At 35.5% G+C, this 72,089-nt stretch overlaps 1 protein-coding gene across 2 annotated transcripts; it reads left to right on the top strand.

Moving 5' to 3' along the window:
- The first annotated feature begins 31,948 nt into the window (after window positions 1–31,948).
- LOC145125806 (uncharacterized) lies at window positions 31,949–34,414 on the top strand. Of its 2 annotated transcripts, none has more exons than XM_079061219.1 (5): window positions 31,949–32,210; window positions 32,815–33,090; window positions 33,236–33,472; window positions 33,551–33,768; window positions 33,960–34,414. In XM_079061219.1, the coding sequence occupies exons 2-5, from the start codon at window positions 32,827–32,829 to the stop codon at window positions 34,225–34,227; spliced, it is 987 nt and encodes a 328-aa protein (XP_078917345.1). In that variant the 5' UTR covers window positions 31,949–32,210; window positions 32,815–32,826; the 3' UTR covers window positions 34,228–34,414. The 2 variants fall into 2 exon arrangements, with proteins under 2 accessions (XP_078917345.1, XP_078917346.1); XM_079061220.1 differs by lacking the exon at window positions 31,949–32,210 and adding an exon at window positions 32,407–32,629.
- The last annotated feature ends 37,675 nt before the right edge of the window (window positions 34,415–72,089 follow it).

Here is a 72,089-nt window from a genome sequence, read left to right as displayed (position 1 = left end):
TACGAGGTTATTTACGATTTATTAATATATTATAAGTTCTAATATATTAATATGAAATCATATTATTTAATTAGTATTGATCAAGAATTAATTTGGAATTAATTTAGTGATCAAAAGAGACTAATTAAATTAACGGGGATTGATTATGTAAATCAATGATATATATATATATATATATATATATATATATATATATATATGATTTGGGCTATTGATCCATGATGGGCTAAGTTTATGTAAGTTTCCATGAAGAGTTAGCCCACATGAAATATGGATCATAACCTAAAGTGTATGGATTAGGGTTTACCCATGACTCTTGGATTCCTACATATATATACATAACCCCATGGCTAAAATGGGTTACACACAAGTGTCGATTTGTGTGCCTAGTAATCTCTCTCAAGACATCCAATTGTTCAAAGGTGTGTTGTGAACCGTTTGAGGTGCAACATTTGAGGCACTAAGTTATTAAAGGCCAAAACTACAAGCTACAACAAGAGGTAATTCTATAACTCATATTTATGTTGCTTATATCAATTGTATGCTACTTGTAGGCTTCATGCTTTGGAAACAATATTGCATGTATAATTAGAGAGAACATAGATCCAAAGAATTTAGGGTTGTATGTGCACCATAGGATGTTGTAGTATACTAAGACCCAACAGTGGTATCAGAACCTATGATTGTTTTATGTTATATTTGATGCATGGCTTATTTTTTCAAAGCTGAAAAAGTTGTTCTGACAACACCTGCTCGATGAGTACATGCTTGGACTCGACGAGTAGGATGAATTTTTCCTTGAACTTGGCGAGTCCATAGTTGGGCTCGACGAGTTGGATGATCAGACAGCAGTTTTTCGGGATTTTTGGCCTGTTTTGGATTAGGATCATTTCCACAAAATGTTTTAGTTCGTAAAATTTGATTTTGTTGGTATGGTAATGATTATACTCATTCAATCAAAAGATAATTGTCAAAATTTCAAGATTTGAATTAGTTTATATGATAGGCTAATATCTTGTAAATTGTTGATATGAATTGTCTTGAATTATGAGTTTAACTAGATCACAGATAAAAAAAAATTATTAGTTAAAATATTGATCTAAATGTTCTTTAAAGTCCTCCATAACTTTTCCTCAAGTTATGGAACATGAAAAGTTTTTCCATAAAAACCACATTAAACTCATAAGTTATGGAAATCAGAGGTTTTTCAAGAGTTACAAAACTTGCCCTCAAGTTTTGGTATTTGAAAAGTCTCAAATTAAGAAACTCTTGTAATTAAAAGGTGTAACTCTTGGGTTCATAAATTAAAAAATATTAATTAATTAGTTTTTAATTTTGAATTTTTTATATTTAGAACCTTGAAGTATTTGAATATTTCAAATTGCACATTATGGACTATATTAAATTAATTAAAGTGTTTAATTAAAAGAGAATTAATAATTCCATAATGACATGGTTTAAGTTTAATTAAATTAAGAGTATAATTTATTAATGGATTAAACCATCTAGTATTTTAATAGTTTAAAATACACCCTTATACTATATAAAATTAAAAGTTTAATAATTATATATGTATAAGTTAAAGAGTCAGTCTTACCGTTATTAGGCCTCATTCACAAAGCCGGTTTATAAGGCAGGTATAAGGTTACTGCCTATAAAATGGTGGTTTAATGGGTGTCCACTCTCACCCACTGCTTCCTTGACTGGTGGAGGGTCGTTAGTCGAACGGGTAGGATAGGACATTAATTCTCATTAAAAGTATAATGAAATACCAAGTAACTAAACACTTATAATTTCCCAATCTTAGTTACTTAGGAAAAATGTGAATTTGGTGCTAACCCATGAAATTGCACTTTTCACCTTGCCAAGTCGTTAGTGGAGCGTGTGTGGTTAACTGGCACAATAACTTGGTTTAACAAGGGTGGCAAAGGGTAGCTTGATGTTTGTCATAGATCAATGGAGTGTGTGTGGTTAACCGGCACATTGATTAGGTGATAAATGACATCGAGAGTACCAAGCTAATTTGCATGGTTATTCACACCTTGTTTGTGATCCTCGGTATCCCAATCACAAACTTGAAGGGCATAATCGAGATTAAACATGCCATTGAAAAGTTCAATGAATCTCAAAAGAATCTAGGAATTTCAATTCATTTAAAACATAATAATCAATTTCGTTTTTCATGGTGGAAATTGGTAAATCGTCATTTACCTACCTTCAGATATTTTGCAATTGGATTACGGCATCCCTCTTCTGGATTGTAAAATATTATGTTGGGTCCTAGCCTTAATATTTCATTTGGGTGTTATATTAAGGACTTAAATCAACTAAACTTGAATTTCTCCCTTGTAGATGTCTAGTTCAGACTATTATGGTCTTCCCGAATCCTTTCTTTATAAAGATGATATTCCACAAGACGATCGAGGTGAAAGATTGATCCCTTCTTTGTGTTGTAGTGGAACTCCTCTTCCTCCACCTCCTCCAATAATTCTCCCTGACCCACAAGTTCAAAGACTTGAAAAGTTCAAGGTCACTAAAGCCCTATTGGTTAGCAAGCACCAAGATGGAAGGTCTGTGTGTGCACATGTCTTGGAGATGAAGTCACACATTGAGATATTGGGAATGTTAGGTGTCGTTGTTTCAAGGAAGTTGGTTGTTGACTTGGTTCTTCAATCACCTCCTAACTCATATAGCGGGTTCTTTAAGGACTACCATATGGGAGATCACGGCATGACCCTTATTGATCTAACATATTTGTTTGTTGCTACTAAATCAGCAATGATTTGGCGCACTGGTAATGCAAATTTGATTGGAAGATCTATTGCCCAAACTTCCATGGACATTGACAATGGTAACATTGGAAGTCCAGAAAAGCTTTCTCTTCCCAATGGAAAGGGATCGACAATGGTCAAGTCATTTGACCAAATGGTAAAGAGAAATGCTAAGTCTGAGATAGTCACATGTACCATTCCCAAAGAGTCCATATGTTTCTGTTGCCAAAAGAAGGGGCATTGGTTGAGAAGTTGCCATATTTACCTGAAAGATCGCAAGGATGGTAAAGTCAAAAAGTTTGACTCTACTTTAGGTAAGCCCACTATCTAACTCTATTAAGTTCTTATTTGGAGATTATTAATACATGATGTAATGTAATTACATTTTGATGTTTTGTAGGATCGAAGAAAAGAAAGGAAGCTTAAATGAAGAGTAAGCTGATTCTGATCGCGAAGAGATGGATTTTGATCGCATGGTTCGATGATCAGAATTTTGAGTTGCTGCTTAAGAGTTATGATGGATTGCTTAGGAATAGATAACAACATAGTTTTCATTTGTAATTGCATTGTAAGGAAAAAAAATTCCGCATTTTATAAATAAAGAAAATTTTTTGAAATTTATCTTATTTTAAGTTTCCTTGCAATGGCATTTGTGAAAATTGTTGTTTATGTGTTTCCATTGATAGAAACATTGGAAAATGGATTTGATTCTTTCGTTTGTGGTAGTGTCAAGATTTACCAGATAAGGAAAGATTCTCATCACCCAAGTTTCAGTTGGATAGAAACTTGGAATCATGCAACTTGGATTGTGTTATGAATGAGAACTTCATCTTTAGGAAATTAAGACTAATTCCTTGTGCACATGTATATGTGATTCAAGTGGAGGACTAGGGGATCGGGTACACTTGGTTGTGTGCTGGTCAGGTCCACCATAAAGAACGATAAGACTATTCATTATGATTTACTAAAGTTTAGTAAATATGGTTATGTTTACAAGATTAAGTGTAATTCTGAATCATTGGAAAGGTTTCAATGTATAGCAGAACGAATAAGAAGAATCAAATTAGGCAGAAAGATAAAAGTTTCTCCAATCTGAGAAGAAGGGTACCTTAGTGCATTTGTATGGCTAAGAAGAGGAATCGTGAATTGTTGAAATGGTTAAATCAAAAGGTGAATCATACTTCGTTCCAAAATCAAGTCTTAGAGTCATACTCCAAGATTGTAAATTAAGTGACATAATCTTAAGAAAGGTTTTAACACTTATCAAATGTAGAGTAAAATTTTTCTTATTCTTGTACATTTGAAATTGGTAGTTGTGATGTTTTGGATAAAACAAAGACCAACTAAGACCAATTGTGTGAAGTGTTATTCTTGATAAGAATCCATACTCACTCTTGAATATTTGTTTGTCAAGGAATGTTTCCTGACAAGAGAATATTATATGTCAAGAGGACATTGGGAGTCTTAAAGATCTTAAAAAGTTTCAAGAACTAACCAAGAGTAAACCTATTGTTAATCACTAGCACACGACTTAAGGTTTATAACCTATCGTGTTGACACATTCTTGTTTCTGTGCCATTCCAGTTAAGTTGACTACGCATGTGAGTTCTATGAGTTCTCAAATCGTTTGCATAACAACTTGGAAGCAATGGTAGGCCCTTGTGCTGCCAGGTGGCAAGAAATTAAGATTGAACAAGTTTAGTCCATATGAGTTTGGATTTGTCACTAACATTGTCTTGTGATTATGGCTATGACAAATTCACATGGATAGGAACACATACACCATAAAATCTATGTGTCATAAGGTTTCTCTCCACTACATGAAAATGAGTGTGAGGAAACGCTTTCACTAAGTAGATTTTAAAGACTTAGCAGTTGTGTTAATTGCGTTCTCAAATTCGATTATGATTACGACATCCCTCTTCATAGTTCGAATTGTGAGAAATGACAAAAGGTCTAAACATTTGAGACTTATTATTGTAAGTTCTGAAATTGGTTAGACACACATGTGAGCTATCTAAGGAAAGGTGTATGAGTTTGAGAAGCCTAGATAAAGTCTTATCGAAGCGTCTTGTATCAGAAATCTTAACTTTGTTAAGAAATTCAACAAGTATTGATTTCTAGAAATTCAGTTGATTTCTGGGTACATGTCAAAGCTAGTGGGAGTATCATATGCTAATAAGAATGTAATTATTATGCTAGTGGGAGCACGATCATTGCGTTAAGTGTTGTGAGTTAGCAATGTTAATTATAGAAAACAAAAGTTTCAATTTGCAAAATTGCAGAGTTTGAAAAGTTGTTTTGCTATAATTAAGGGAGAGGAATTCATACTTCATTTCAATTCTAAAAGCTTAGATTGTGAGATTTTAATCAATTTTAGTCAAGGATATATATGAATGTTCTGTTGGAATAGTTCAACATAAGGAAATTCTATATATGAAAATATTATAGCAAAAGACTGGTCAAGTATCATGTCTTTATGTGAGACATTATGAATCGTATTCCATATGCTTTGGATATAGGACCGATTACATATGTTGTAATATTAATTTGTTCTAATTTTCCAAATGCTTAAGGCATTAAGACGGAAAAAGGTACTAGAACGAAAGATGACTAAAATGGTTAAACAATTGTCGAGGACAATTTGAGGTTTACCAAAGATTGGTTGCTTATTGACAGTTGGAAGTATATTGTAAATTTTGGAAGGACCATATTCACATATTCTGAAAAGAGGCAACTCTTGTTCAGAAGTGATAGTTAAAATGGGAATATGGAAATGTTTCCATAAGTGGAAGTTACTCTTTAAATCTGTGTAAGATTAGAAAACTTAATGCAAGAAGGATGTTCAAAGGAATGTACTTTGAATGTGAGACTTCGTTTCCATGGAATTGCTTTCCATTGGAATACTTTGTAATATCTGTTGCCAAGTCTATGTGACTTTTGTACATAGTCATTATAAGAGGATCATTGCATATAAGTTTAGAATCTAAACAGATTATAGCAAATGGCAAGAATTTGGTATTCTTACATTTATGATAAGGATTTGGAATTGTGAAATGAGCATCACTGAAATGTTTTCAATTGATCTATTTCATAAAGAAAGGACCATAGGTAAACATAGTGTTCACACTTGGGGCATGGTATAACTATTGTTTTAATTCAAGTATTAAGTTGATTAATCGAAACATTATACAATGAATAATGTGTAATCAATATGGTGATTAAATAAAAGGTGTTTTATTTATATTCATAAGTTGTGAGACTATATTGAATTCAATTATTCTTGTGTTTCACTTTGCATGTTTTGATTTCCCGAATAATTAGGTTATTTAAACTATCCACAGTCGATCATACTTTGGAAGTAGGTATTGAGGCAAGATTGTCATGAATCTGACTGTAGATTTTCTATGTGTTTTAGACATAGCACAACTTTGTTGCAGTGTTCATGAGTACTCCTGGAATAAGATTCGAGTATTGGTTTAAACCCACGCTCATCTGAATCACTTCATGGATTTTATCACGAGTGATTGTGAGACGATAATAACTTATATTCCTAAAACAGAGACGTGTGAGTTGTAGCTTACAAATCGGTTGCACATTGATGATGCGTAAACGCACCAGTAACTTGGTGTTATAAAACACATTGTTGTGTGTGATTTGATGAGTAAATAGATCAAGCATATGAGTCGAAGTTTATCCATTCCTTTTACCCTTAGAGGGATAAAAGTGATATATGTGGGCCCCTCCATGATTTAGTGATGACAAACCTAAGTGCTTGGCCAAGCCTGGACTGATTTGATTTGTTCAATTAGTCGGTCGTCATAAATCGGAATTCGGGAAACAACAGATGAACAGAGAGAATGATTATAATCCACGTCTCAGTCCATATGATATCTTTTAGAATGTTTGAATATATGATCATTTATCCAATGGACGCTTCATTGACTAGGTCAGAGTTCGACAGCGGCTTTTAAGAGCTACGATTGCTAGTCGGAATTTTGGAATCGTACTTGCAATAATAGTTATTAGACTTATCCAAGTGGGAGACTGTTGGATTAGGTTTCTAAGCCCATAACTATAATTGGTATGTACTTGACCAGAGAGTAGCATGGTCCATTCGGGTTGCATATCACCAGGACAATTTGTGGATGGATATTTGAGTACGAGGTTATTTATGATTTATTAATATATTATAAGTTCTAATATTTTAATATGAAATCATATTATTTAATTAGTATTGATCAAGAATTAATTTGGAATTAATTTAGTGATCAAAAGAGACTAATTAAATTAACGGGGACTGATTATTTAAATCAATGATATATATATATATATATATATATATATATATATATATATATATATATATATATATATATATATATATATGTATATATATATATATATATATATATATATATATATATATATATATATGATTTGGGCAATTGATCTATGATGGGCTAAGTTTATGTAAGTTTCCATGAAGAGTTAGCCCACATGACATATGGATCATAACCCAAAGTGTATTGATTAGGGTTTACCGATGACTCTTGGATCATACACCCGATCCCAGGGACGCTACCCCGGACCCCCGTTCGTTCTGGGGATTCACCCCTAAATGACAGTGTACTTTGAAAACTTGATTAAATATAAACAAGTGTGTACTCCACACCTCCCTTACTTGTTTAATATTTATCAAGCTCATTTTTGGTTAACAAATTAATCCTATTACACTTAAATAACATTGATGATAACAGATCACCAACAAGCCTCCCTCATTTAAGTGTAATCTTGATTAACTTAAAACAAAACATAACAACAACAAACTGATGCATAAGTGAAATGTCGTGAAAATTGCATTTCACATTAGTATATTATTCATTCCTAATATTCGAACCCTTTTTATTCATAGTAAATACATGAAGATAATACACACAACACTTTACATTCTCACAAGTTCTAACTTGACACTATATTTTACTAGCTTGTGTCCCATCCTTCAATAAGAATATCAAAGCCAAGTCCTAACTTCTTGAAGCATCTAAACTTCATTCTTATATAGGTAGTCCTTTTATTCTTGCACCTGTAAATGCAATTTTCAAAAGAACAATTAAGAATATAAACTCGACCTCCTTTACTTGCAGTACGGAACACATACCTAAGGATGATGATGATAGTGTGTTCTAATCTTCAAATATCAAGCTTTACGCATTGAATTCAGCATCTTATATTACACTAGATGGGAATTGGGTATATAAATATGAAATATTTTAGGTGGACTTTAAACCCATCCCTATGACCGCCTTGTGCACAAAATTTCTTGCTAACCCTTTGGTTAGATGATCGTCCAAATTCAACTGATCACACCAGTCATGATGAGCTCAAGAATCATGATATGTCTAACACCTAAGTGTCTAGACTCCCCATTATACACTTGACTATAATCCTTAGCCAAGGTTGCAGCACTATCATATCTTATAGAAATTGTAGATACCGGTTTAGGCCATAATGGAATTTCATAAATCAAATTCCCTAGCCACTTAGCTTCCTTACAAACAACAGACAATGCTCCAAACTCAGACCCAATAGTTAAGTTAGTAATACAAGTTTGTTTCTTGGATGCCGAAGAACTGGCTCGTCCTCCAAGAAGAAATACTCAACCACTTGTAGAAGAGTGATCTTCTAAGTTGGTAATCCAGCTGGCATCTGAATAACCTTCCAAAACAGAAGGATTTCCATTATAAGTCAAACCATAATCCATGGTTCCTTTCAAATACTTGAATACTCTATTCAGTGCTTGCTAATAATGTGCACTAGGATTACTAGTATATCTAGTAAGCTTTCCCGTAGAAAAATCTATATCAGGCCTAGTACTAATCATGGCATACATAAGACAGCCAATTGCTCTAGAGTATTCAAGTTGAGACACTAGAGATTCTTTATTAGGTATAAGCTTAAGATTAGGATCTATAGAAGTGCTTATAGGAGTACAATTCTCAAAGTTAAACTTTTTCAATATCTTCTCAATGTAATGAGATTGAGAAATTGAAATCCCATTGTTTCCTTTTCTAATTCTTATACCAAGAATTACCTCAGCCTCCCCCATGTTTTTCATGTCAAAATTAGATTATAAGAATTTGTTGGTTTTATCAACTTCACCTTGATCAATACCAAAAATTAGCATATCATCAACATATAGACAAATTATAACTACTTTACCAGAAGAATCAAATTTGCTATATACACATTTGTCAGCCTAGTTTAATGCAAAACCATTAGCCAATATCACATCGTCAAACTTTTGATGCCATTGTTTTTGTGTTTGTTTCAAACCATATAACTATTTCTTCAACTTGCACACCTTATGTTCATTACCAAACATCACAAACCCTTCAGGTTGTTTCATGTAAATTTCCTCATCCAGGTCATCTTTCCATAATGTAGTTTTCAAATCCAGTTGGTGAATCACAAGATTATGTATAGTTGCAACAGCTAACAATAATCTAATAGTGGAAATTCTAGCAACAGGAGCATAAGTATCAAAGAATTAAATGCCTTCCTTTTGCCTGAAGCCTTGGATAACCAATCTGGCTTTATACTTATCAATTGTGCCATCCACCTTCGTTTTCCTTTTGAGGATCCACTTACTTCCAAATGCCTTACAACCAGGAGGTAAATCCGACAACACCCAAGTATTGTTATGCATGATGGAATCAATATCATCCTAAATTTCTTCTTTCCGGAAATAAACATCCCTAGAAGCCATAGCTTCACTAAAAGTCTTTGGATCCTCCTCAATATTAAAACAATATTGATGTTGACATATAGTCTCATTCCTTGTTCTTTCAACTAGATAATGTTGAAAATCAAATCCAAAAGATTTAGCTTTTCTAGCTCTTGTGCTTTTCCTAGGTTTAGGTACAGAACTTGCACCACCAGAAACATCTTCAGCTTGAGTAGTACTCTTGCTGGAAGATTGATGAATCATGTCCCTTGATCTAGGTATAGATGTAAATCTTTCTTCATCAATGATAGCATCTCCTGACTCTATCATAGTGTCTACAGACACAGAGTCATTAGATTCTAAAACATAGAATCTATATGCTTTGGAATGCTTAGCATATCCAATGAAGATACAATCTACACCTCTCTCACCCATTGTTTTCCTATTGGGTTTAGTGAGCCTTACAACTGCTCTACAACCATAAACTTTGAGATAACTCAAATTTGGTACCTTTTTACACCAAAGTTCATAAGGAGTATTCTTACTCCTTTTATTTGGAGTTCTGTTCAAGATGTAACATGCAATTAACATTGCCTCACCCCAAAACCCTTCACTTAATCTAGAAAAGGACAACATGGAATTAACCATTTCTTTCAAAGTCATATACTTCCTTTCACCTACACCATTTTGTTGTGGTGTATAAGGAGATGTGGTTTGATGTATTATTCTAGCTGATTCAGAACAAATTGGATCATAATACTAATCACATCTATCTGTACTCAAGACTATTATTAATTCATTTTTATGTAGCTCTACTTGTTGCTTATAAATTTTAAATTTATCAAGAGCTTCATCTTTTGAATATAGCAAATAGACATAACAATATTTAGATGCATCATCATAAAAAGTAACAACATACTTTTTGTTTCCAAGGGAAGATGTTGCATGGAAATCACATAGATCACTATGCATAAGATCCAACACATTGCTTTCCCTAACAACATCTTTAAAAGGTTGTCTAGTGATTTTAGTTAGCATGCATGTTTTACATTTTTCATTATTTTGCGGGTTATTGCTATAAAAGCCCTCAATATTACACAAAATATTCGATTATGTCCTAAGTCAGTTTTTTGGTGCGTTAAAGCTCCAACATACCGAAAAATTGGTTCAATTTTACCACTTAGTTGGATTTCAACTTGGATAGTCAGTCACCCATCTGCTGATTAGGCGAATCTGCTGAGTCGGACATGATGTGGCTTGCCACGCCAGCATGAGTGCATTCAATGAAAAAACGCACCAGGATGAAAATCAAAGTCGGGGGATTCGAACCCTAGTCCCCTCGAAACAAAGCCAACAACTTTACCATTGAACTAGGAAGCTTTGTTTGAAAAGTCTCCTCAAACATTATACTTATTATATATATCACGCATGTTTTTATTTTTATTATTATTATTATTATTATTATTATTATTATTATTATTATTATTATAATAATAATAATAATAATAATAATAATACTAATAATAATAATAATAATAATAATAATAATAGTAATACTAATAATAATAATAATAATAATAATAATAATAATACTAATAATAATAATAATAATTATTATTATTATTATTATTATTATTATTATTATTATTATTATTATAATAAGAATAATTATTATTATTATTATTATTATTATAATAATAATAATAATAATAATAATAATAATAATAATAATAATAATAATAGCTTTTAGATATTAAATATAAATTGTTAGGCAAGTTCTCAAACAACCCGTCATAGTGTAGTGGTAATGTTCCTTGCTTTGTATGGAGGAGACCCGAGTTCGAGTCTCTCTAGCCCCCAGATCCCTCATATTGTTCGAATTTTTTCCCTAAGAAAAGCATCGCTGACATGACACTCCACGTCTGCAAAAAAATATCCCCGTCAGCGCCTCTTATGCTGTGTAACCAGCTATAGCCGGGTAACGGGCAAAACTGAACCTATTTTCCGGTATGTTGGGGTTTTAACGCACCAAAAAACTAACTTAGGACATAACTGAACATTTTGTGTAAAATTGGGGGCTTTTATGTCAAAAAACCTTATTTTTCATATCAAAAGCAGGAATTAAACTCATTTTAGACATGTCTTTTAATCTCTTTTAATGAATGTGTCCTAGTCTAGCATGCCATAATTCAGATTTATTAAAATTATTGCTACTACTAGTAGAAGCCATGGAAACAGAATTATCAATAGAATGATAATTAATATTAAGCTTAATCTTTCCATTACATACATATCCAAATCTCATAAAAGAACCATGTCTTCACAAGATATACTTGTCACTTTCTAACACTTGTTTGTAACCATAATTATTTAATAAAATTTCAGACATGAGATTCTTACGAATACTTGGAACATATAAAACATTATTCAAACACAAATATTTCCTAGAAGTAAAGGTAAGTAAAAAAGATCATATGCCCTTGATTGGTTTAGTTGCAATATTTACCATCTTCACAACAAATCCATCTTCAATTGGTTGAAAGTCCTTGAACCAATGTAGATTGTTGCAAACATGACTTGTTGCTCCCGAATCAACCTACCATGCAACATTATCATCCTACACATAAAATTCTTCCGAAATCACAAAAATATAATTTTGGATATAATAAGAATTTTGCATGAAAACAAAAATCTGACCTTGGTTCTTTTCTGGATCCTTGGATCCACTTGGTCTAGCACCATCCTTGTTCACTTTATGAATACGGTCATCCTTCTTGAAGTGAACTGGTTTGTTACAATTCCAACAACCACTTTAGCCCTCTTATTGGAAAACGTGTCATCCTTTCCTTTAAACTTCCTTTTTCCATTAGACTTATTTTGATCCTTTGATCCTTCTCCATCCACTACGTTCAAAGAAGAGGAACCAACTTGGTTCTTGGCTTTGGGATTGTTATCAAGTTCTTGAGTCCTTAAGGACTCTTCAATCCGTAAATGGCTTCCAAGTTGAGTCAAAGATAATTCTTGTTTGTTATGTTTCAGATCGTGTTTAAAATCCTTCCTAGAAAGGGGCAGTTTGTCAATAATCATAGCCACAGAAATGGATCCATCCATTTTTAGATTGTGTTGAGCAAACTGTCTCAGGATCCTTAACATTTCATGTAATTGTTCCATAATAAGCTTAGAGCCAACCATCTTGTAACCCATAAATTAACCAACCAGAAACTTCTAACTAGAAGCATCTTGAGTTATGTACTTGGATTCAATATAATCCCACAATACTTTTGCAGATTCGAAATTTTGATAGATATCAAAAAGAGAGTCAGACATACCATTGAGAATATGACCACGAAAAATGTAGTCATCATTATCCCACTTTGATCTCCTCATTCTTGCCTCAAAAGTTTCATCTTTAGCAAATTTTGGCATGGGTGTACTCATAACATACACCACTTTCAGAGTGGTCAAGAGGAACTTCATCTTCTTCTACCATCTATGAAAGTTTTGGTCCTACAAACTTCTCCAACTTATCCAACTTGCTTGTCATTTCCTTTACATAATCGCCGCTTGCCATTATCACAGAAATACTTTAATATTTTTTAGAAATTTAGGTTATAGAAAGGCCTGGAAATTCTGAGAATCGTGTTGAACACTTTCGGATTAAAGTATTTGAGTGGTACTCCAACCAGATAAGACTCAATTATCTTTAATCAGATAAGACTCAAAGAGACAAGAACAGAGAGTGTTTTGATGATATGATTTCGTATGTAATTGAAAATGAGACCAAAAACCGATTTTGATCGCTGTCTGAAAACTGTCATATTTCAAACTGTCACAGACCACCAAAAAACAATCATAAAAACGGGTATTTGGTTAAGAGTCAAAACTGGTTCAATTCTAAAAAAATGAATTTCGACCCCAACCACTGGTTATGCCCCTTGGACACCGCCAGGAGTTGCCGCCCCTTAGACCCTGCTCCTAGGGGCACTACCCTCGGACCTCCGTTCGTTCAGGGGCGTCGCCCCTAAATAACAGTGTACTTTGAAAACTTAATTAAAATTAAACAAGTATGCACTCCACACCTCCCTTGCTTGTTTAATATTTATCAAGTTCATCTTTGGTCAACGAATTAATCCTATTACACTTAAATAACATTGATGATAGCAAATCACCAACAAATGTTACAATAGTAGGTATCTTCGTCGAACGACTGACGGCCATCGGGTTCTGACCTCTGATTGAACCAAATATGAGTTCTGGACCACCAATGGACAAGGGTGTAGCTTTTCTAGTGAAATATGTAGCTTCCAATAACTCTTTGGATTTTCTGACTACCAAAAGTAACGACACACGAATGCAGAGAATTCCAATGAGATGCAATAATGGAATTTCTCTACACGGGTTTGTTATATACCCCTCGGTGGTCGTGGTCGTAGTAGTAAACGCTTTGAAAATAGTTGGCTGGAGGTGGGTCAAAATGGCGACACCATGCGGTAAAGAGAGAAGGTTGTCGAAGGTAGCTCTAACGATAGATTAACTTATATCTTCTAAGGGGTATGTCATGAGGTTTAGGGGAGTCAAACAGTGGCGGTCCCGTCCAAGTTGGCTAGTTGGAAGCGGTGAAAGTGATTTCTAACAAACCTTGGTGGTGCTCTGACGAGGCTTCCGACAGCCTTGTTAGTGCTCTGATGAGGCTTGGTGGCGCTATGATAAAAATAACGGTGGTAGGTGGATGTGAGGTCAACCACATCGAACATTGATGGTGCTCCGATGAGGCTTCTGTCCGCACTGTAATAGGTTACCTACTGAAATGGTAAAAAGGGGTCAAATTTTAAATGTTAGCCGGGTTTCGAGACTTTTACATAAAAAAAATTGGGACAAAAACGAAAATTGGATAAAAAATTTGGGACTTCACCAGAGAGTTCCATCACCTTAATGATAATTATAATTTTTTTTAATCTAAATTCTATCACTTCACTTTTATTTTAATATCATTCATAATATTAAAATTTCATTTTAATGTTGATTATAACACCGAACTCTTATTTTAATGTTGACTATAGAGTTTTAGTTTTATTGAATCTAATTATAATTTTTATGTTAACGTTGATTACAATATTTTAATGTTGATTATAGAGTTTCAGTTTTATTTAATCGAATTATAGCGTTCAATTTTCATGTTAACATTGATTACAATATTTTACTTTTTTTCAGTTATAGTATTTAACTTTTAGTTTCATGTCAATTATAGTATTTTACTTGGTAAAATCATACACAAAAATTATTGGTAATCTAAAAAAATTGTTCCATGGTGTGAAAAAGAATATTCGATGGTCCGAGACTTTAACTGCTGGGTAAAAACCGAGACAAAAAGTTTAGTGGTCTAAAAAGAGCTTGGTGGTCTGATATTTTAACAGTTGGGTAGAAACTTAGACAAACATGTTCACCGATCTAAAAAAATGTTCTGTGGTCTGAGACTTTAACTGTTCGGTAAAATCGAGACAAAAATATTTTATGGTTTAAGAAAATGTTTGGTGTGTGGTAGAACTATTTCGAATATCAATATCTTCGAGCCCGTGTTTCATAGGGCCTATCACCTATTATTAATATAAAGCATTTCAACTCATAAAAATTTGTTATCACTCATGACATTAATTTTTACCAATGTTGTCTAATATAAAAATGCAAAGTTTCACACTTATATATCCATGTTTCTTATAATATACACTTGCGATCTAGAATTTTTTTAAACTAAACCTAGTATACCAAACCTATCATACCAAAAACTGATTAAACATAACCTATTCAGTTCGATTGTAGTTAATTTTTTTGAAGTAAAATACCGATTAAACCGATTCGAATAAACTGATAACCAATTAAATTGACCAAATGCTAATAACAAGATGTAGATTAAAGTAATTGATTTTAATAATTGAAGTTTTCTTTCTAATATGTTCCTTGTTTTACGTATTACTACCGTAAATAAATAATATCGAGACAATATTTATATTGATGATTAATAGGACTATAATAATGCGTACCCTAAGTTCCTAACAGCCTACGTGATGAGTTGTAAAATCAAATTTAATAAATTCTTCATCTCAGGGTTTCATGGGTAGATGTCACTGATATCCAACAATCATACCAAGATTTTTGTTAGTAACGACCATGAAAAATTGTTTGTATATCTACCATTATCATCCCCAATCATCAATGATTTCTTCAAACCCCAAAATGTAAAGGAAGAGGGTTAAAGGTTTCCAGTGTTAATCATAGGAAATGTTTTCCAATCTTTTGTTGATTGATTGTATGTATTCTAAAAACCCTAATCATTTCATTATTTCCACTTTATCATCCCCATATCCTGAATTAAGTCATCCCCATACCTTTCAATCATGCCTCTTTCATATATGTCCTACAACTTATCAAAACAACATGATTGTAACACTAAAATTTAAGATGCTAATTATCTAAAAATGATAAAGATATCTTACTCATTCTTTTTTCGTCGTAGATGTGTAAAGTTCAAATCTTGAATGCTATCCTATACTTCATTCTAAAAGTTTTTATCGTCATCCACAATAAGATAGGTATAAAAATAAAGTTGAAAATTGTTGGGACACGGCACAATTTATTTTCCTACATAAACCACAAAGTATAATTAGTATAAATTAGAGTAAATTACGCGAATCGTTCCTTGCTTGGTTGTCAATTTGTACGTTTGGTCCCTATTTTAAAAATTAACTCGGACCGTCCCTTGTTAGTTTTAAACATGAACACTTCATCCTTCATTAATCTAAACGTGTGTGCTTCATCCCTTACCAGACATAAAATGACTATAATGCCCTTCATCTTTTAATTTGTAGTTTTCTTTTAAATTTTTTATACTATTAGTATATTAAGAATATAAATAATTGCAGAAGGTCCCACAAGAAGCATCCTAACCTATACCTTTCTCATTCTCAAATAAGATTTAAAAACCCTAAGTATCACCATCACCTATAAGGCGTCCAAAAGCGGACCACTGGCAGACCACCACCCATCGTTTTTCTCAAAACATTTGGATGACTTACTCTCCTTTCCACCACCTCTTCATTTTATTCTTCGTCACTATTATCCAATCTAGTCGTGTAAAAAGTTGATCCATCTAACCTAATTGCCACAAAAACCACCGGGAAGTTGCACATGTCTTCTCCCCCATCACCATCCTTGAACTTCTCAATCACCTTCTCCAATAATGCCTTCATTCAAATGGATTTGAAACCTAGTGAACATAAACACATCTAGTCAAAACCTTCTCGAAAAAATGGATCTCGTGAAACCCTTGTTGCTGTAAAAACTAATCTTGAACCCAATAAACACAAACCCTTGATACGATTTCTAAAATTACATATGAGGAAGATCATTGAACTCCAAGTTCAAGAAACTGGCCAGAATTGAAAGTTTCACAATGGACAATGTCGCAGGAGAAGACAGTCTTTTCGCCATGTCAATATTTTTTCTTTCTCAATCTCTTTGTTCTCTGATATGAGTGCAACCTCTTCGATATGATCTTGGAACCATAATGAGGTTGATGTTGAAGATTCACTGACGATTCGTATAGGGACGTTTATTGGAGATAAAACGATGTCGGTGGGCAGTTGGCGATGACAGATCCGTGATGGTAGTCAAAGTTGAATCAATCGGAGGTGGTACCGTGACCTAGTTCCAAGGAAGACAGAAGGAAAAGAGGAAAGGGGAAGGGGAAGGACAAGGCGTGGGTTGGGGTGCGTTGCGCAGGTGACGATAGAGCAATGGTCTTCATCCAGTGACTTGTAATTTCTCGATCCTATTTCTTCTCTGATGATGATGATATGGTGGATAAGAATATGAAGGTAAAAGGAAGTTGGGAAATAGGAAGGGGCTGGGGATATTTATTTAATTTTTAATCAAAAAATAATAAGCGAACAAAATAAAATTAAAAAATAATTTACTAGTCTTTTTATGTCCGGAGGTATTAACTGTGCAAGTTTTAAACAAATGAGTGACGATCAGAGTTAATTTTTGAAAATATGAACTGAACATGCATTTTGGCACTTGTACAAGGGACGATTCATGTAATTTACTCTCTAAATTATGTTAAAGTTAAATCATTTACTAAAATTTGTAAATATGATTAGCTTAGTTCCCATCTTGATTCAATGTTCATCATAACCGGTTGAGTCATCGATATGCCTAGATACCTTGTCGCTGCTATTAACTCTCGAAATACTAACCTTCCTGGCCGCAGACTTCTTTAACCATGCAGGTATCGTCCAACCCTATAAAAAGTGAAAATGTTCAAGATAATTTTAAAAAATAATAAAATATAACAAATCTTTTCTTCTAATAAAAGAATCCATAAACAACCACTTGTCATTTTTCTAAACCCAACTTTCGCCACGTGTTAGTTTTATAAACCATCACCTTATAGTTTTCCCGCTCAAACTTTCTTCTACATCTATCTATTCCTTTTTTTATACCTAGTTGCATTCCATATTTAGCGATAAGGACTTTACAACTACGAAAAGGATTATATGATGGGGAATTTAATCTTCCTTGAAATCTCGGCAACAATTATGCAATCAATTTCAAATGCTTCCCATATATCTCAATAAATTTAGGGTTTCCATTTTATTCTACTTCACGGCTGCATCTAGTTTTTTTAATTGACATGATGGGATCCGATTACATATGGTTCTTTGCCCATAACCTTCTTTCTTGTTGTTGCAATGAAGCTTCAGAATGATATTTACTAGGCATCTACAATGCAAATACACAGTGTTTTGGCAACACTATAAGTTTTTCTTACATTTTATTGATTGAATTGACATTTTCTTCTTTTACATTCTATCTTTGGTTGGAACATGTGTCTCTAATGATGAATATATGATTAGTTTGTTCTGGAAAATGTGACAAGTATTTTTAAACATGCAATCATTGGATTGTGGTGAGTGGATCTTGGTTTTGCAAATAAAGGTATTTAACTCAGGTGATAGATGCAACCATAAAGTTTAAGGAGTCTCCCTAATATTTGTAGGCTAAAATCAATGAATTTTAAAGGGTAAAGGATTTAAAACATGTTATTTTTTTATTCAACACCTTGAAAGTGTGTGATGGTCTACTAGCTAAAAGGAAAAAGCTCATATTTATGTTGTTATTTTTGTTGGGTCAACGTTAATTTTGACTATTTTGCCAATCTTCTTGATTTAGATTTATAAAAGTCTTGATCTCTTTTTGTTGGAAACTATATCTTGCAACTTACTCTATATTTTTTATCAGTAATTGTTATTTGTTGACTTATAGGGTTTGTTAGTTGGATGATAATTAATTATAATTGGGGTTAATTATTTGTTCATTGTTAATTCTTAATTCTCAATTATTAGGTTTTAGTTGTTAGTAACCAATATTTTATTAGGTTAGTTAAAAATCAAAATTTAATTTGTTAATTTTTGTTAAACATGTAATTTAAGTTTAAATTGAGGCCTCCTGAGTGTGTTTTTGTTCAATTGTGTGTTTTGATTATGCGTAAAGATCTTAGACAAGGTGTTTCATGGATAACAGAAAATCATTTTTTTCAACAAACTAACCTAGTGGAGGACATTCTTTCAATAAATCAAACTAATAGAGGACATTATTCTAAGAAGTTATATGGAATGATGGTTGCTCTCAAAATATGGCCTCCATTGGCAGTTTTGCCAAATGAATTATCCCGTGATTTGAATAGTTTATTAGTAGCCTGGCTTTCAAATATATCAACTAATGGTAATTATGTCAATGTATTTTTTCTTGGTTGTGAAGCTATGCTCATAATAAAGTTTAAACTATAAATTTATGTTTGTTAAATCCAGAATGTAAATTTATGTAAAAGTGGATTATTTTACCAAAATTGCCTTTTGAGAGTTAAAGAATGATGTTATTAAGGTACCTTGATCGTTGAACAAGTTAAAAACATATTCATGTTTAATTACTATATGCATTATCTTATTTTTACAGGTTCATGAACCTTCTGATTGACAATGTAGTTGAAGTGAAAGCTGAAGAGAAAAGGGAGATATGCATTGTGATAAACCTCTCGGCACAGTTATTACACAAAAGTTAAATTGGTTTTAGGCTAGCCTTCATAAATTTAACTCTATTTTCCCCTGTTTTGTTGTCGCAAGATATAAGAGGGAATAACATCTGATCTTACCCCTTGGTGGCAAGAAAAAGCTTAAGCAACAAATATTAATGCATAACACCATGTGGAATGAAATTGTATAAACTGTCTAACCTTACATAGACCTAGGTTAACAATCTCAAGTCTTGACCCTGAATAGATTTGTCTTCCATTTTCAGCACAATGAATCTCTTTCCTTTTTAGATAATATTTTCCTAATAAGAAAAAAGATTGAAATTTAAATTGGTAGAAAATCGTTAAAAAGTAATTCAAATAACAACTAAAATTGCAAATTTTCAATTCATTTTAATAAGTACTTCAAGATTTTTATTTTCAACAAAATGATTGACAGGAACCCATTCCTGTAAATTATAGAAATGTACTTTCAATGTACATTGCTATTTTATGGTTATCTTTCTAAATTAAAGGGTAAAATTCAAAGAACATGTATTCTTGATATTTTTTTCTAATTCTATTTGTTTTCTTTCATTAATTTTTTATTTGATCTTGAATTTTTATAGTCATTAGTCGGGAAACGAATTTAGGGAAGCAATTACCTTCTAGATATATTCAGTACAATACTACACAAAGTCAACTCAACTAAGTGAAGCAAATAGGTTATCAATTAAACCAAATGTCTAGCACAACAACCCGATATTATTTAATGATGCATAAGCTACACTAAATGTCTCCGAATTTTAGATGATTAATGATGCATATGCCATCATACTGAAATACATGTTATACTAAAATATGTTAGGTTTTTATTCAAAAATTAGTTTAAAAAACAAGAGATTTAGCAACCGAAGACTTTGATTTTTCAACAACATAAAGCAAGTTTATAACCAACCACAGATCTTCTTGCAAAGTTTGGAAAGAAAACAAGCACCAAAGATGAAGAAGAGTATAACAACCTTTGTATACTTTGATTCCTCAAGGGGAGGCTTGAACGTTGATGGAGAATATGGAACCTTTGAGACATCAACATGAAGCCAACTTGATTTAAGATGCTAGTGTTGTGCAGAACTCTTAATCTCTTAAGCTTGAAGTTCATAACCAATATGAACTTCAAAAGAGCATAAGTGCAAGTAAGTATCTTCATAAGATTATCAAAATTTATAGAGAATGAGAAGAACATAAGCACTTATGGTTTTCACTCATAAAAACAAGAGCAATTGCAAGCCAAAAGTCTTAAAGCATAGAGAAAGGTTCTTAACCACAAGGTATTAAGACTTTTAACCAAACCATGTTCCTATGTCATGAACATGTCCAAGCATGCCTTCTAAGGCTTGATTTCTTTTGATTAAACAACTAGAAAAGCCATGTTTTCTTTTGACTTTTCCTAGCCACGTTTTTTACAACAAAAAAGGAGAGAAGAGTTTTTAAATTTTATAAACTAGTTTATAAAATATAAACTTTAACCCTTTGGTAAAAGACAAAAGTCCTTATATTCCAAAATGTTGTACATGACTTATAAATCATACCATATGATATATTATGTTACTTGCAAATGAAAATTATTTTTTCCATGAAATAAATAATTTGCAGTTAATTATAAGAGTTTGTTGAATATTTATTAAAATCAATTTCTAATAAATAATCAATTATATCAAGTTGTTCTTAGTGTGACCCATTAGTATCAGTATGTTAATTACTAATATCACTTTAATATGATTCTTGGGCATACTAGATCTTACAATCTCACACTTGCGCAAGACTCATATTAGATTGATATTGACAGTGGTTAACATCTAACAACATTTGACTTCCCCCATCAACATATGAATTTGTGCCATTCTATCAACACCCAATTCCTAGAAGCTCAAAGATATAGTTTGTGTATAAGGTAAGTTTATCAGTTTTCCCTTTGTCTCAGATATCATGTTGAACATGAGATCCGAATCACAATCAATGTCATATGATGTTCAACTTTTGGTAAGGCGTCTTAGATGTCGAACTCTCAACCCATAAGAGGAACAAATCTCATCTTAACTATATAAGCCTCTTGCATAGTTCACACCATACCTAAAAATGGATTTTATAACTGCCCAGTTAAGGATCAACATTTGACCATATCAAAGCATAGAGCTCCATAAACTTAAGTCCCACTATGTATCTCAGGTGCTAAGGATACAAAGATAGTACCATTTAATCAACTATAACTTATGATAGTGATCCATGAGGTGATCTTGATGTGGGTCAGTTTAATAGCAGTTCACTGACAGGTACCTATGAATCTTGGTTACAACACATAGAATACTTTCATCTGGTGAAAGTCAACCAATCCAATTCATATTAGTCTTACTTCATAATTGGTCCCATAATGATAACCGACTCTGAACTTTTAGAATAATAAAATTATTCATGGATTAAACGTGTTAATATAGACACAACAAGTATTGATGTTATGATCATATCCCAATATATCAAAACATTATATAATAGTTTTTGTCACAATGTTCCAATATCCAAATAATAAATCCAAATCATAATCCCATTTCTAGAATAATAAAGTCTTACAGCTGAAGTGTGACCATCATCTCCATATTTGACTTAAAAGATGGACTTTATTAATGGGTTTGACTAAACTTGATTTGCGTGAATTCTACGACTACTATCATCTCCATATTTGACTTTACTATACATGTAGATCAATATCTTAGATAATATGATTGGTGTTCTTTCGCGACATAGAGTATCTTAGCTTGATTAAGTATACGCTCGAACTCACAAAGAATTCTATGCGATCCTTGAGTGGTTGAAATCAACATAGGTTGTCAATGAACTCATTCATCCAAACATATTTGATTACAACTTGAAAAGTAGTGTATTCTTATTTTGTAGTAAATTGTATCATTATGTTTTTCTTAGACCTCATTCCAACTAAACTTACTCTTCATCCCACAATGAAGTCATAATCCAATTATAATTCATAATTATCTATATTAGTTTAGATATCATAATCTTATGTAGCTCTTTGCATGTAGATTTTATTCGAAACTAATTATCTCATATATATTCTCTTAGTTCTTCTAAAGTACTCTTAAAATGTTCTTACAGTCATCCGGTGACTTAACCATGTATCTAATTGGTATCTTATGATATGCTCACAACATGATCATATTCCAGGTCTTATGCATAACATGGCATAAATGATGCATTCATTTGCCAAGAAAATTGAATATAAATGATTTTAGCTAGTTCAAACCTATGAGGTAGGTCTATTTAAGGCTGGCCCAAACTTAATGCCATGTGACAATGCCAAGATTCCAAGAATGTATCTTGTACTTCCTAAGTCTTTCATCTTAGAAATATATTCCGATTCAAGGTGAAAAGGCTTGGCATGGTTAGAATGTAATTTCTCATGATTAAGTATGTCTCATTCATACAAGATTAGGAATGTCACTATGCTCCCACTAATTCCCTGTAAACACACATATTATATTCATTTTGATATAATAGCATACCTGGTGGTTTTATATATTAAAATGATAATTGCAACCTTGAGATGTTTTCTTTTAATCCACAAGTGGATCTCAAGCTTTACACATTTCGCTACGATAACATGAATTAATAAAACCTCCAGGCTAATCTATATAGATATCTTTCAAGTAAACATCTATTAAGAAAAGCGGTCTTTCTTGAAATTTATTTGTTATATGTTATATGAAGAATGTGATTTACAGTAAATAATATCCTTGTTGATCTAATCATAGCTACTTGTGAAAAAAAAAATTGATCATACTCAATGTATTGAGTATGATGAGGACCATAGTCAATTACATAAGTATGAGAAAAAAAAATCCTTTATAACAAGTCTTGCTTTAAATGTGTATAGTTATCCATGTAATGTATTCTTTTAGAAGAATCACTTACTCCTTCTAGCCTTGCTATAGGGAGAAAGTTTAATCAAGACTATATTTGATTATTATACATGGATTACATCTCATGTTCATGATTCTAAGTCATTTATCAGATTTGAGATCTGACATAACATCTTCTAAAAGATCTAGTATGTCCAAGAGTCATTATTGAATGATAGTGCTAATAACATATGATCCTATAGAGTCACACTTTATAGCAAGTTACCATCAATTGATTATTTATTAGTATAATTTGATTATTAATAAATATATCAACAGTTGTATTTAATTGGAAAATTATTATTTCATGGAAATAATATTTTACTAATTGGGAATTTATTATTTATAGAAATAATATTTATTAGAGATATAACAACTTATGAAATATATCATAAAGTATGATTACTTATAAGTTACATTTAGGTTTTAGGTCATTTTTGGTCACTTAACTTTTAACTTTGTGCTCATTTGGTCACTTAACTCATTTTAAGTTTTAAAATGCCATCAAACTTTTGGCTTTGTGCTAAATAGTCACTTAACTTTTGGTTTGTTCACTTAACTTTTGGATTTATGCTCATTTACTCACCTAACTTTTAAAATTGTGCTCATATAGTCACTAAAACTTTAAAATATTTTAAAAGTTTACTGACTAAATGAGCACAATTTTAAAAGTTAGGTGACTAAATGAGCACAAATCCAAACGTTAAGTGACCAAACCAAAAGCTAAGTGACTGAATTAGCACAAAGCCAACAGTTTGATGACCTTTTAAAACTTAAAAAGAGTTAAGTGACCAAATGAGCACAAAACCAAAAGTTAAGTGACCAAAAAAGACCTAAACCCTTATATTTATATCTTAATAAACTAGTTAGAGTTTATTTATATAAAAGGTAGTTTTATATAATAGAGATATTCATATATATATATATATATATATATATATATATATATATATATATATATATCTGTGTGTGTGTGTGTGACTAGTTATATATTATATATATGTTAGAATCACTTTATATAAATGATAGGCTTTTAGATAAATTTGGTATATAAATATATATATATATATATATATATATATATATATATATATATATATATATATATATATATATATATATATATATATATATATATATATAGCATCTAGTCATGAATAAAGAAAGAAGCACATCATCACTTGTCGCTTTCAACATGATGGCCGAAAATCAAGAAGCAGGGGCTTTGGTTGCTTTTTCTTTGTTTAATATATGTCTCATAAGATGCTCTAGCTTTAGATTTATGGTCTTGCTTTTGGTCTACACTTGATGGCACATAAAAGCAATACTTGTTAGTGGTTTGTGAGTGGCTTTTGAATTTGTTCTTGTTCTTTCTTTGGGAGTGTAAAACTGAGAGCAAGAGTGCTCTACATGGCTGCCAAAATTTCGAAGTTCAAGCCTCTACTCTTCTCCAATCTCTTGCAAATTGTTTCTAGATTTATGTCCCTTTTTTGGTTCCCTTTTGAACATATATGTGGTATATATTTAAAAGGCTTATGAACAACAAATATCAAGTGTATACTAGCATGTATTGATGGTTCTACTCTTGCTTGGTGGATTCTTCTAGATAGCTCTTGTTTTAGAGTTTTATGTCATCTTCATCAACTTCCAACCTCCCATAAGGACCAATGTCTTCAAAGTTTGTTATGTTTTCTCTTCTATGGTTGTTTTAATCTTTCTAACTCTTGCAAAATGATCCTTAGTGGGAATAAAACACAGCTATTTAGCAAGGAACATGTTTAAATATGGAAGGTTTTCTAGTAATATGGAGCACTAAACAGAAGTTGAGAGAAGAGGATTCTCGCCCTACGCATCGTGATTATATAGGGGAACTATAGGAGGAGTTGAAGATGGAAATTGAAGAAGAGGCGAGAGCTTATGGAGGCGGAAGGAGACGTGGGCGAAACTTCTGCAATTGACATACCATAACTAAAACACTCTTGCAAGGAGGCTGCGAAATCAATAAAGCGACTGTGAACGTGGGGGTGAAGAAAGTGAGGAGGAGCAGGGAACCTCTGATTAACCGTAATTCTTGAGTTATTACAGCTGAGATTGAAAGATAAGAGAGTTTAAAGGGCTGAGATTTGTTGGACGGTTTTCCACTCACCGTCAACAATAGTATATATATATATATATATATATATATATATATATATGTGAGAGCAAAGTATAAAACTCAATGTCTAATTTAAATACAATCTAAGTTTTGAGTATTAAGTAATGTACATCCTGTTTAAGTAGATATTTAATCTTTTTTGAGTAATATTACTTTGTGGCACACATCAAAATTGTGAAAGTTTTAATATTGTAAAAGAGTCGGGTTAATGGGTCGGATATTCGTTGATTTGGTGGATACGAGTATGGATTTGATTATTCAAAACTTTGAGGGTTATTGGAGCGGGGCGGATCATATTTTTAATTTTTTTTAACCCTCCCCATTGACAGGTCTACATACATCCATACATATACATCATCCAAACCTATTACTTTCTCTCTCTCTCTCTCTCTCTCTCTCTATATATATATATATATATATATATATATATATATATATATATATATATATATATATATATATATATATATATATATATATATATATATATAGGATCAAGTAGAAACGCAAAAAATGGTAAGAACCACGATGACAAATCTATGATGTTTATTCATTAGATTGGATGGTTGAGATCTAATGTGAAAAAATGAATAACCTCTATAAATATGAGGGTTATTTATGTAAGTATAAAAAAGTTTAAGGGTGATTAAATGAAAATTGAAGGTCAAGAAAGTAATATGGCCACCATCTTCATTCTTGTTACTTTTGTTTAGTGCTCCATATTACTAGAAAACCTTCCATATTTAAACATGTTCTTTGCTAAATAGCTTGGTTTTTTGTTTGAAGCAGAGGCAAGGATGTTCTACAACAATCAGGATTTGATATGGTGGAAATTTTTGGAGTAAATGACGGATTTGCAACATGCAATTGAGCTTAAAAACTATTAGATCTTGGATCTATCATATTTTAGGTAATCCCTCTGTTTGTATCGGTTTATGACGTCAGAATTAGGGTTCTCTTTCTTCTTTTCCAAGGCTTATGTTGGGCATTTTTCAATTTTTACCGATTTCAATTAGGGAAAATCAAAGATGGAAAGAATTTAGTAATGAAATGGGTCGTTATGTTGGATTTTGGGGGGCAGAGACCGATGGTTCATGATAATATGCTATTATATACTTTGGGTTTTCCTCCCATTTGTTTTATTATGTATCCTAGGTCCCCGGAAAACAACATTGATGCCATTTGGTAGTCTACTAGTCCTTCAAAACAAAATTTCAATACATTTACATATTTTTGTTCTATTTAATATTTGTTTATGTTTTATAGTTACTGTGTTTATGCTTAATGTTTTTGAGTTTTTAGTTAAGCATACATAAGGAAGAAGCTAAAAAAAGAAGTTAATGTCAAAGAAAATGTTGGTCTTTTACTTCTCCTGTGTAATTTTGGAAACCCTTGTCGAGAGGTTAATGTTTTAGCATATTTTAACTTATTTCAATTGTTTGAGGGCACAACCATTCTTGACAATTTTGTGTATTTATTTCTTTGTTTTTTGGAATGATCATATAGGTTTCTTTATCCAGGTTAAGAGAGAAAGGATTGTGCGGTGTGATTAGCAGAAATACATTCCTTCATCTACTAATTTTGAAAGTAAGATAATTTAGAGAACTCATTTGGGAAGATGATCCACAACAGGTTGATTTAGATGAGTTGTTGTTCCGTGAATAGAATCTTGACATTTATGCCCCTCAATCTCAGGGGTAATGTGTGTGTTTGTGTTTTATTATTATTATTATTATTAAAAAATACTAAATTTATGTCATATTTATAGGTTAGAAGCACGTTGGTGCAACAGGGATATGAAAAGCTTGATGACATTATTAGACACACAAAGCTATTAAGACCTCCATATATGTCTTTAGTAAAAACTCAACATCTTGATCTTAGTTGTATGCTTTCTGTATGTCTCTTTACAGTTTCAAGACTGCAATTTTGTTTTGTTTTGTTTGAATTTCTTTTAGTAATCTTTAAATTTTCATTTTCGGAATGTTAGGTTCCCAAAATGGAGCAGCACCACCATAAGAAAGAAAGCAGGAGGTTCATAGTAATGACCCTGTTCTTGATGACATTTTGCTTTTTGATGTTGAGATAATTCATTAATTCTTTCTTTAGAACAATTCCTTTTTTCAAGATTTTAGCTCTTTTTTTCTTTTTCTGTGTACAGATATTATGGTGGCTTTGTTGACAGGTGTTTGTTCATCGGTGTTGCTGGATACTAAGGTAATTTCTTTTACCGATTTATTTTTCTTTCACTTCCCTATAGATTTTGATCTTCTTCTTCTTCTTCTGACTTAATTATGAGGTTTATGTACTCTTAAGTGAAGCTAACAATCAGTGTGGCTGCTGACTCAACAGTTGATTGTTCCTATTCTTAGGAGTTATTATGTTTTATAAATAAGTATAATGTATGCTTACTATTTGCATTTGGTTCTTTACTTGTAGCTGCCATGTCTACATAGTAGACATTATTATTATTGTTATATGGTGAAGGTTGAATCATTGCAACAAAAATTAGTTCAGATGGGAAAATTCTTGCTTGTACTAAGTTTCTTATTTTGTTTTTTATCTAAAGGTTTTAAGTGACACCAAAACACCTTAATTACTCTAATTATTTACTTTCTTTGTGGTTTTACAGGTTAGAATCCACATGTTGCGCTAAAAAATAATCACATGAAGGTATTATGCATTGGACAAAGGTTGTGTTCCCCTTTATTTTTGTAATTTTAATTATTATTTTTTTCATTTAAAATGTGTACATTACCAGAATACACATTCCATTTTTATCCATTTACATACTTGACTCTTTTCTATAGCGATTAAACCACCATGCACTTTTAACGGTTATAGGCCAAAATGAAAAAAAAACATTAAGTACTTTTACCATTTTAGGAATTTAGCCACTAAACTAAAATTTTCTGAGAATTTATCTACCACTTACATCAAAACACCATTTTTTTTTGCATAATGCAACATATAGCATTGTACTTTCTTATATTTTTTTTAATGGGATAAATGATCTAAATAGCATTCTAATTTCATTTATAGTGTATTATAGCATCTTAGTTTTTTTTTTCTTTTCATTACAATATTGTAATAGGAAGAAATGAAACTACAACTAAATAAGGTTCCAGACACCATTATTTTTATTACCAAGTTTGTTGAGTGGCTTACGGTTGCCTTTTGTTGATACATATTTGGTTTATTGCAATTATTGATTGTGGATTTTCTACTTTGTGGATTTTCTACTTGACACGTAGTATGATGACAGAGATTATTAGTTGGCTTACTTTTGGTTTTTAAAGATTCAATTTTACCGCTTAAATTTAGTTCTTTTTCAAATATAGTTTTTATGAATTTTCACCTACATCATCTACTTTCTTCTGGGTCAAATTTTTAGTAGAGAAATTAAAACAAACATCCTTATCAAAGTCTACTACAATATTGAAGAACATTATGGTTCTTATTTGTATTTGGATGTTTTAACATGTCAGGTTTAATTCATTACACTTAAATGATATTTGTAGTAATTTTTTTAATATCTATTTATCACAATAAAAAAATATAACATTTATTGTATAAAGTTCAATGATATTTTTAGATCATGTTTTCTTTTAAGTTTTCCAAATTTAGATAAAAAAATACTTAATCTTGTTTAAATGATACCAAAATAACAAAGTTGACGGTGAATAAATTTTTTACTATGCTTGAAATCTTTTATAAAATAATTACCCTTTTAATAAAAGTGATTTGCAATCTTAATAATTGTCAGATTGGTTAGATGTGTTGATATCAATAAACAATCTAAGCTAGCTTGTGAGAAGACAGTTGAGTCTAGGGGTGTTCGTGGATGGTTGACCGAACTGAACTTCCCAAAACGATCGGTTTGTTAATTTCTTAAACCTAAACAGAAAAACTCGGTTAACCAATTTTCGGTTAACCTGTTTTTCCGGTTTTTGTTATTCTGATAACCTATTAACCGTTTATGAATTAGTAAATTTTTTGAAATTAAAAAACTCAACGGTTATTATTTAAAACAAGGATAATAATTCGCTACGATCTTTAAGAAAAAATTAAAACGATGAATATAAGTTTTAAACTTAATTAAAGATCATCAAAATTATTTATTTGTTATGGTAATTGTCATTATTTTAGATGGACATTGCAGATATCAGATAAACATGGTTGTTTATTGAATCGTAGCATTGGTTACTAATAAAATTTGATATGCTATTGCACTTATTGATTGATAATATCATTTCTTATTTTGAATTCAAATTTTGTTGCAATTTGTGCATGAAATAGTGAACAATAATATGTTATTCTATTGCAAATTGCACATCTTATTTTGAATAAATTATTAAGGCAATGAAAATTCATTTTTTTGGTTAACTGTTCATGGCAAAAAACATGAATCGTAACCGAACTGAAAAATAGAAGATTTTGGCGGTTCGGTTAACCAAACTGGAAATGTCAAAAAATTCGGCTCGGTTAACCTAAATATCGTTACGGTTTTTCGATATTCAGATATTTTGAACACCCTACAATTGACTGATTACCAAGCTCCAGTTACAACAACATTAGTTGGCATCTTATCGACACTTCAGTTGTTAGTCTTCACCTCTTCATCCATATATCCATATTATCTGTTTAATTTGCTATGTGTGTGAAATGTGTGTGAAAAGGGATGAAAGTTGGTAGGAAACTACAAAAGGACCAAAAATGCAAGAGGAAATATTTTGGGACCAAAACTGAAAAAATAATTATACTTAAAGGACCATTTGTGTAAGTTGATTATCTATAATATTTTTAACCACTTTCTTGGCTTGTGGGGTACTGTTATAACGGGAACAAATGGAAGTAGGATGCTATAAAAGAAAGTAAAATAAATATATAATTTTCTTATGATACAAAAATATTTTTTTTCATTCAACTTTTATTGTTGGGTATACTGTTAATTTATGTTAATTTGTTGTTTTTGTTATTATTGTTTTTGGAATTTTACAATTAGGATGTTTGTGCAAATATAATAGATGATCATTCAAACAAATCGGATATCACAACATTAACAATGCTACACATGAAAATTCAACGCAAGCAAGTCCTCTTATTACAAGATGAGTTTGATGATGGTATTCTAAACTGTCTTTAACTTAGTTGTAATGTGTTTTAAGACATTCTTTTGGAGCTTGTATTTTTTTTTAGTATTCTGTTTTTTCTATGAACTCATGTTAAGGTTGTTTCACATTTAATATAATTTGGTAGATTTGTCATTGTACAACGTTAATACGGGAACAAATGAAAAAATGATACTATAAAAGAAAGTAAAATCAATCTATTGTTTTTACATTGGTAAAACTCGTCCACCGGACGGGTATAACACTAGTTAAATGGGGTAGGATATAAGTTGAGCGAATCGATAATGATCCAAACCCAATCCCTATAATAAAAGGGTAAATGGTATGGATCGTAAATGGGTAAACGAATCAAAAAATTAAAATCCGAACCCGTAAAATTTTTATGGGTTTTGAGCGAATCAGGGTCAAAAACCGCCTATTGATAGATCTAGATGTATGTGTATAACACCATAAGCTCAGTGAGATAAAAATATTTAATATATAATGAAGTTTTAGAAAATATGGAAAGATAAAAACGACTTTTAAATTTCAGAAAACGAAAAACTATTTTTTTTTCCTAGTAATTCTATCAGAATTTCAAGGAAATCTGAACCAGATAAAAAAATCCCTCAAAAAAGTGTTGAAACTTCCGTTGGATTACCAAATAAATTGCAAAAGAAATCAAAATTTGTTTTTTAGTTAACCGAGAAAATCAAAGCCAGGTAAAATCCTTCGTTAATATGTAGAACCGTCCGAAGAATTTCCGACAAGATGTATATTAAATGCATTTTACTCATTTTCTAAGAATTCTCTCATAAATACGTAGGAACTTTCGATAAAAAATATTCCTAAGAAAACTTTTTAGGAACACACATATTTTTCTAGTAGTGAATTCAATAATAAAAAAACCAAAATTAAATAACTAATCCTACGAATTTAATAATACTATATGTAGGACCATTCCTCTAATATATGCCGAGAATGTTACAATCCATAAAATATTTATATTGACGATTATTAGGACTATCGAACGAATGCATATCCTAAGTTCCTAACAACCTAAGCGATGAGTTGTAAAATCAAATTTAAGAATATATTCATCCATGGGTTTCATGGGTAGATGTCATTTATAACCTATACATGGATTTTTGTTAGTAACGGCCACGAAAACTGTGTTTATCTGCCATCATCATCCCCAATCATCAACGATTTCTTCAAACCCCAAAAAGTAAGCGGAGAGAGAGAGAGAGAGAGAGAGAGAGAGAGAGAGAGAGAGAGAGAGAGAGAGAGAGAGAGAGAGAGAGAGAGAGAGAGAGAGAGAGAGAGAGAGAGAGAGAGAGAGAGAGAGAGAGGTGAACGTTGCCGCTGTTGATCTCAGGCGACGTTTTCCAATCTCCTGTTGACCGACTGTATGTATCCTCAAAACCCTAATCATTTCATTATTTTCCTCAATATATCTTCCCTGAATGTTCTACATTTTTCTTTTTTTACCAATTTGATCGAGTCTTTCGTTCAAACGTTTGAATTGTTCCATTTCCATCTTTAGCTTTTATTTATACGTATTTAGCTCCTTTTGTTGTTTGATGATGCCAGACAGCAATAGGGTCCCAATATTATGCCAATTACAAGCTAATTCATCGGGCCAATATGATTAGCATTTGTGTCCTCATAGATAAAACATTTGTACAATGCTTATTGCTTTTGTAATGCTATTCATGAAGAATTGCTTTGGGTCCATGATATCTAGGTTCTTGGCGTAACATTCATGTGTAAATGATATGTCGAGCTAATAACCTTCAAACATAAATGAATACCAAAATTGTTATCTGTAAGCTGTATACTATTGATATCAATCAGTTACCCTTCCTATTATCGAATTTTTGCATGTTGAACTGTAGTATAACGATTTAAACTATTGAGATCTAACAATTCGCGCATGGAGTTGTTTTACTACAATTGAAGATGCTGCACTTTCAATATGTTCGTTGACCATATATAGGTGATAAATTTCAGGTTCTATTAGCAATGACGCCAGCCTCTGGAGAGATTGCAAAGCGTCTTACAAATACTGAGACTGAGCATGTTGCTAGGGAAGACAGTGAATATGAGAGACTGGTTGTATCTAGTGAAGAGAAGGTTGAAGGTGATGACATACACCCTCAACAAATAGAAAGGGAAAGGTGTGACAGGTCTTGGAAATGGTGGATTAAGGTTATATCATTGTCCATTGTTACTATCGTAGTTTCAGTCGTTTCAGTGAAATGGGGAATGCCAATTGTATTTGAGAAGGTAAAACTAAAGCAATCTGATAATATTACGTACTATTGTCTATATTTGATTAGAAGTTATACAAAATTACTAGCTAATACGTATTTACATAATCATAAAAGTAGTGTAGTACAGTGTAATTTTTCTGATGTTGGTGTAAGTACAGCTTCTAATCCCAATGATGGAATGGGAAGCCACAGAATTTGGTCGTCCAACACTTGCTCTCATACTTGTAGCCTCCTTGGCACTTTTCCCAATCGTCTTCTTGCCATCTGGTCCTTCTATGTGGCTTGCAGGGATGATATTTGGATATGGACTGGGATTTGTAATAATCATGGTTGGAACAACAATCGGAATGGTTTTGCCATATCTGATTGGTCTATGCTTTCGTGATCTCATCCATGTGAGTACCAATGACAGATATTATATAATTTTATAGCTTAAATGTTAAGTTGTTAATTTAAAATTAATTAATTTGTAGCAATGGTTGAAGAAATGGCCACGGACAGCTGCAATGATTAGAATGGCTGGAGAAGGAGACTCGTTCCAGCAGTTTCGAGTGATTGCACTCTTTAGGATTTCACCATTTCCGTACACCATATTCAACTATGCTATAGTAGTCACCAGCATCATGTTCTGGCCCTATTTATTTGGATCCATAGCCGGAATGATTCCTGAAGCCTTCATCTATATTTACAGGTAAGGCCTTTCCATTAATGAAACTATATATATATATATATATATATATATATATATATATATATATATATTCCTGAATTTAATCAATTTAATTTCATGCTAATATGAATATAGGAAATCATATATATCTTGATTTTTTTAAGAATTGAACATATCTTGCACAGCTTTAATGATAATTACTTGTTGTGCAGTGGGAAGTTGTTAAGGACATTTGCGAATGTACAGTATGGAAATCATGAAATGAGTCCACTGGAAATTATATACAATGTTATTTCCTTCATCGTAGCAGCTGTGATGACCGTATGTTTCACAGTTTACGGGAAAAAAGGTCTAACAAAACTTGAACATGAAGAGAAGTGCGGGGTAACTGTAGTTCACTTAGGGCATATACAACTGGATAGACTTTCGTTGGAGAGACCAAACCAACATGGCCTTCATCACAGCTTGAGGTCGCCGTAGGTTTAATTTTATAGCTAACCATTGTAGGAAAAACCAGCAGACAGAATAAGGACAAATGAGTTGAGTATTACAGTAACCATTGTTTATTTTGTAGATGAGAAGGTTCCTGTACATAAAAACTACACCACGTAATTTGTGGAACTTGTCTGTTCTATATATCAAATGGCAGATTTTTCAGCTTCGTTTATTCCATACTTTATGCATGATTGTCTCGTATATTATTTATGTGTGTTATATAGATTTATCAATCATTCATCCAGTGTTAGTATTATATATCATTTTCATCATTAATGAAAATGTTGATTGTTGATATGATATATGTTGGAAAATTAGTTTTACTAATTTCCTAAAATGAGCTTTTTTATCATTTTTGAGCACGAATTTTGGACTCTAAATGTAATCAAAACGGACTATTGGTTATATATCCGTGTGATATCTTCGTTTCGATATATCACACGTCCAAAACGGATTAAAAATGAATGAGAAATTACTTGTTAAAATATGGTAATTCACTACTAGACAAATTGGTTTTGGCTACCAAAAATTCCGACAAACATATTTTGTTGGTAATTCTCTTCAAATTTCCAAAAAATATTCGACAAATGTGGAATCCAACAAAATTCCAACAAAAGACTGGCGATATAGAAACGACAGAGATTTTGTTGGAAAAACGTCGGAATTTTCCTACAAAAACCGACAGACTATTAATTAATATTTAAAATTATTAATACTATTGACGACGGTGAGTTGAAAAACCGTCGTCCAAATCCTAGCCCTTAAAACTCCTACAACTTTCAATCTGAGCCGCATAAACTCCAATTTGGCGGTTGTTTGCAGTTCATTCGATCGGTTCCTGCTTCTTCTACCCACGATTGGGTGGATGCCTCTTATTCGGTAACTGCTAAATCACGTCGTACTCATCAGCCTATATATTGATCGTTCGACGTTTGATGTTTCCATCTTTCAATTGGTAAAAACAATTGTTTCATTTGATGTTATGGATTGCAATTCGTCTATTGTTTGTTCGCATAAGGTAAAATTCTTGTCTTCTGTAATCGATTCCTTTAACCCACCGTTCCCATTTTCTTCGCACTTGCTTCCTCTTCTTTTCTACAAATCAATATTGATTCACTGCAATTTTTTCAACACCCATCTGAAATCGAGTCAAGATTCATACAATAAAATCATCAACTTTGTGTGATTAGGGCTCGGATATTTTAGGCAGGGTTCGTATCAAGGTAGGAGAAGGTTTCGAGTTGGCCTGGTCGAACATCTTTATTGATTTTGGATCTCGATCATCTCACATAAACTGTAAGTATTATCCTTATCTCCCTCCTCTGATTTGGGATGACGATATGGCTTCAATTTTTTTTAATCGAAGCAATCTAATGTTCTATGGTTTGTCATTCCTTATATTAGAACTAGAAAGGAGTTAAATGGGAAGAGAAACAGCGTCACAATCTGTGACAACCGTCAAATTCTTGTCAAGTCAAAGTCAAATAAAGTCAAGAAGTCAAACCGGTCAACTCAAACTAACCTTATATATTAGGGTTTACATTATGTTACTACTGTACAACTCGTTATTTTAATAAGAAGTTATCACTTGAAAAATTTATATGTTCAGAATTCTCAAACCCTAATTAGGGTAAGTGATGAGACTACTTGGTAAAACACTATTTTGTACTCCCTCGGGAGCGTATAACGTTCATAACGAGGTTTACAAACCTTGCATAGCGAATGCTAAACATCCAAAAAGGTCTCAAACGAAGTCTCTCTCAAAACTCTCTCGCTCTATCTCTTTCTACCTCAAATCTCTCCCAAATCTCTCCAAGTATGTGAAATCTCTCCCAAATATCTCCAAGTATGTGAAATCTCTCCCAAATCTCTCTAAGTATGAGAAATCTCTCCAAGAATGTGAAATCTATCCCAAATCTCTCCAAGTATGTGAAATCTCTCCCAAATCTCTCTAAGTATGTGAAATCTCTCCCAAATCTCTCTAAGTATGAGAAATCTCTCCAAGAATGTGAAATCTCTCCCAAATCTCTCTAAGTATGTGAAATCTCTCCCAAATCTCTCTAAGTATGAGAAATCTCTCCAAGAATGTGAAATCTCTCCCAAATCTCTCTAAGTATGTGAAATCTCTCCCAAATCTCTCTAAGTATGAGAAATCTCTCCAAGAATGTGAAATCTCTCCCAAATCTCTCTCAACTTTTTATGATCACCCGGGGCATCCTGACCCTTAATTTAGTCGAAAACAGCTCGAAACGGGAAGATAAATGGAAAATCAGCCATTAAGAGCCGAAACCTCTTAGGAACCGAACCCTCTCAAGAGCCGAAACTTCTTAGGAACCGAACTTGCTTAGAACCGAGACCCCTATTAGAACCGAAGTCACCTTCGGGTTCGGCTCCTTGCACCCTCTCGGTCCATTTCGCTCCTGCATGGTTTCGGTCTATTTCGCTTCTTACCCCCTTCGCCTTCGGTCCTCCTTCTGATGGCTTCGCCTGCGAGACCTGCTCGGACCGAACCCCTCCCTCTCGGTTCTAATTCATCAACCGAACTAGCCTTCGGTTCCGACCCTCTAAGGATCGAAACTTCGGCCAGACTTCGGAAATTAGCACTTTCTTCCCGGTTTTTGACCCAATCTTCGTTTTAAGTCCGTTTTTCGTGATTTTAACGCGGGATTTTCACTCAAACTCGTATTTTAACATAAGAGACCCTAAATATTCATTTTTAATCATATTTTTAGGGGAAATCCTTGCCCAAGAATAAAATCTATTAAGTTAGATTTTAGGGTAGAGTGTTTACTTTATCTAGAGTATGACACAAGCAACCTCCCCCATACCTTCATAGGACAACCCTCAGTCACTATTCCTCCCTACCTAGTGTACTATTGGTCCTTTGACACCCCTCCTCCAGCTACATAGCCTCATCAAAAGCTGGTAACACCCATATCTCTCCTTCCACTTTACTCACACACTCTCTCTCTCCAAAAAGCAAACACCCCTATCTCTCACTTTCCCTCTCTAGAACTCGAGATTTCAAGGCTGTTCTTGAACCTTTCACTTCAGTCTTGGTAAGTATATTCATCCTACATTTGAGTACTCTACACTCCTTCACTCAAATCATGAATCTCTTATACAAATATCGTCATATTTGTGCTTAGGACCTTCAAATCTTCAAGTGTCTCCCAAGTGTTCTTGACTTGGAAACTTCTTCTTTTCATCATCCATCTTAAGAGATCACTCAAGGTGAGTTCATACCCCTACATTTTCAGGTTTTCTTCAAAGTTTTAGGGGGAGAATACAAGTTCAAATGCCAAGAACTCAACTAAATTTAAACAACAACTTTCATCAGAAAAGTTGAGTCTTATTCACGGACTGTTTTGACCATCTTAAACCCAATATCTTTCAAACCTGTTTAATATGCAAGTCGTTCAGGTTCATACCTTTAAAATGACTACTTGCACATCTCCATACGATTTTCTACAATTTATGGTGATTTTTACAAAACTGCCTATCATTTCAGAAACGAATTCAGACCAGTCTGTGAATATGGACATTTTCACACAAGTTAGAGACTTCCAAAAATCATAATAAAATTTATGAACAAACTAGACACGTTTTCTAAACTCACAGAGTTTACAGATTTAGCTTTTGACTTCGTATGGTTTTTCTATGACTTTTCTAAAACAGTGTAGAAAAGTTAAAAACAAGTTAACAGATTACAATATTCATAACACTTTGTAACATGTTGAGCAAAGTGTAACCTGTGATGATTTTGAATTTTGCATATGTTTATCTGTTGTGATATGTTTATATAACAGAAAATACACTATAAAGTATAAGGTCCTTTGAAATTACAAATAATGCATGATGAAATATAACAAGTATAGTTATGCATTGGTTAGGCTATTACATACACATGAAGAGTCTCACCACAATACTATCGGGTTTTCAACTACTACTTGATAAACTATAATAGTAATAGTTTATAGATTCATATCACTAATTTATTTTCATAAAAGGTGATTTCACTTCCACCACGGAAGGGGTTTAATACTCAAACTATATGTAAACTAGTTAACGTAAGTTGTGAGACAATTCACTCATCGTACTCTTAGAGTACGGGTTCAAATTCCTGTAAGTTATAACCAAAGTCTCTTGTAGGGAGAGCGTGATAATTGTGTATAGATCTATATTGGGATTGACACCCCACACCTTGCTGCTAGCTACAGCGGGACCTGCAGGTGTACGGGTGACAAATGTCATAACTAAATTTTAACGTCTGAAAAACGTTGTAACATGTCATTCGGTTGTAGTATGGTTATAACGACTCACATAGGGAGTTAACATTACTTAAAGTTTACGGGAAATTCTACTTTAAAAAGGAAAACAAAAAGGGTTTTTATGTATATGTAAAACTACATTCTCGTTTAAAATACGAACACACATTCATGCATTCGGTCTCTGGATTTAAGATTACATAAACTTTTATAAGGAAAATATTGGATTTTTCTTGTGTATACATTTCATTTTACCAATAAGGGTTTTTCCAACATTTACCCAAAATCTTATGAACTCACCAACTTAATTGTTGACACTCTTTCAAAACTACTTGTATTCTCAGGAAACCCGTGAAACAGGTAATCAACTGCTTTTGAGGATGGGACGCGAGACGTCAAACTTATATATTTTTGTCATCATGATGTAATTGATTTTGAAACATGTAACTTATACTATGGTGTAAATTTTTCAATTATATTTATGATGGTGTATTTACTATGAGCACTATTATACTCGTTGTTGTGATACTATACATGAAGTCCACCACCCCCGGACGTTTCCGCCATCCTTGGTTTGGGGGTGTGACAGATTGGTATCAGAGCATTGTTTATAGTGAACATAGTATATCAAACCACATAAGATATACAAACTGTGACAACCCGATATTTCGAATCAATGTAATGACCTAAAAAGTCAAGAATTGTAATCTCTTTTGATATAATGAAATTAGCGTCAAAAATAAAATGTTCAAAAGTCTCTATTGGGTTGCCTAAAATGATAGTTATCATGTCAAGGTTTTCAGAAATATAAAGAACACTAAAATCCGAGTTATAACGAAGAAGTTATGATCAACCTAAGATTCACAACAAAACCGTCAATACGATTAAACGTAAAACACGAAGTTTTATTAAAATACTTTTTACCATAAGAATCTAAATGAAAGTCGTAGATATCATTAAACCGTGAACATACATAAAAAGAACGCCCAAATCTGACTTCATATGAGGAAGTTATGATTTTTCGAAGTTTCGGATATAGCGGTAGACACCTAAAAACTCGAAATAGAGATCGAGGCATTTTTGGCCGAAACAATCTAAATGAGAATCGAAGATCTCAACAATAGTAGCGCAACGGTAAAAAGTCTGACGAAAACGGGCGTCGGATGAAGAAGTTATGGATTTATGACGGAGTTTTCGTGTCCCGGCCTGTTAAAAATAATTAATTAAAAATAAAGTCAAAATTTGCCGACGAAATCTAAACGAGAGTTGTAGAGCATATTCTCACATACGCGTGCATATATAGAACGTCGAAAACGGAGCTCGTACGCAGAAGTTACGGATTTTACGACGTGGCACAGATGGCCACGACGTGGGGCCCTGATTGATGGGTTTTCAGGCTTGGCAGCAGACGTCTCGTCCATGGAAGAGGATAGGATCGAGTCCACGACGTGGGACCCAAAAATTGGGCTATAAATAGAGCTCAAGGGGTTCCGGGTTTCATTGCTCAATTCTCTTCTTTCTCGTGTTGAAGCTCTGCGTTTTAACCCCCGAAGCCATCCCGAAGCCCCGGTCTTCGCATCCAAGTTCCGAAGGAAGGTCTTACACTCTCGAGAATTCCCGAGAATCCCGAGAAATCCGCTTTCTCCTGTCGAAGTTCTGCTCGGTTTTCATCTCACCATCTTCACTCTATCAAGTGAGTTCATATCCCTATAACTACGTTTTCAAATGCTTTGTAAATGCTTTTATACACTTTAAAGGGGGGGGGGGGGGGGAATACAAGTAAACACACGATTATCCTCGTGTGAATAACATAAATCTTTTGCTATACTTTTTGTTATAATCAATCATATGTGATTTATAACTATCAAACGAAAACGTTCTCATACAATATATCATGATAACACTTTGTCTTTTTGGAGTGAAACATGTTGTTATATAAATATCAAACACTTTATTCATATTTCGGGTATAAATGTTCAATAATGTTATTACAAATGTTATACCTTACATACAAAGTCGACACTACACTAGGGTTTATCATACAAGCGAATCACACATTCAAACTACAATAGGTATACTTCGCTAGATATTCATGAGATTTTATATACTATAAGTACTATATCAAGGAAATACTTTCATATACAAGAATGAATGGACTTTTCATACGTAAATCTATTTGATACTAAGTTTTGTGAGACATTCAACTTCACGTACTTTCAAGTATGCAGTTAAAGTCCTGTATTATATACCATAATCTCTTGTAGGGAGAGTGTGATACTTATGTATAGATCTATACGGGATTGACAATCCCGCACCTAAACTGTTAGCTACAGTTAGACTGGCAAGTCTGGGGTGACAATCGTCATAACATTCCAACGCCTGAAGAACGTTGTTACAGGCAGTCTGGGTCAATAGCATGGTTATAAAACTCACAGGGAGTATTAAAAACACGTTGATTTACGGGGTTATCAAATGCCTTAGTGATTTTATACATACATAAATCTACTATTCTAGGCATGAAAAACACTTTTGCATTTCAGTTTTGGAACTTTTAAACTACCACACATTTATGGAAAAACATTGGATTTCTAGAAGCAAACATTCAAATCAGTCGGGTCTTGGTAGAAGACTACTTTTATACTAGTAGGAAATATGGGATTTTCTAGGAGTTTTCAAACATCTACAAACAATTTCATTCAGATTTATACAAACATTAACATTAAATACTTATGAACTCACCAACTTAAATGCTGATCTACTCTTTCAAATCTACTTGTATTTCTCAGGGATTCAGTAATACAGGTAAACTTCAGCTTTTGGAGAAGTGACGCTAAGGCGTCAGTTTAAAACTCATTTTGTCATCATATTGTAATTTGTTTTGAAACAAGTATCATTCAACAATGTAACTTTTAAATTATATATATGATGGTTGTTTTACTTTCTTTACTATGTATTCAACTGTTACGATACTACATGAAGTCATCCGCCCTCGAACGATTCCGCCGTTCTGGTTTGGGGGTGTGACAGATTGGTATCAGAGCATTATTTATAGTGAACTAAGTATATCGAACCACATAAGATATACAAACTATAAATGCATAGGGACTAAAACTCTCTAACAAAACGTCTTTACACCTAAACCGCGTTTCAAGTAGCTTAAATTATTTGGGTCATAAAAGCACAAATACATGCATACAACGAGTCATTTTCATAGTTAGAACTATACAAGAAGTATTAAGACAAGTTGGACACTACGACTAGGCCTCGGAATATGTAATCGGATTTGGGACGAATATAGCCTGATCAACTATATTTATCCGAGATCGGACTAATGTATGTCGAGGAATGGTCGTAGTGAGCAACAAGTCAAAACTTACCAAAATGACACTAGTATCAAACATACAAACTTAAATACTATAGGAGTATTTGGTAAATACAATAGTTTAACTTACATGTTTAGATTTACATGTTTTTAAAATTTCTAAGACAATTCTCATACCTCCATTCTCGTACAGACACAATGGCTGGATTCTATCCACCAGGGGATCCCTACTACCCGAATCAGGGCAATGGAGGATGGATAGAGGAGGACCCCGAAGAGGATGAGGAACCTATAGAGTTGGAGGAAGGGGATGACTCTGGGACAGACTCAGAACCAGAAGTAATCAACCCACCAGTCGCTCAACCTCCCGCAGTTAGGAGAAACTTTTAGGGACCAACTCCCATTTGGGGAAGTCACCTTCACCATTGGAGCCAACAGCAAGGATTACGTCCTCCTTACGGTATGTGCCGGGACTTCTACGACGTCAGGAATGGAGGTTCAGCCGACTGAGCACTCCCAGTCATAGTGGGCAAACTAGCCAACCAGTCCTATCAATCCGGGGTTCAAGCTAACCGGATTCGTGAAGTCAAGGTGGAAGTACAAGTTCACACTTCCGACATCCGTCGACTGGACAGGTTGCAGGATGACGCCCAACTCCGCACCGATACATTCCAAGCACAACTGATTGCAGCCCTCTCTGAGATAAGGGAACAGCAAGTTGCCTTCGATAGGCGCCTTATGGAAGCAAAGCAATCAGACACGGAGTCGAGCTCCAAGCGCAACCTACGTCGCAAGTAGTACTTGCCCAAAATCCCAAAATTTTGTTATAAAATAGGAACTCGGCTAAAAGTCTTACTTTTCTTTAACTTCTGCATCGGAGACCCTTAGAAGGGTCGAAATTCTCCTAACTTCAAATGTAACTCAACGTATGTTTAATATATATGAAGAAATTCCTTTGTGTGTTAATTCTTTGAATACCACCCAGATTCATAAGTTTATCTATCACTATGCAAACTTTTATTATGAGTCAAGCTCTAAACCCTGGATAGGTCAGTCAAATTCATAAATTGATAAAAATAGCAAATTTATTAACACAAAGCTTCCAATCATTAAAGAATTATGTTCTTCATTCTATTTCTTTAGCGGAACGATGCCGCCCCGTAGATCTGCACGCCGTGTCAACAACGCAACACCTCCAACACCACCACCTCCATTAACGGATAATGCCGCCTTGATAGCTGCTGTAACAGCTGCAGTGACAGCAGCAATGGCACAGATGAGTAATAATGGGTCCGGAGGGGGAGTAAATAGCTCTACGAATGGCCAACGTCAGGGTCGTTCAGGGGATTGCACCTTCAAGGACTTCACCAATAGCAAGCCCATATCTTTTAATGGATCCGGAGGGATAATGGCTCTATCACAATGGATAGAGAAAACAGAAGCGATTTTCGAGATTTGTGCATGTATGGAAGAGAGCAAGGTAAAATTTGCTGCTTGTACATTCTCCGAGAGAGCTCTGACGTGGTGGAATGTGTGACAACCCGAAATTTCTATTATGTACAACATTTCAATTCAATAGAAGTCAGAACAGTTTCTGCTAACTTTCAAGCTTTTTGGAATAAGTTTGAGTGTTTTTAAGTTAGTACTTCAGGAGATACCAGGAGAGAGGATGCTCTAGGGTTTATTGTGCAACAATAAAGTCCCAAAGCTCCAAGAGTTTGGAGTTTACGGCCTAAACAAAGGTGTTTACGGCCGTAAACCCTAAATTGGGGGTATATATATGACACTTAGTCATTATTTACCATTTTTCACAAATTCAAGATCCAAACTCAATTCTCTCTCAAGTATCATCCAACAATTCTTCAAGATCTTCAACTTGTAAGTATTTCTAGCCCTAATAAGTTGAGATATTACTTAATCTAGTGATTTAACACACTTCCATCTGTGAAATCATTCCAAAAGGTTAGATCTTCAAGTTTCACCAAGAACACCAAGAACACACACTAGTGTTCTTGGACTTTTAGCACCTTTTCAAGCCTCTATCTTGTAAGTACTTCTATCCTAGAGTATAATAAGGCTTGTAACACTTCTATACATCAAGAAAACACCAAGAAAACCAAGGATCAAAGGTGTTTACGGTCCAAGAACACCTTGGACCGTAAACCCTAAAAAGGGTGCCAAAGTGTGCCCTAGTCCCTTCTAAGCCTTGGAAACTAGCATAGATCCTTTCCTTGATGAGCTTAGCACTTGAAAACATCAAAATACCATAAACCATTTGGGTTTACGGCCGTAAACCCAAAGGCAAATGGTTCAAGAACCGTAAACTCCATTTAGGAGTAAAATGGTGCCCTAATCACTTCCATAGGCTTATACTTCAAGTGGAAATGCTTCTAAGGACTTGTAGAGCTTCGAAACAACACATGATCAAAGAAGCATGAGTTTACGGCCGTAAACTCATGGGTTTACGACCGTAAACTCAATGAGTTATGGTCATAAAACCGTAAACTCAAATAAGGGGTTTCCCTTGAACCCTAAGCTCAATAGCAATGTCCTACAACACTTAGATGCAATCCTTAGCACTTATAACACTTATATAAGGTGTTTTTCATTCCCTAGGATGTCTTAACTTTATTAATTAGTTGTTTAAAGACTAATTGGATACATATATGTGTTATTATATGTTAACTAGGATCATTGTGTGTGTACAAGTCTTCACTTGACACCTAGCAATCCTATATCATCAGTTCATCCAAACCACTCACTACAGGTGAGTTCATACCCCTTAATCAATCCTTTAAATGATTTTAAATTCTTTAATGGGGGGGGGGAATACAAGTAGAAAACAGCATGTTATAGAATCAATCACATGTGATTTATAACTGTGTTTTCAACCAACTGATTTCACATACTTCAAAATGTGATAAACACAATGGTTTTCAGTCCTGTTATACTTTGTTGTCAAATGAATTACTTTTGAAAGGTTTTATAAAATGACATCAAGTCATCATTATTATTGTTCAAAACTCTTAAATGTTTTACAAAACCTCTTTCAACTTATTGTTTAAACCATATCTATACACTTATCTTTCATGTATATATGTATTGATATGAGAGCTTTCATTCTTCATTCAGTTCCAACACTCTTGGGTAGCAAGGGTGTATAAACCTACTTGGACACTCAACTTACATTCCAGTAAACTATTATAGGTATAGTTTAGGGGATACAAAACATTATTCCTACTACAAGGAATTACACCAGAGTTAGTTCATTCATGAGTCTATACTAATACATCAATATGAAGAGATACTAATACATCAATATGAAGAGATACTAATACATCAATATCAAGAGATACTTGTACATCAATATGAAGAGATACTATTACATGGATACTTTTACCTGGATACTGTTACATATATACTATATGATGAGATACTATTACATATTATATGTGTAGATACTATTATATATAGAATTTACGGGACTAACCATTCCTACACCCAGTTGTTAGCTATAGAGGAAAATGCACATCTACGGATGTCTACTGTTAATACTATTCGGCAATTACTATGCCGTGTTTATCCTAGTACCAAAGGATAAGACTTCAGTTATTATATTATTACCTTTATTTTGTGACACATTCACATAACCGATGAGGTAGATTAGATTTGTTTATCCTAGTACCAAAGGATAATACTTCAGTTATTATATTATTACCTTTATTTTGTGACACATTCACATAACCGATGAGGTAGATTAGATTTGTTTATCCTAGTACCAAAGGATAATACTTCAGTTATTATATTATTACCTTTATTTTGTGACACATTCACATAACCGATGAGGTAGATTAGATTTGAATAATAATAGTTGTTCAAGTAAAAACCTTCACTTATGTAGAGGTTCAAACTTTCAAAACATTCGGGTCTTGTAGAAGACTACCTTTTATACTAGTAGGAAATATGGGATTTTCTAGGGTTTTCTCACTTATATCAAATGTTTCATCAACAATTGCATGTCTTTCATAACAACTTTCCAAATCAATGACACTAAAATACTTATGAATTCACCAGCTTTATGCTGATCTACACTTTCAAAATAACTTGTATTCTCAGGTCACCAGTAGACAGGTACGATGACCAGGTTTTGAGAAGACGGAGCACAGACAAGACTCGTCTTTTATTTTGATTACATATTTTGGTGTCTTATTACAATGAAAGAACACTCATGTATTAAAACTTTACTTTTAATGCAATGGATGATGTTGTTGCTTGTTTACTACTTTGCACTGTTATGATACTTTACATGACGTTCTCCACCCCAGAACGTTTCCGCCGTTCTTAGGTTTTGGGGTGTGACAGATTGGTATCAGAGCATTGTTTATAGTGAATTGAGTATATCAACCCATAAAAGATATACTAACTATAAATACAATGGGATTAAAACACTCTGACCAAGAGTTAATACTTTTAAATAATAAAATATTTAATAAAGTATACGTGCCTGCTTTCATACTAAAATCAGTGTCACAATGACAAGAACAAAAGTATTATGATTGTTGAATATCACAAGTAAGCTCGGGGATGTATGGTCAGTCCTGGGAGTGGCATAGCCTGATCAACTATGCTGGTCTGAAGAGTGATTAGCATATGCCCAAGAATGGTTGTGATGTGGCAACAAGTCTAAAAACTTACCAACACTACCACAATGAAATACCATATGGGTATTTGGTTTTATCATAATTACTTACATGAGAATTAAAGGTCTTTATCAATAGGTCAATAGTTGCAAGGTGGATACATTAAGATTATATGTATCTAGGACGTCATACACTCAGAATCTGTGAATCTTTGCTTTACTTCCTGTCCTCGTTGGGTTGTGATCTTAGAGTTAGGGTCGCTTATTCGAAGGTCTATCCTGTCCTGAATACATATAACTAGTATGCACTAAACAAGTATTGAAGTATCTGATAAAGACCATCTTATAATTATCTAATTAGTACGTCTATTTAGTTATTTCTTATATCCCTTTTCTCGCGTAGATATCATGGCTGGATTCCATCCCCACGACAACCCGTACTACCCTAACCACGACAATGCTGGATGGCTCGGAGAGGAGCCATAGAATGATCACCCAATCCCTATGGATGGTCACCAAGCTGAAGGCTTTGCTGATGGTTCTGACTCCGAACCTGAAGTGGAGAACCTACCCCCGATGGCTCTTGTTCCAAATCCTAACCCTCGTCCGGCTTTTCATGGACTGACGCCCCCTTGGGTGGAATGTTTGGAAACATGGAGCGAAGAGCAAGATCAACCTATGCCATTCAATGGAGACCGAAGCTTCTACAACATAAGCGAAGGAGGCTCAGCAGACAGAGTTCTGCCAATCCTGATCCGTAGAGTTGCCCAAAACGAAATTCAGGCAAGACGGCTCTCCATCGCATCACAGAGGTTGATGCCAATGCAAGAATGCATACCATTCACACCAATCGCCTTGAACACACTCATGAAAGATCTGAGAGAGACCATGAAACCCTGCTACAAGCACTAGCTGAAACACGAGCCGAAGTCATAGAACTCCGAGTACGCCAGAGGGTGTACGAAAGACACATGCTGGAAATGGAACGTCAACTGGCTGAACTAAGGGTTCACCAGAGGGACGACCGTCACCAGTAGTAGATGCCTTACTTTCTTTCCCTATTAAAAGGAATCGTTTTCCTGTCTATGTCCTATGTGACATTTTTCTATGAAACTATCTTGTACTGTAGGTACTTTTAGTTAAGCCTTTATGCGGCCAAAACTTTCCTACTCCAAATATGATGTAAGACCTTTTATAAGGTCAATTTTCCCGAACTTATTACATCATGAATATCAATGATTTTGACAGTCGGCTAATTTCTGTTTCACGCCTTGTTCAAATACTTTCATCATCCAATCGTGGGAGTCTATCTGAAACCCACTCTAGTCAAGCTATTGGACTAGGGTAATTTAGCTTCGGGATCATTCCCAATTCTCTTTCAAAGGTTGGATCATGTTATTCACCAACCAATGGTACCCCGGTTTGAACGACAAACGTCATGAGACCATTCTATGAACTTACTTCTAGTCTGTACTAGGACTACATCATAGGGATGTAGGTCAAACCCTCGAGAACTTATTTCTACTCTTTACATGAACGACCGAAATACATCTAGGTTCAACCATATCAGCTCACGAAATCCTTTTCTTATGTGTTACAGAATCATGTCGTCATCCGGAAGTAGTCAGCCGAACAACGAAACCCCTATCCTACATATCGACGCCGCTACATTCCAAGTCGCGGTAACAGCTGCAGTGACAGTTGTCCTTGCAACCCTCAGCGCTAACAACACAAGTAAGGCTAGCGAGGGAGTTGACCGTTCCGATCGTTGTATCAACCCGAGAAATCAACAAATGATGACTGTTGCAAACACCAAAGCCACAACTTAGAATTTAAGAAACGCAAGCGATATGAGGGGACACTCCCGAAGTGTAACAAGCGTACCTATCATCACAATGGAGCTTGCCGAGTATTGCAAGGCATCAATTGCAACAAAACAGGACACATTTCTCGTTTTTGTAAAACCACCCCTACCATCGGAATCAGCCCAGCTTGCTATGGTTGTGGTGAAACCGGACACTACAAGAGGAATTGTCCAAAAAGGAAGATCAACGAAAGCAACCGTGTCCACATAACTCCGACCCGACACTTCACTTCCACCACCGATGCTAGTACTAGCCAGATATGTCACCAATGCGGTGAGATTGGACACCTCGAGAAGGATTGCCCAATACCAAAGAACTCCAGCGCAGACGGGAAGATACTAAGGATCACAGCCGCACGAGAAACTACTCCGGACCCACGTTAAAGTATCTAAGGCGTTCGTTGTAACAGACTCATAAACTGTTTAAAACTAGTGCAACTCGAGTCTTATCTTTTGCGAGGGCCCGTCAGTCAAGGGACCCTCGTGCTGCGTATACTTTCCTTTTGTAGTATACTTTGTTCGCAGCAGTAGTCTTGTAGCTAATCTAAAGTATTGTAACTCTGTTAAAAGTTGCACTGTTATGTTTTGTCTGTAACGCCTTTTGGATCTAATCTAATGCCTTTATTTTTCCGAGTAGTCCGATACTATCAGATAACTTGAGTCATTTCGACCCTCGCAATGCCAGTTTCGTGCGTAAATCTCTTTCTCCGAAATCGTCTTTCTAGCGAAGCTGTCATTTCAGAACTCCGAAGTACTCATGCATAGAGTACCTCATGTTTCTTATCCTTTCAGAAGAAACCTCAGCAAACCTCCCCGAAGTACCACTCGTACAGTACGTCAAGTTCAATCCAATGACCCGTACGGTTGATCTATCGCTGAAGAATGTATACACAAGGGTGGTATATAATCAAGGTTCTACAGGTTTAGAATTGATGATTCCACTTTAACTTCTTTTCCTCGTTGGGATGTGAGCTTAAAGAAAAATCATTTATTCGACTACCTTTTCAATCTTAATTATATACGACTCGTACAAATGAGACTGTGATTGATGAACCATGTATGACTCCTAATATGAACTTCAGGACGGAGACTGCCCAAGACTACGAGTAATCGCATCGTCATGCGAACAAACTTAGAACCCAGTACGACTCCTGTAACCAGATCGCCCTACAGTCTAACACCAACCGTAAGGAACGATATACCCTTCAGAAATGGACCCGAGATCCGAATATCACCAGTTGCGAGTATTAGAGAAGGATGTTCCGAGGACACTCTTCCAAACTCGATGCGGACGCTACGAGTCCGTAGTGATACCCCTCGGATAGGACCAATACGCCCGTAGTATTCATGAACTTAATGAATAGGGTACACCTTTCTTACATGGATCAGTTCGTCATTGTCCTTGTAAATGACTTACTTATCTACTCTCGTAGTAAGAAGGAATTCATAAAGAGCAGCTACAACAAACCATGGAAAGAATGCGATCAGAGAAGCTTTACACGAAGTTCTCTAAATACGAGTTTTGGAATTGAAGAGTCAAATTCCTAAGAGACACTATTAGTGATGTGGGAATTCTTGAGGACCCTTTAAATTAATCAAAACCGTTGAGAATTTGTCAGCACCGAAGACGCCGACGGGAATTCGCCAAATTCTAGGTCTCTCTGACCTACTGTCGTAGTTCATTTAGAACTCCTTGCAAATTACGGAACCTCTTACGACTTTGACCCAGAGGGGAGCGGCCCCTGACTGGGAAGAGAAGCAAGAGGGAGAAAACTTTGGAACTCCAGGTGAGAGACCAAATTCTTTTGGAAGTCTCACTCTGGGAAAGCTTGATACGCTTCGGAAAGCGTGGAAAACTAAAATCCAAGATAGTTAGGGCCTCCGAGATTCTTGCCAGAATCGGCCCTGTAACTCACAAACTCAACCTACCCCGCGAACTTAGTAACGTACATTCTACCCTCCACGTCTCGAACTTGCAAAAGTATCTATCCGACGAGACTCTTGTAATCCCACTCGACGAGATCGAGTTCCACAAGAGCCTCACCTTCGTGGAAGAACCGTAGTGGCCATGGACCGAGAGGTCAGGCGAGCAAATCAGAGCCGCTTCCCATTAGTGAGGATTCGCTGGAATGCCAATCGAGGACCTGAATTCACTTGGGAGCGCGAGAATAAATCGATTAGGAAGTATCCCCACTTCTTGGCTCGATTATTCATGCCTACCCCCTTTATCTAAATTCTAATTTCGGGACGAAATTCCTTCTAACGGGGGGATGATGTGACAACCCGAAATTTCTATTATGTACAACATTTCAATTCAATAGAAGTCAGAACAGTTTCTGCTAACTTTCAAGCTTTTTGGAATAAGTTTGAGTGTTTTTAAGTTAGTACTTCAGGAGATACCAGGAGAGAGGATGCTCTAGGGTTTATTGTGCAACAATAAAGTCCCAAAGCTCCAAGAGTTTGGAGTTTACGGCCTAAACAAAGGTGTTTACGGCCGTAAACCCTAAATTGGGGGTATATATATGACACTTAGTCATTATTTACCATTTTTCACAAATTCAAGATCCAAACTCAATTCTCTCTCAAGTATCATCCAACAATTCTTCAAGATCTTCAACTTGTAAGTATTTCTAGCCCTAATAAGTTGAGATATTACTTAATCTAGTGATTTAACACACTTCCATCCGTGAAATCATTCCAAAAGGTTAGATCTTCAAGTTTCACCAAGAACACCAAGAACACACACTAGTGTTCTTGGACTTTTAGCACCTTTTCAAGCCTCTATCTTGTAAGTACTTCTATCCTAGAGTATAATAAGGCTTGTAACACTTCTATACATCAAGAAAACACCAAGAAAACCAAGGATCAAAGGTGTTTACGGTCCAAGAACACCTTGGACCGTAAACCCTAAAAAGGGTGCCAAAGTGTGCCCTAGTCCCTTCTAAGCCTTGGAAACTAGCATAGATCCTTTCCTTGATGAGCTTAGCACTTGAAAACATCAAAATACCATAAACCATTTGGGTTTACGGCCGTAAACCCAAAGGCAAATGGTTCAAGGACCGTAAACTCCATTTAGGAGTGAAATGGTGCCCTAATCACTTCCATAGGCTTATACTTCAAGTGGAAATGCTTCTAAGGACTTGTATAGCTTCGAAACAACACATGGTCAAATAAGCATGAGTTTACGGCCGTAAACTCATGGGTTTACGACCGTAAACTCAATGAGTTATGGTCATAAAACCGTAAACTCAAATAAGGGGTTTCGCTTGAACCCTAAGCTCAATAGCAATGTCCTACAACACTTAGATGCAATCCTTAGCACTTGTAACACTTATATAAGGTCTTTTTCATGCCCTAGGATGTCTTAACTTTATTAATTAGTTGTTTAAAGACTAATTGGATACATATATGTGTTATTATATGTTAACTAGGATCATTGTGTGTGTACAAGTCTTCACTTGACACCTAGCAATCCAATATCATCAGTTCATCCAAACCACTCACTACAGGTGATTTCATACCCCTTAATCAATCCTTTAAATGATTTTAAATGCTTTAATGGGGGGGGGGTGGGAATACAAGTAGAAAACAGCATGTTATATAATCAATCACATGTGATTTATAACTGTGTTTTCAACCAACTGATTTCACATACTTCAAAATGTGATAAACACAATGGTTTTCAGTCATGTTATACTTTGTTGTCAAATGAATTACTTTTGAAAGGTTTTATAAAATGACATCAAGTCATCATTATTATTGTTCAAAACTCTTAAATGTTTTACAAAACCTCTTTCAACTTATTGTTTAAACCATATCTATACACTTATCTTTCATGTATATATGTATTGATATGAGAGCTTTCATTCTTCATTCAGTTCCAACACTCTTGGGTAGCAAGGGTGTATAAACCTACTTGGACACTCAACTTACATTCCAGTAAACTATTATAGGTATAGTTTAGGGGATACAAAACATTATTCCTACTACAAGGAATTACACCAGAGTCAGTTCATTCATGAGTCTATACTAATACATCAATATGAAGAGATACTAATACATCAATATGAAGAGATACTAATACATCAATATGAAGAGATACTATTACATGGATACTTTTACCTGGATACTGTTACATAGATACTATATGATGAGATACTATTACATATTATATGTTTAGATACTATTATATATAGACTTTACGGGACTAACCATTCCTACACCCAGCTGTTAGCTACAGAGGAAAATGCACATCTACGGATGTCTACGATTAATACTATTCGGCAATTACTATGCCGTGTTTATCCTAGTACCAAAGGATAATACTTCAGTTATTATATTATTACCTTTATTTTGTGACACATTCACATAACCGATGAGGTAGATTAGATTTGTTTATCCTAGTACCAAAGGATAATACTTTAGTTATTATATTATTACCTTTATTTTGTGACACATTCACATAACCGATGAGGTAGATTAGATTTGTTTATCCTAGTACCAAAGGATAATACTTCAGTTATTATATTATTACCTTTATTTTGTGACACATTCACATAACCGATGAGGTAGATTAGATTTGAATAATAATAGTTGTGCAAGGAAAAACCTTCACTTATGTAGAGGTTCAAACTTTCAAAACATTCGGGTCTTAGTAGAACACTACCTTTTATACTAGTAGGAAATATGGGATTTTCTAGGGTTTTCTCACTTATATCAAATGTTTCATCAACAATTGCATGTCTTTCATAACAGCTTTCCAAATCAATGACACTAAAATACTTATGAATTCACCAGCTTTATGCTGATCTACACTTTCAAAATAACTTATATTCTCAGGTCACTAGTAGACAGGTACGATGACCAGGTTTTGAGAAGACGGAGCACAGACAAGACTCGTCTTTTATTTTGATTACATATTTTGGTGTCTTATTACAATGAAAGAACACTCATGTATTAAAACTTTACTTTTAATGCAGTGGATGATGTTGTTGCTTGTTTACTACTTTGCACTGTTATGATACTTTACATGACGTCCTCCACCCCAGAACGTTTCCGCCGTTCTTAGGTTTTGGGGTGTGACAGAATGGCCATGTCAAGTTACTAACTCTGGTGGTGGCTAATTCTATGGGCTGGGAGAATCTAAAGCAAATGTTAATGCAAGAGTATTTTCCAAGGGGCGAAGTACAAAAGCTAGAGCAGGAACTTTGGGGCCTTACTATGGTAGGCTCGGACATCACAACCTATACCAATAGGTTTAGTGATTTGGAAATCCTTTGCCCAGGGATGGTTGCTCTAGAGAGCAAGAAGATCGAAAGATACATCTGGGGACTATCACCCCAGATTCGAGGAAGTGTACTAGCTTCCAAACCAGTCACTTTCGATAGCGCCAAACAGTTGGCACAAGCTCTCGTTGACCATGGAATCTGTCAAGGCTTCGCAACTGCTGTCCCGGAGCAAACCATAGGAAACAACAACAACAACATCAGTACCAACAACAACAACAACAAGAAGAAGTTTTGGAACAAGAGGAAGAGTCAGTTTTCACAGGAACCTTCCAATAAGCAACAAATAGTGGCAGACCATGCCGCTACTACCCCCACTGCTGCTCCTGTTACCTCTGCACCAGCGAAGCAATATGCTGGGAACATACCGAAGTGCAGCAAATGCAATTTCCATCACAACGGAAATTGTCGGGAGATGCACTGCAACAACTGCAACAAGAAAGGGCACACTTCCCGTTTTTGTAAGGCACCGGCACGACCAATCACCCAAGTCCCTGGAGTCGGTGTGGGCCAGGCGTGTTATGGGTGTGGTGAGGCTGGACACTACAAGAGAGACTGCCCTAAGGCAAGGAATGCTGGCGGCATAGGAAGAGTGCTGGCAATAGGGCAGAACGAAGAAATAGCTGATCCCACGGTGGTTACGGGTACGTTTCTCCTCAATAACGCTTATGCATGCATACTCTTTGATTGTGGTGCGGAGAGGAGTTTCGTGAGTCATAAATTCAAACACATACTAAAACAGAATCCTCAATCACTCAATAAGATATTTACAGTAGAAATGGCAAACGGTAGAACAGAAAGCACAAACGATATGTACATAGGCTGCACACTAACTCTAAACGAACATTCATTTCCAATCGATCTAATGTCGATCACTATAAAGAGCTTTGATGTCATCATCGGTATGGATTGGTTAAGCCTACACCATGCCAATATACTTTGTCACGAAAGGGCCATTCGCCTAAATCTGCCAAACGGCGAAACTCTTGTCATTTATGGTGACAAACCCGGTACCAATTTACAAATCATCTCTTGCGTCAAAGCCCAAAAATACTTGCGTAAGGAGTACCATGCCTTCTTAGCCCACGTAGTAGATAAGGAAAAAGAAGCGAAAGACCTCAAAGATATTCCAGAAGTCTACAATTTTCCCGATATCTTCCCTGAAGATCTTCCAGGAGTCCCACCAGAACGACAAGTCGAGTTCAGAACCGATTTAATCCCCGGAGCTACCCCAGTAGCTAAGTCGTCGTATTGTCTAACACCAGCTGAGATGCAAGAATTATCCAGCCAATTAAACGAACTACTCAATAAAGGATTCATCAGACCGAGCTTCTCACCTTTGGGAGCGCCAGTCCTGTTCGTAAAGAAGAAGGATGGATCTTTCCGCATGTGCATCGATTACCGGGAACTCAACAAGCTCACTATCAAGAACCGATACCCCCTACCACGCATTGACGACTTGTTCGACCAACTCCAAGGAGCGAGTTATTTCTCGAAGATCGATTTGAGATCCGGGTATCATCAGCTACGAGTCTTGGAAGGAGATGTTCCCAAAACAGCCTTTCAAACTCGTTATGGTCACTACGAGTTTGTAGTGATGCCCTTTGGATTAACAAATGCACCGGCAGTGTTCATGGACTTAATGAACCGATTGTGTCGTTCATTCCTGGACAAATTTGTGATCGTGTTCATAGACGATATACTCATTTATTCAAAGAGTAAAGAGGAACATGGTCAACACCTCCGACAAATCTTGGAAACTCTAAGAAAAGAGAACTATACGCAAAATTCTCAAAGTGCGAATTTTGGATTCGGAAAGTAGATTTCCTAGGTCACGTGGTTAGCAAAGACGGGATACATGTGGACCCTTCCAAAATCAAGGCAATGGAGAACTGGTCAGCACCAAGAACCCCAACGGAAATCCGACAATTCTTGGGCCTTGTTGGCTATTACCGAAGATTTATACAAAATTTCTCGAAGATTGCTAAACCACTTACCACCTTGACCCAGAAGGGCGTAACTTTCGATTGGGAAGAAAGACAAGACGCTGCATTCCAAACACTGAAGCAAGCACTATGCAACGCACCTATATTGTCTTTGCCAGAAGGAACAGAAGACTTCGTGGTGTACTGTGATGCATCTAATCAAGGTCTTGGATGTGTTCTAATGCAACGAGGAAAGGTCATCGCCTACGCCTCGAGACAACTCAAGACGCACGAGGTCAACTACACTACACACGACCTCGAACTGGGAGCAGTCGTTTTCGCCTTAAAGATTTGGAGACACTATATTTATGGCACGAAATGCACAATCTTTACCGATCACAAGAGCCTTCAACAAATCCTCAATCAAAAGGAACTCAACATGAGGCAAAGACGATGGGTTGAACTGTTGAATGACTACGAATGTGAAATTCGTTATCATCCAGGAAAAGTAAATGTGGTGGCTGATGCTCTTAGTCGAAAGGAATACTCGGGCCACCAAGTGAAATCCTTAACCATGACGATCCATTCACACCTGTCCATACAAATCAAGGAAGCTCAGAGGGAAGCCTTGAAAATAGAGAATGTGACGGGTGAAGCCTTAAGGGGAATGGATAAGAATCTTGAACTCAAGGGCGACGGAGTTCGCTACTTCATGGATCGGATCTGGACACCGAGGTTTGGTGGATTCAGAGACGTGGTCATGAATGAGGCTCATAAGAATCGATACTCCGTGCATCCAGGTTCGGACAAGATGTATCAGGACCTCAAGAAACTGTATTGGTGGCCGAACATGAAAGCAGAGATCGCTACTTATGTGGGCAAGTGTCTGACTTGCGCCAAAGTCAAGATAGAGTACCAAAAGCCATCAGGATTACTACAACAACCCGAAATACCCGAGTGGAAGTGGGAACGGATAACCATGGATTTCATAACCAAATTACCCAAGACAGCAGGTGGGCTAGACACCATCTGGGTAATCGTCGATAGATTAACAAAATCCGCACACTTCCTACCCATAAAGGAAACCGACAAGATGGAGAAGCTACCTCGAACATACATCCGAGAGATTGTACGACTGCATGGTGTACCAATATCCATTATCTCTGACAGAGATAGTAGGTTCACCTCGCGATTCTGGCAGTCGCTGCAAAAGTCTCTAGGAACGAGGCTAGACATGAGTACTGCTTACCATCCACAAACTGACGGTCAAAGTGAGAGGACCATACAAACCTTGGAAGATATGCTAAGAGCTTGTGTAATCGATTTTGGTAAAGCATGGGATACCCATTTACCACTAGTCAAATTCTCATACAACAATAGCTATCACTCCAGCATTAAAGTTGCTCCATTCGAAGCCCTCTATGGCCGGAAGTGCAGATCACCACTATGCTGGGCTGAAGTGGGTGACACGCAACTAGCCAAGGGACAAGTACCCGATAGCGCTCTCACAGGCCCGGAAATCATAAGAGAAACAACTGAGAAGATTGTTCAGATTCGGGAACGACTAAAGGCTTCAAGAGACAGACAAAAGAGTTATGCGGACAAAAGACGGAAGCCCTTGGAATTTCAGGTCGGGGACCGAGTGCTACTAAAGGTCTCGCCCTGGAAAGGGTTAATACGTTTCGGAAAACGTGGGAAACTAAACCCAAGGTATATCGGACCATTCGAGATCCTTGCAAGGATCGGTCCGGTAGCATACAAACTTCGACTACCGCAAGAACTCAATAACGTACATCCTACCTTTCATGTGTCAAACTTGAAGAAATGTTTGTCCGATGAGACCCTCGTCGTCCCTCTAGACGAAATCGAAATCAACGAGAGTCTCCACTTTATAGAGGAACCAATTGAGGTCATGGATAGGGAAATTAAACGAACAAAACAAAGTCGCATACCCATTGTGAAGGTCCGCTGGAATGCAAAACGGGGACCTGAATACACTTGGGAGCGCGAAGATCAAATGAAACAAAAGTATCCGCATCTCTTTCCCTAATCCACAAATATTTATCTTACATTAAATTTCGGGACGAAATTCCCTCTAACGGGGGGATGATGTGACAACCCGATATTTCGAATCAATGTAATGACCTAAAAAGTCAAGAATTGTAATCTCTTTTGATATAATGAAATTAGCGTCAAAAATAAAATGTTCAAAAGTCTCTATTGGGTTGCCTAAAATGATAGTTATCATTTCAAGGTTTTCAGAAATATAAAGAACACTAAAATCCGAGTTATAACGAAGAAGTTATGATCAACCTAAGATTCACAACAAAACCGTCAATACGATTAAACGTAAAACACGAAGTTTTAATAAAATACTTTTTAACCTTAAGAATCTAAATGAAAGTCGTAGATATCATTAAACGGTGAACATACATAAAAAGAACGCCCAAAGCTGACTTCATATGAGGAAGTTATGATTTTTCGAAGTTTCGAATATAGCGGTAGACACCTAAAAACTCAAAATAGAGATCGAGGGATTTTTGGCCGAAACAATCTAAATGAGAATCGAAGATCTCAACAATAGTAGCACAACGGTAAAAAGTCTGACAAAAACGGGCGTCGGATGAAGAAGTTATGCATTTATGACGGAGTTTTCGTGTCCTGGCCTGTTAAAAATAATTAATTAAAAATAAAGTCAAAATTTGCCAACGAAATCTAAACGAGAGTTGTAGAGCATATTCTCACCTACGCGTGCATATATATATATATAGAACGTCGAAAACGGAGCTCGTACGCATAAGTTACGGATTTTACAAGTTCGAGACACAAAATCCAAGGCTGTCAGGCTGGCCACGACGTGGCACAGATGGCCACGACGTGGGGCCCTGATTGATGGGTTTTCAGGCTTGGCAGCAGACGTCTCGTCCATGGAAGAGGATAGGATCGAGTCCACGACGTGGGCAACCCTTTTGCCACGACGTGGGACCCAAAAATTGGGCTATAAATAGAGCTCAAGGGGTTCCGGGTTTCATTGCTCAATTCTCTTCTTTCTCGTGTCGAAGCTCTGCGTTTTAACCCCCGAAGCCATCCCGAAGCCCCGGTCTTCGCATCCAAGTTCCGAAGGAAGGTCTTACACTCTCGAGAATTCCTGAGAATCCCGAGAAATCCGCTTTCTCCTGTCGAAGTTCTGCTCGGTTTTCATCTCACCATCTTCACTCTATCAAGTGAGTTCATGCCCCTATAACTACGTTTTCAAATGCTTTGTAAATGCTTTTATACAATTTAAAGGGGGGGAAATACAAGTAAACACACGATTATCCTCGTGTGAATAACATAAATCTTTTGCTATACTTTTTGTTATAATCAATCATATGTGATTTATAACTATCATACGAAAACGTTCTCATACAATATATCATGATAACACTTTGTCTTTTTGGAGTGAAACATGTTGTTATATAAATATCAAACACTTTATTCATATTTCGGGTAGAAATGTTCAATAATGTTATTACAAATGTTATACCTTACATACAAAGTCGACACTACACTAGGGTTTATCATACAAGCGAATCACACATTCAAACTATAATAGGTATAGTTCGCTAGATATTCATGAGATTTTATATACTATAAGTACTATATCAAGGAAATACTTTCATATACAAGAACGAATGAACTTTTCATACGTAAATCTATTTGATACTAAGTTTTGTGAGACATTCAACTTCACGTACTTTCAAGTATGCAGTTAAAGTCCTGTATTATATACCATAATCTCTTGTAGGGAGAGCGTGATACTTGTGTATAGATCTATACGGGATTGACAATCTCGCACCTAAACTGTTAGCTACAGTTAGACTGGCAAGTCTGGGGTGACAATCGTCATAACATTCCAATTCCTGAAGAACATTGTTACGGGCAGTCTGGGTCAATAGCATGGTTATAAAACTCACATGAAGTATTAAAAACACGTTGATTTACGGGGTTATCAAATGCCTTAGTGATTTTATATATACATAAATCTACTATTCTAGGCATGAAAAAGACTTTTGTATTTCAGTTTTGGAACTTTTAAACTACCACACATTTATGGAAAAACATTGGATTTCTAGAAGCAAACATTCAAATCAGTCGGGTCTTGGTAGAAGACTACTTTTATACTAGTAGGAAATATGGGATATTCTAGGAGTTTTCAAACATCTACAAACAATTTCATTCAGATTTATACAAACATTAACATTAAATACTTATGAACTCACCAGCTTAAATGTTGGTCTACTCTTTCAAATCTACTTGTATTTCTCAGGGATTCAGTAATACAGGTAAACTTCAGCTTTTGGAGAAGTGACGCTAAGGCGTCAGTTTAAAACTCATTTTGTCATCATATTGTAATTTGTTTTGAAACAAGTATCATTCAACAATGTAACTTTTAAATTATATATATGATGGTTGTTTTACTTTCTTTACTATGTATTCAACTGTTACGATACTACATGAAGTCATCCGCCCTCGAACGATTCCGCCGTTCTGGTTTGGGGGTGTGACACAAACTATAAACACAAAGGGACTAAGACTCTCTAATGTAAAGGTTTTCCCTACAAGTATACTTCTAAAATAATAAAAGTGTTATTTTTATGAGAAAGTATAGGTACATACATGCATACCGGTATAGTGTCACGTCTAAGAGATATGCAAAAGTTAAAAATTGAGGAGTTGTGCAATATGAATATGCCTTGGGATATGAAATCAAGTCTGGGAGGAATATAGTATGACCAACTATATTCGTCCGAGAAGTGATTTGTATATACCCGGGGATGTTTATAGTGGTCAACAACTCTATCAACTTACCAGCACTCATGCAAGAAACACGTTGATAGTCAAACATGTGACAACCGTCAATTTTTGGCCAAGTCAAAGTCAACCAAAGTCAACAAGTCAAACCGGTCAACTCATCTAACCCTTGTATATTAGGGTTTCCATTATGATTCTTATTGTACTACTCGCAATCTTAATACAAAGTATCACTTAGAGTTTTCACGTGTTCGGAAATTCTAAACCCTAATCAAGGCAAGTGATGAAACTATTCGATAAAACATTATTCCTTAACCCTCGGGGGCATATAACAATCATAACGAGACTTAACGAGATGTACAAACCTTGTGTTACAAAGCCAAACACTTAAAAGGGTCGCAATTGAAATCTCTCCCAAATCTCTCCAAGAATGTGAAATCTCTCCCAGATCTCTCTATGTATGAGAAATCTCTTCAAGAATGTGAAATCTCTCCCAAATCTCTCCAAGTATGTGAAATCTCTCCCAGATCTCTCTCTGTATGAGAAACCTCTCCAAGAATGCGAAATCTCTCCCAAATCTCTCCAAGTATGTGAAATCTCTCCCAGATCTCTCTCTATATGAGAAATCTCTCCAAGTATGTGAAATCTCTCCCAAATCTCTCCAAGTATGTAAAATCTCTCCCAGATCTCTCTCTGTATGAGAAATCTCTCCAAGAATGTGAAATCTCTCCCAAATCTCTCCAAGTATGTGAAATCTCTCCCAGGTCTCTCTCTGTATGAGAAATCTCTCCAAGAATGTGAAATCTCTCCTAAATCATTCCAAATGTGTGAAATCTCTCCCAGATCTCTCTCTGTATGAGAAATCTCTCCAAGAATGTGAAATCTCTCCCAAATCTCTCTCTGTATGAGAAATCTCTCCAAGAATGTGAAATCTCTCCCAAATCTCTCCAAGTGTGTGAAATCTCTCCCAAATCTCTCTCAACTTTTTATAATCACTCGGGGCATCCCGACCCTTAATTTAGTCGAAAACCGCTCGAAAACGGAAGTTTACGCGAAAAACAGCCTTAAGGAGTCGAACCCTCTTAAGGAGCCGAACCCTCTTAAGAACCGAACCTCCCTTAAGGAACCGAAACCTCTTAGAGCCGAAACCCTAAGAAGCCTCGCCCAACTTCGCTTCTGACAAGGTTCGCCTCTGACAACTTCACCTTCGGTCATGACCTTGCAACCGAACCTTCCCTCCCTTCTCGCCTGCGAGCCTTCTCGGACCGAAGCTACTCTCGGCTCTCACCCACAACCGAAACCACCTTCGGTTCCCAACCTCTGAAGACCGAAACCCACTCTCGGTTCCCATCTACTTTCAGTTCTAAAGGCTAGGACCGAACCTCCGACCCTGAACTTCGGAATTTCGCTTTCTTTTCCCGGTTTTTGACCCAATCTTCGTTTTAAGCCCGTTTTTCGTGATTTTAATGTGGAATTTTCACCCAAACTCGTATTTTAACATAATAAACCCTAAATATTCATATTTTAATTATATTTTGGGGAAAATCCTTGCCTAAGAATAAAATCTAATAGGTAAGATTTATGGATGGAGTGTTGACTTTATCTAGAGTATGACACAAGCAACCCCTCCCCATACCTCCATAGTACAACCCTCAGTCACTATTCCTCCATGCTTAGTCAATTATTTGTCCTTTCACACTATTTCACCAGCCCATAATCAGATCAAAGGGCTGCAAATCTTCACTTCACTCCCCTCATTATTCACTCTTTCTCAAAGAAGAACAAACACACTTCTCTCACTTTCTCTCTCCCTCTCAAACTCGAGATTCAAGGGCTGTTCTTGAGTTCTTCCTTCACTTTTGGTAAGTACCTTCATCCTACACTTTATTTCCTTACATTTCTTCACTCAAATCATGAGTTCCTTACACAAATATCGTCATATTTGTTGTTAGATCCTCGAATCTTCAAGCATCTTCTAAAGTGTTCTTGAGTTGAACACTTCTCTTCTTCATCATCCATCTTCTGAAATCACTCAAGGTGAGTTCATACCCCTACATTTTCATGTTTTCTTCAAGTTTTAGGGAGGGGGGGGGGGGATACAAGTTAAAACACCAAAAACTTAACTAAACTCAAACAACAGCTTTCATCAGAAAAGTTGAGTCTTATTCACGGACTGTTTTGACTATCTTAAACTTAATATCTTTCAAAACTATTTAATATGGAAATAGTTAAGGTTCATACCTTTAAAATGACTACTTGCACATCTCCATACGATTTTTCTACGATTTATGGTGATTTTTACAAAACTGCCTGTCATTTCAGAAACGAATTCGGACCAGTCTGTGAATATGAACATTTTAACACAAGTTAAAGACTTCTAAAAATCATAATAAAAAATATGAATAAACTAGACACATTTTGTGAACTCTCAGAATTTACGGATTCAGTTTTTGACTTCGTATGATTTTTCTATTATTTTTCTAAAACAGTGTAGAAAGGTTAAAAACTAGTTAACAGCTTACAACTTTCATAACACTTTGTAGTATGTTGAGCAAAGTGTATAACCATAAGTTCTAAATATTAAATGTATTTTCTTGTTAGTTTATCATCATAAACTGAAATTTAGTCATTCATGATAAGATTTCTTCATTCATTTCGAACACATATAATAAACTACAATAAGCATAGTTTATGTATTTTTACTACATGAAAAAGGTTTTACTCTAAAAAACAAATGGGTTTTTCATATACTACATGATAAACTATAATAGTAATAGTTTAAGGATTTCATATCACTAATTTATTCATAAAATGGGATTTTACTTCCTCCACGGAAGAGGTTTTAATATCAAACTATGTGTAAACTAGTTAACTTATGTTGTGAGGCAATTCTCTCCCTGTACGTTCGAGTACGGGATCCCAATTCCTGTAAGTTATAACCAGAGTCTCTTGTGGGGAGAGCGTGATAATTGTGTATAGATCTATATTGGGATTGACACCCCACACCTCGCTGCTAGCTACAGCCGGACCGGCAGGTCTGCAGGTGACAAGAGTCATAGTATCTTAATGTCTGAAAAACGTTGTGCAGGTTATTTCTCGTCATAGTATGGTTATAGCGACTCACATAGGGAGTTAACAATCTTTCAAGTTTACAAGGAAAATTCTACTTTGAAAAGGGGTTTTATCTATTTAAAACTACAAATACGTTATAAGTACAAAACAAACACATATTCTCGGCCCTGGGATTTAGGACTACATGACTTTTATAAGGAAAATATTGGATTTTCTTTGGAAACACATTACTATTATGAACATTATAAGTACAAAACATACACACATATTCTCAGTCCTGGGATTTAGGACTACATGACTTTTATAAGGAAAATATTGGATTTTCTTTGGAAACATATTTCTATTAAAACTACATATCATCTAGAATTGTTAGACTTCAGCTATAATTGCTAAGTGTATATGCTAGTGTTATATAAGAATCTAGTCACAATCGACTTAGAATTGGTGGGCCCGCCTTATCTCTTGTTCCTTGTTTGGTTGTGGACCTAGGGCAGACCCATTATATTCAACGGTTTATTTAACTTAAATTTTATATAACTTATATACGCTGGGCGATTATAGAAGGAATCTATGGGTCCTTCTAGGGTACATTATCGCATAACATAGGAGTATTCATTTCACACTTAATAAAGAAAATATTGGATTTTCTGGAAACATACTCTGTCGCTTTTACAAGGAAAACAGTTTCTTTCTCAAATAAAACTCTTATGAACTCACCAACTTAATTGTTGACACTTTTCAAAACTACTTGTATTCTCAGGAAATTAGTGAAACAGGAAACCAACAATATTTTGAGGATGGGACGTTAAATCGTCAAACAGTTCATTTTGTCATCATAATGTAATTGATTTTGAAACATGTAAACATATAATATGGTGTAACATTTTCAATTATATTTATGATGGTTGTATTTACTTTGAGCACTATTATACTCGTTGTTGTGATACTATACATGAAGTCCTCCACCCCCGGACGTTTCCGCCATCCTTGGTTTGGGGGTGTGACAGATTGGTATTAGAGCATTGTTTATAGTGAACTAAGTATATCGAACCACATAAGATATACAAACTATAAATGCATTGGGACTAAGGTCTCTGATTTAACATTTTCAAAATAACTATACTTTTAGAAATAAATAGTTTCTTGTTAAAAGTACATACATGCATACCGGTTTAGTGTCATGTCTAAGGAAAACGCAAAATTTAAAAATAGAGGAGTTGTGCAATGTGAATATGCCCTGGGATATGCAATCAAGTCTGGGAGGGATATAGCCTGATCAACTATATTCGTCCGAGAAATGACTAGCATGTGTCGGGGGATAGTCATGGTGGACAACAAGTCTATCAACTTACCAACGCCCATACAAGAAAATCGTTAAGAACCAAACATAATATTAAAATACTATAGGAGTATTTGGTGATACTATGATCAACTTATGTGAAAAACTAAAGACCCCTATTAGTAGGTCTATAATGACTGAGTGCATACGTTAAGGTTATACATAATTAAGGATATTATAGACTCAGAATCTATGACTATTGTTCTACTTCCTGTTCCTTGTTTGGTTGTGGACTTAGAGTAGAGTCATTTATTCGAAGGTCTATTCTATCTCAGATTATGTATAACTGGTATGCACTATGTGATTATAGACGTGACTAATAAGGATCACCCCCTATAAGTAATTATAGGATTAGACGTCTATTAATTATCTCTTCCACCCCTATTCTCGCACGAGCAACATGATGGGTAAATCTTAACTCCCGTACAAAACCTACTTCTACCCACTACCATAACTCCGTCTTAGGGATGTTAGCAGAAACACCGAGAATAGTTCAGTAAAGTGAGAAATTTATATATGTGTATATAAATGGTAAGGATATAACCAGAGATAATCATCCCTACTCACGACATCGTTTCTCCCCATGCAACAGGGTTTTTACTAGTGAATCTATGATGGCTAGTGTAAACATTATGGTCATATATCATTAAGATTCTATGGACTTAGAATGTGTGATTCCGCCTCATTTCCTGTTCCTTGTTTGGTTGTGGGCTTAAGGCGGAGTCACTCATTCGAATGCCCTTGCAATCTTAATGATATATGACTAGTTTACACCAAGCGATTATAAAAGATCTGGTAGGACTTATATTGCAAATTTCATCACAAATTGATAAAGCATTCATAATACTAGTACTCACTAACTACATTATAAAATATTCATAGTGGTAACAACAAGGATAAAACGGGGAGCATAAAGGCACACATTGGATACACTATCATTCCAAAACAATAAACTCCTTTTAAATCGACTCGGCTCAAGTTACAATAAGAATTTCCAAGGTCATCATTTAACACCAGGCAGATTGGTCCCCACCATATCAATTTCTTGTTCTACGAAAAGTTCCCCCATCTTTCCTCCAAATTCTTGAAGTCCCAGTCGAAACACTAATTTAGTGACGAAATTCTTTCTAACGGGGGGATGATGTGACAACCGTCAAATTTGGCCAAGTCAAAGTCAACCAAAGTCAACAAGTCAAACCGGTCAACTCATCTAACCCTTGTATATTAGGGTTTCCATTATGATTCTTATTGTACTACTCGCAATCTTAATACAAAGTATCACTTAGAGTTTTCACGTGTTCGGAAATTCTAAACCCTAATCAAGGCAAGTGATGAAACTATTCGATAAAACATTATTCCTTAACCCTCGGGGGCATATAACAATCATAACGAGATGTACAAACCTTGCGTTACAAAGCCAAACACTTAAAAAAGGTCGCAATTGAAATCTCTCCCAAATCTCTCCAAGTATGTGAAATCTCTCCCAGATCTCTCTTTGTATGAGAAATCTCTCCAAGAATGTGAAATCTCTCCCAAATCTCTCCAAGTATGTGAAATCTCTCCCAGATCTCTCTCTGTATGAGAAATCTCTCCAAGAATGTGAAATCTCTCCCAAATCTCTCCAAGTATGTGAAATCTCTCCCAGATCTCTCTCTGTATGAGAAATCTCTCCAAGAATGTGAAATCTCTCCTAAATCATTCCAAATGTGTGAAATCTCTCCCAGATCTCTCTCTGTATGAGAAATCTCTCCAAGAATGTGAAATCTCTCCCAAATCTCTCTCTATATGAGAAATCTCTCCAAGAATGTGAAATCTCTCCCAAATCTCTCCAAGTGTGTGAAATCTCTCCCAAATCTCTCTCAACTTTTTATAATCACTCGGGGCATCCCGACCCTTAATTTAGTCGAAAACCGCTCGAAAACGGAAGTTTACGCGAAAAACAGCCTTAAGGAGCCGAACCCTCTTAAGGAGCCGAACCCTCTTAAGGAGTTGAAACCTCTTAAGGAGTCGAACCCTCTTAAGAACCGAACCTCCCTTAAGGAACCGAAACCTCTTAGAGCCGAAACCCTAAGAAGCCTCGCCCAACTTCGCTTCTGACAAGGTTCGCCTCTGACAACTTCACCTTCGGTCATGACCTTGCAACCGAACCTTCCCTCCCTTCTCGCCTGCGAGCCTTCTCGGACCGAAGCTACTCTCGGCTCTCACCCACAACCGAAACCACCTTCGGTTCCCAACCTCTGAAGACCGAAACCCACTCTCGGTTCCCATCTACTTTCAGTTCTAAAGGCTAGGACCGAACCTCCGACCCTGAACTTCGGAATTTCGCTTTCTTTTCCCGGTTTTTGACCCAATCTTCGTTTTAAGCCCGTTTTTCGTGATTTTAATGTGGAATTTTCACCCAAACTCGTATTTTAACATAATAAACCCTAAATATTCATATTTTAATTATATTTTGGGGAAAATCCTTGCCTAAGAATAAAATCTAATAGGTAAGATTTATGGATGGAGTGTTGACTTTATCTAGAGTATGACACAAGCAACCCCTCCCCATACCTCCATAGTACAACCCTCAGTCACTATTCCTCCATGCTTAGTCAATTATTTGTCCTTTCACACTATTTCACCAGCCCATAATCAGATCAAAGGGCTGCAAATCTTCACTTCACTCCCCTCATTATTCACTCTTTCTCAAAGAAGAACAAACACACTTCTCTCACTTTCTCTCTCCCTCTCAAACTCGAGATTCAAGGGCTGTTCTTGAGTTCTTCCTTCACTTTTGGTAAGTACCTTCATCCTACACTTTATTTCCTTACATTTCTTCACTCAAATCATGAGTTCCTTACACAAATATCGTCATATTTGTTGTTAGATCCTCGAATCTTCAAGCATCTTCTAAAGTGTTCTTGAGTTGAACACTTCTCTTCTTCATCATCCATCTTCTGAAATCACTCAAGGTGAGTTCATACCCCTACATTTTCATGTTTTCTTCAAGTTTTAGGGAGGGGGGGGGGATACAAGTTAAAACACCAAAAACTTAACTAAACTCAAACAACAGCTTTCATCAGAAAAGTTGAGTCTTATTCACGGACTGTTTTGACTATCTTAAACTTAATATCTTTCAAAACTATTTAATATGGAAATAGTTAAGGTTCATACCTTTAAAATGACTACTTGCACATCTCCATACGATTTTTCTACGATTTATGGTGATTTTTACAAAACTGCCTGTCATTTCAGAAACGAATTCGGACCAGTCTGTGAATATGAACATTTTAACACAAGTTAAAGACTTCTAAAAATCATAATAAAAAATATGAATAAACTAGACACATTTTGTGAACTCTCAGAATTTACGGATTCAGTTTTTGACTTCGTATGATTTTTCTATTATTTTTCTAAAACAGTGTAGAAAGGTTAAAAACTAGTTAACAGCTTACAACTTTCATAACACTTTGTAGTATGTTGAGCAAAGTGTATAACCATAAGTTCTAAATATTAAATGTATTTTCTTGTTAGTTTATCATCATAAACTGAAATTTAGTCATTCATGATAAGATTTCTTCATTCATTTCGAACACATATAATAAACTACAATAAGCATAGTTTATGGATTTTTACTACATGAAAAAGGTTTTACTCTAAAAAACAAATGGGTTTTTCATATACTACATGATAAACTATAATAGTAATAGTTTAAGGATTTCATATCACTAATTTATTCATAAAATGGGATTTTACTTCCTCCACGGAAGAGGTTTTAATATCAAACTATGTGTAAACTAGTTAACTTATGTTGTGAGGCAATTCTCTCCCTGTACGTTCGAGTACGGGATCCCAATTCCTGTAAGTTATAACCAGAGTCTCTTGTGGGGAGAGCGTGATAATTGTGTATAGATCTATATTGGGATTGACACCCCACACCTCGCTGCTAGCTACAGCCGGACCGGCAGGTCTGCAGGTGACAAGAGTCATAGTATCTTAACGTCTGAAAAACGTTGTGCAGGTTATTTCTCGTCATAGTATGGTTATAGCGACTCACATAGGGAGTTAACAATCTTTCAAGTTTACAAGGAAAATTCTACTTTGAAAAGGGGTTTTATCTATTTAAAACTACAAATACGTTATAAGTACAAAACAAACACATATTCTCGGCCCTGGGATTTAGGACTACATGACTTTTATAAGGAAAATATTGGATTTTCTTTGAAAACACATTACTATTATGAACATTATAAGTACAAAACACACACACATATTCTCAGTCCTGGGATTTAGGACTACATGACTTTTATAAGGAAAATATTGGATTTTCTTTGGAAACATATTTCTATTAAAACTACATATCATCTAGAATTGTTAGACTTCAGCTATAATTGCTAAGTGTATATGCTAGAGTTATATAAGAATCTAGTCACAATCGACTTAGAATTGGTGGGCCCGCCTTATCTCCTGTTCCTTGTTTGGTTGTGGACCTAGGGCAGACCCATTATATTCAACGGTTTATTTAACTTAAATTTTATATAACTTATATACGTTGGGCGATTATAGAAGGAATCTATGGGTCCTTCTAGGGTACATTATCGCATAACATAGGAGCATTCATTTCACACTTAATAAAGAAAATATTGGATTTTCTGGAAACATACTCTGTCGCTTTTACAAGGAAAACGGTTTCTTTCTCAAACAAAACTCTTATGAACTCACCAACTTAATTGTTGACACTTTTCAAAACTATTTGTATTCTCAGGAAATCATGGAAACAGGAAACCAACAGCATTTTGAGGATGGGACGTTAAATCGTCAAACAGTTCATTTTGTCATCATAATGTAATTGATTTTGAAACATGTAAACATATACTATGGTGTAACCTTTTCAATTATATTTATGATGGTTGTATTTACTTTGAGCACTATTGTACTCGTTGTTGTGATACTATACATGAAGTCCTCCACCCCCGGACATTTCCGCCATCCTTGGTTTGGGGGTGTGACAAAACACAACCATTAAAATGCTATAGGAGTATTTTATGTTAACTAAGCACAATATTTCTAGATTCATTATGTGCCTCTTACACCCCCTTGTCGTACAGACGATATGGCAGGATTTCATTTACCCGGAGACCCCTACTTCCCGAATCAGGGGAACAGCGGATGGTTGGAAGTAGAACCAGAAGAGGATCCTGAGGAAGTGTTCGAGGAAAAACCCGAAGAAGACCCCGAAGAAGACGAGGAAGAAGAGGAATGGCAGGACGAAGAAGAAGAAGAGGATCCGGAGGAGGAAGTCATCAACCCTCCTTACATCGCCAGGGTGCCTGCAAACCGTTTTGGTTACAACGGGCCCGAGCCCCGTTGGGCAACCATGATTTAGAGATGGAGCCGTCAACAACGACAACGATCACCTTTTGGCGATCAACGAGGTTACTACGACCTCAGTCATGGGGGACCCGCTGACAGAGCCCTCCCAGTCATGACCCAGCAGATTACGAACCTTGGGGACCAGAATCGGGAAATGGCAAATCAAGTTCGGGACCTCAACGTTGTTGTGGAAGCATCTGATGCTCGTACCCGGGATCTGGAAAGAGACTTCTACCCCATGGACCAACTTATTGAGGACCTTACCACCGCTCGGGCGGAGGTAAGGGAATACCAGATACGACATGCAGCTCTCGAGGAAAGAGTGATCGCGGCCGAACGCCGGATTGCGGAGCTACAGGGAGCCTCGACCTCGTCTCAAGGCCACAATGGACCAGCGGATACCACCCGCCCTGAGTAGTGTGGCACTACTCCTATCTTGTTATAAACTTTGTTTATGGGTATGCGTTGGGGCTACCCTTCCCTGTAAGTAGGTTTAACCCTGCGTCTAAGTGATTACACTAGTCAAGGGGTATAGGTGCTGTCAAAATTTTATGTTGCATTGATATAATGTAGACCTTTATGAGGCCAAATATGCTTAAAATCATGTACTAAATTATATCAATGAAAATTGGCGTGCACTTTATTTTATTGAGAGTCCACCACAAACTGCATAACATGGCATTAACAAACGAATTGCTTATGGTAACTCTGAGATTATTTAATATACACCTCGAGGTTATGTGTAATCAAGAGGCAATCGACTTAGAAATGGTGAGTCTGCCTTGGATCCTGTTCCTTGTTTGGTTGTGGGCTCAGGGTAGATTCATTAAGTTCAACGGTCCGTTGAACCTTAGTTACACACAACTAGTATACATTGAGTGGTCTTATGAGTGGGTCAGGCATGGAACAAAGATTTCAAGATTTCATTTGAATGGTTACTACTAAATTCATAAGTTTATTTATATGGACTTCTGCTATGAATTGTTTGCAACATTTGAAAAATCGGGAAACACTATACTTAAAAACTAATAATCTAGTTTTGCGTCTTCCGACTGACAACCATTACAAAAAGGCTTATACTCATTTCATCTTTGAAATTCTATAACAGAAAAATGTCGCCTCGTAGATCTGCTAGACGCACCGGCGGAACGCAAACAAACCCACCGCCGCCGCCTCCTCAGTATGACCCTGTAATGTTCCAAGCGGCGGTCACAGCCGTAGTAGCAGCTGCTATATCCCAAATCAGCACCGACGGTGCCAGAAGGACAGGGAGTGGTACTAATAACTCCACGCAAGGGGATAGCAAGGGCGGTCGAGAGAGTGTTCCTTTAAGGACTTTACTAATGGCAAACCCGACTCCTTCAATGGAAGCGGGGGAGTCATCGATTTGATGCAGTGGTTCGAGAGGACCGAATCTGTCTTTGAAATCTGTGTGTGCCCCGAAGCCAACAAAGTCAAATTTGCAGCTCGCACTCTCACCGGCAGGGCCCTTACCTGGTGGAACGGCCACGTAAAATCCCTAACTCTCACTGTGGCTAATTCGATAAGCTAGGAGGATTTGAAAACCATGATGCTAAAGGAGTATTGCCCAAGGGGGGAGGTGCAAAAATTGAAACAAGAAGTGTGGAGTCTCAAGATGACGGGCTCTGACCTCACAGCTTACACTGCCCGATTCAATGATCTGGCACTTCTCTGTCCGGCGATGGTTACTCCGGAAAGCAAGAAAGTGGAATGATATCTCTAGGGGTTGTCTTCCCAGATTCAAAATAGTGTGTTGGCCTCACGGCCAACTACTTTCGAGAGTGCCAAGGAGTTGGCACAACAACTCATCGATCATCGGGCCAATCATGTCACCATGACAACCACCTCCGATCAAGCACGACGAGAGAACAACAAGAGGAAATTCTGGGATAATAAGAAGAAGCAACCGGCACAGGGCCCCGCAAAGAAGCAGCAAACTGTTTCCATCCATGCTGCCACTACT

Source organism: Lactuca virosa, chromosome 7 (genome assembly GCF_052849685.1).
Source record: "Lactuca virosa cultivar CGN04683 chromosome 7, Lactuca_virosa_CGN04683_v6, whole genome shotgun sequence".
NCBI lineage: Eukaryota > Viridiplantae > Streptophyta > Magnoliopsida > Asterales > Asteraceae > Lactuca > Lactuca virosa.
The sequence above is the reverse complement of the archived record's forward strand: the minus strand, read 5'-3'. Positions and strand labels throughout refer to the sequence as shown.

Coding starts and splice junctions, on each gene's coding strand:
- LOC145125806 (XM_079061219.1), top strand. CDS start 32,827: ATGACGCCAGCCTCTGGAGAGATTGCAAAGCGTCTTACAAATACTGAG. Junction 33,091..33,235: donor TGCCAATTGTATTTGAGAAG/GTAAAACTAAAG, acceptor GTGTAAGTACAG/CTTCTAATCCCAATGATGGA. Junction 33,769..33,959: donor GCCTTCATCTATATTTACAG/GTAAGGCCTTTC, acceptor CTTGTTGTGCAG/TGGGAAGTTGTTAAGGACAT.